This window comes from Rhea americana, unplaced genomic scaffold (assembly GCF_003343005.1).
Source record: "Rhea americana isolate MKP2758 unplaced genomic scaffold, rheAme1 scaffold_46, whole genome shotgun sequence".
Taxonomy (NCBI): Eukaryota; Metazoa; Chordata; class Aves; order Rheiformes; family Rheidae; genus Rhea; species Rhea americana.
In genome coordinates this window covers 2,473,878-2,530,692 of record NW_028186601.1, presented here as the reverse complement: position 1 = coordinate 2,530,692, position 56,815 = coordinate 2,473,878, and the positions used below count along the sequence as shown (strand labels likewise).

The 56,815-nt window shown below is 38.8% G+C and overlaps 2 protein-coding genes across 5 annotated transcripts; both read left to right on the top strand.

Annotated features, from left to right (window-relative positions):
- Positions 1–100: 100 nt before the first annotated feature.
- Positions 101–10,416, top strand: RNF138 (ring finger protein 138). Of its 3 annotated transcripts, none has more exons than XM_085316290.1 (7): positions 101–248; positions 1,260–1,425; positions 2,959–3,074; positions 4,574–4,639; positions 5,142–5,247; positions 6,061–6,168; positions 7,581–10,416. In XM_085316290.1, exons 1-7 carry the CDS (start codon positions 142–144, stop codon positions 7,647–7,649), a joined length of 738 nt encoding a protein of 245 aa, XP_085172416.1. In that variant the 5' UTR covers positions 101–141; the 3' UTR covers positions 7,650–10,416. The 3 variants fall into 3 exon arrangements, with proteins under 3 accessions (XP_085172416.1, XP_085172415.1, XP_085172417.1); XM_085316289.1 differs by having other exon boundaries at positions 4,571–4,639; XM_085316291.1 differs by lacking the exon at positions 6,061–6,168 and having other exon boundaries at positions 4,571–4,639.
- Positions 10,417–18,608: 8,192 nt separating this feature from the next.
- Positions 18,609–44,608, top strand: MEP1B (meprin A subunit beta). 2 transcript variants are annotated; one of them, XM_085316237.1, is made up of 15 exons: positions 18,609–18,671; positions 23,477–23,495; positions 23,670–23,720; positions 23,828–23,871; positions 24,920–24,992; positions 25,725–25,842; positions 29,924–30,102; positions 31,337–31,555; positions 34,741–34,893; positions 35,702–35,917; positions 38,010–38,477; positions 40,125–40,307; positions 40,828–41,122; positions 43,337–43,538; positions 44,564–44,608. In XM_085316237.1, the coding sequence occupies exons 1-15, from the start codon at positions 18,609–18,611 to the stop codon at positions 44,579–44,581; spliced, it is 2,301 nt and encodes a 766-aa protein (XP_085172363.1). In that variant the 3' UTR covers positions 44,582–44,608. The 2 variants fall into 2 exon arrangements, with proteins under 2 accessions (XP_085172363.1, XP_085172362.1); XM_085316236.1 differs by having other exon boundaries at positions 23,828–23,877.
- Positions 44,609–56,815: the final 12,207 nt, after the last annotated feature.

Below are 56,815 nucleotides of genomic sequence, written 5' to 3'. Positions count from 1 at the left end.
GCCCACCCGCCATCTTCTGCCCGCCGCCCGCGGCGCGGCCCCGCCGGCGCCAAGCGGCGACCGCCGGGGCGGGACTTCTTATTTATTTATTATTTTTTTTTCCTTGTCGCCGCACCCACAGAGAGGCCCGGACGTGTTGCCATGGCCGAGGAAGGCGGCGCGGTGTGTTTCAGCGAGGATGACTTTTACTGTCCCGTCTGCCAGGAGGTGTTCAAAACGCCCGTGAGGACGATGAACTGCCAGCATGTGTGGGTATCGCCGGCCGCCTGCGCCCTGGCAGCGCCGGCGGCGGTTCTGCGTGCGCCGCCCGCGGTCCGCCTGCCCCGCTGCCGAGCCTCGGCCTGGAGCGGCTGCCCCGGCGGAGGAGGCGCAGGATCGGCTGAGCTCCGGGCGGCTGCCCTGGGCAGACGCAGCTCTGCCACGGGCGCAGTTTAAAGCTTGCAACTGAAGTGTTACTTGAGGGTTTTCTTTTTCAATTACTATTTTTTTTTCCTTACCCGTTTATTTTGTAGTGAATGAGGACTAATCAGTTTAAAAAGCCAAATCTGCACATTTCTGGCAGTCCTGTAAACGATCACCAAGTTTTGCTGCAGTTGAGAACATCTTACAAATCTAACTGAGYTTGTGTTTTTAACTTTATAGTTCCCAGTTCGTTTTTGAAAAACTACCATAGTTTAGCTGCTCTCTCTTCCAGGTTTTATGCTCACGGTGGAAAATATTTTTTTTCCCCCTAGAGAAACATTTAAGTACAACCTAATAGATTGTATTTAAAAAAAAATCAAAACAACTTTGGCAGTTGATAAACACTGCTTCAAGGAAAAGAAAGTGATCTGTACACTGGTAAGGAGAAACACAAAAGCTTATGAATGGAAATCTTCAGGAACACTTAAATGAAGCTTTGTGTTTTTTTTTTTTTTTTTTTTATTCTGCTCAAGGACAATAAACAGGAGTTACTGATAAAATTTTTTGTGGTATATGCCAGCTGCACTGTTTAATGTCTCATTAATGATCAATGATCTCATTAATGATCTTATCAATAATCTGATTAATGGTCAATCTGGATTTATATTCAGCAGACTTTTATTCTGACCTGTGTGTGTATATATATATATATATATGTATATATATATATTTTATATATATATATATAAAAATACATATAATTTTTTCCTAATAATCATGCAGCTGTCTTTAAACACAAACTATCCAACTTTTTTTTCCTTTGCTAATCTGTATTTGTGGTAACTTTTTCAATTTAGGTTTTGCAGGAAGTGCTTCTTGACAGCTATCAGAGAAAGTGGAACACATTGTCCTCTCTGCCGGGGGAGTGTGACTAAAAAGGAAAGATCATATCCCAAAAGGGCTCTAGATGTTGAAAACAATATGAAGAAAGCTTCTGGGGGCTGTAGATGCTGTGAAAAGCAGGTAGAGTAAAACTTTATGAAGAGTTGGATAACTTTTTTTTTCTTTTTTTTTTAACTTTTGACCTAATTCTGCACACACTTACTGTGTGTCATTCATACCTTGTAGGTAAAAAGCTTATAGCAGATGGTAGAAATTAGCTTTGTATAGGTTGTGCATGTACTAGSCATGCAATGCCTGCTAGGTATGACTAACAAATATAAGCTAAAAGAGGACAGTGGATTGTCTATAACAGTGTTTTACATGGAGTGTCAAACTTTTTCTCTGAAATGATGAGAAAACTGAATATAGCTATAAAACTAGGAAAACAGAAATTGGATCACTGAAAACAAAATTTGGAGAATAGACGGAAAAAAATCTCAAACTTTCACTAGGGAAGTGAAAGTTCTTAGAACTACTGTAAAATGTCATTAACAAAACCCAGCAAATATGTATTGGTTACTCACAGTGTACATAGGATCATATGTAATTTCCAATATGTATTTTTTTTGCTTTGAAAAATATCAGTCTGCTTACTTGCAGCCTGCGAAGAAATCACTATTTTCAAAACATTGGGTGAAATCCTGACACACCTCCCCAGCTAAAATCAACAATAATCTCTCTTCTGACATAAATGGATCCAAGATTTCAGCCACAGTTCATGTTAGTTTCCTTTCACTTGGAATTTAGTTCTGTTGGCATGAATATTAGCCCTAGTGGAAAGCTGAGCTCCTTAGTTTGTTCCACCTGACTCAGGAGAACAAAAAAGCTGGGAGAAAGAAACAATAACAAGTTGGTAAACTGGAAGGAAGAACAAAACAGATCCCCAAAAGAACCTGAATATAGTTTAGGCACAGACATGCAAGATGGGGGGTCTTGTAGGGCTTCTAAACCCATAGGTTCTATCTGACAGTGCCATTGGACCTGAAATTCTGATTTAGGGCATGTCTAGCACAGCTGTGTTCTGACTGATGTGAGCAGCTCATTGTCTTATCTTGCACTTAATCTGGGTGGATGTTCTTGAAGTTGGTGTTTATTCACCTCTTTCTGCCCCCCCACCCCCCATGAAGTTAGATGTTCTCAGAATGCACCTAAAGCAAAAAGACTGGAGTCTGCACAAAACAACAGCAGATTAGAGAAGACTGAAGGAGCAGTGGTGCTTATCCCATCCTCCAAGCTCACTTCCCCACCCCCAATAGCTYATCAGTTACTCATCTTCTATGCAGGAGGTGTAGTTTCTGTGACTTTTCAGTCAAATTGAGTTTTTTATCTCAAGAGCAAAAACACTGAGTACTCTCAGTTGCCTGGCTGGCTGGTGTTTGAGGAATGGGATTATTCTTTGTTCTCATAGAGTGGTAGAGACTGCAGAAAAAAGTTGAAGATTCCTTGTTTGGAAAGGAAGTGCTCATCTTGAGAGKGAGATGTCAATTCTGATTTCTGCTGCATATGATGTCCAAACAATTTTTACATGCATTACTTTCTGTTGGCAGAGTTACTTTATCTTCCTGTCCTTGGATTATTTAGTATAAWTTCAGTAATTTGACATTTTATTTACAGGTTAGATTTTCATGGATGAGGCAGCACTATAAAACATGTAAGAAGTATCAAGATGAATATGGAGTTTCTTCTATTATACCAAACTTACAGATTTCCCAAGATTCAACTGGGAACAGGTAATCAGGGTGTTTTACGTATAACAACGTATCTTCTTTTTTATTTTTATTTATTTATTTATGTATTTATTTTTTACTAGAAGGAAAGCTTTATTTTCCAGGACACACTTTCTTTTTGTAATAATTATTGTCTATATTCTTATGCTTCAAAAAATGTCAGTTTTTCTAGATTTCTTTCTTCATTCAACATACAGAAAACTCTTCTAGATGATGGTTTGGAATGTCTTCTAGGAGGTCTTCTAAAGATTGCATAGTATTACCACCACCTTTCTTGCCTTCACGGCTTATGAACAGCTTGCTACGTAACAGATTTCATTGTATTTAGCCCCAGGGAAGTTCCCTTCACCTCCTATCCCATTCCCTCCCCTTTTCTAAATTTGTTTTAGCAGGTATCCTGTTGCAAAACGTTACTGTGTAAGCTTTTGATTTCAGGTGGAATTTACTTTGAACTGATCCTTCATAAAATGTGTAAGGAACTCATGTCTTATATACCATAAAATCAAATGTTGCTTACCCGCTTACTTTCAGACAATAAAGCTGAAGAATTTCATTCTTKATGCTTTCTGACTGATGTGTTTCTTGGTTTGCTTTTTGCGCGTTTTTATGAAAACCCCTTTTCTTCTTTTTACATATAAGTTTCATAGAGCTTTATAGCTTATTCTTTATTTATTATGTGTTGCTATCTATTTTTTTGTTTTCGACAAGCTGAATTTCTCTGTGTTTGGGTTTCAACCTAACACTGTGTTGAAAGTGGAAATTTAAGCTGTTATCAGAACTAGCTGCAGTGATGTTTACCTGAAGTGTCTGGATATTCTTATATAGCTACTAATTGAGTATGCCACAGTAGAATTCTTGTGCTTGTAACATTACAAAACTATATTAAAAAGAAAAAAAACTTACTGTGACCACATCTGTAACTGTAAATATTCATACTCTTAGGATTAGCAGCATACCTGAGCAGTTTCTGGCTTAACTGGAGGTTCATGTACAGTCARATTTACTTTCTGAAATGTTCCTGTTTGTCACTCTTACTTTAGGAACTAGTAAATTCTTGACACAATGTAAAAAAATGTATCTTACTGGAGTTAAAAGTTCTAAATGATTTGTATAAACACACGGCAGTCAAATGACTATTATGTTGTCCTAAATCAAAAAAAAACTTAAAGCTTTGAGTTATGTGCATTTTCTTTGAGCTATGTAGTCTCCCCTGTAATTCTTGTTGACTAAGTATCCATTATATTATGTACTACTTTCTATTAAATTACATACTATTTTACTAGGAGCTGCCATGGTAACTAAATGTTGAGAAATAACTTGATAGGAAAGAAAAGTTTGAACAGTAGTACAAGTTAAAATATGTACTATTATATATTTTGCCTTAAAATTCATGASACTCAATGGAGGATTTTTCTTGTTATCGGTAAACTCTTTGAAATCTTGATAGTGAAGGACARAAATATTCATTTTATTTCCTTCTTTTTTTCCTTTTTGTAAAGTAGCAGGAGTGATGCAATATCTGATAATGGAGAGAGGGCTAATAACCAGACGCTTCAAGGAGATACAAGGTAGGCTGCTTGCTTTTTCACAGTTACTACTTAAATAGACCCAGTAAATCATACTATAAACTTCTATTAACTAATAAAAAGTTACTACAAATAWTAATTAAAAATGTTACTCCTTCTATATTTGTATCTATTCATTAGAATTTGGTTCCTCGGCACCAAATTTGGTTCTTTGGTTCAGACTGAAGGGTTTGAACTAAAGGATGCTACCAGTAAATAAGAATGAAGTGAAGCTGTAATAAGAGGAAAAAGTCAAGTTTCAAAGCCAAAGCTTCAAAAGGATGCATTTTGATATGCAGATACTAAATTTTAAACTAAAATTCTGCTTCAGAAGTAGCAATGCAACTCTAGTAGTGCTGCTATGATATCAAAAGCGTTTTTTTTTTTTTTGTGGTGGGTTATTCTCAAAATAAGGGAAAATAAGACTAAATCATCTGTTACCTTGTCACTTCTCTAACACTTCTAAAACTCTTTGCTGTTTAATCCTGCATATTTCTGTTTACAGTGGACATCCAACCTTCAAATGCCCCCTGTGTCAGGAAGCCAATTTTACTAGACAGCGCTTGCTGGACCACTGTAATAATAGACACCTTTATCAGATAGTTCCTGTAGTAAGTACAGTTGCTTTCTAATGTATGATTCTTAAACTACTTTTGTTCTAATTATGTGGAATAGCAGGAGGATCTTAGACTATGCACAGTAGCTAGTCTATAACTATAAAGGTCCACTGTGCTCTGAGAAAGAAATTACTTAATTCAGTATGTTTAAATTGAGGAATGACTTTCATTTGAAAATCCTTGTCAGCCATAACTGTCAGTTGTAAGGCATTTCTGACATAGCTGCATCATTTATCTTGAAACAAAGTCAGTTTTTGAGCTTAACTTTTCCTTTCCTTTTCAGTTAGTAATTTAGATCTCTGATTCTAGATAATTCCATTTGTAGTCAAACTATTGTTTCACACAAAACCTATAGTTACTAAAAATCAAAAGATTGGAGGAGGAAAAAATCTGTTTGTTATTTTCGTTTTTGTTTTGTTTTCACTTGTATCTTGGGTATTAAATATGTTTTATCCACGATTGCAATGACCAATAAGTAGAGAGAAGGATCCTTGCAAACACTAACTAGGGTGCAAAATCATTCTCTTATAAATTTAGAACAACAGAAATCAGCAAGAAGAGTGCTAGGCAGGTGTGATAATCCACCACACCTAGCAGACAAACTAATGCGTTTGACACACTGAGATGTAATTTTCCTCAAGTGTGTGTAACATTCAAAAAAGAGCACTTCATGATTTTTAAGTAAACATTACTATATTTTGGTAGTGGATAAGTAATAGACTAGTTGAGCATGTCTTTAGTGTATTCTGTGTAACAATTAACCTTTTTTTTTATTATTTTCTCTTTCCCCTCACCTTCCAAATTTAGATCTGTCCTATTTGTGTATCTCTTCCTTGGGCAGATTCTAATCAGGTTACTAGAAATCTTGTTAGCCATCTAAATCTAAGGCACCAGTTTGACTATGGAGAATTTGTGGTAAGCCTTTTCTTCTTTGATGGGGGGAATAAGTAGTAACTTTCTTTCCATAAATAAAATGCCAAATAAATATTCAGGCCAAATTGGGTTTTGGTCTGGAAATGCTGATAACTGAGGAGTAGGCCTGGGCATTCTTAAACTTTTTCCATTATCAACATTAAATGTTACTGGCAGTAGGTGTTGTCGGCAGTTAAACCATGCTTTGAACCAATTAAGAACACTACTAAAAACTTCAGTCATCAATCTGAACTAGTTGTCCTTCTATAACAGTTTATTACTCCCACTCCAGAGGAAAGCGTAGTAGATTCTGATTTGCTTTATTGACATATTTTTTATCATTTTTTGACGGAAACAACCAAATCATAGTTCTCAGAACTCAAAGTGCCACTTGACTAGCTGCTGATGCTACTCGAGCCTCTGTYTCCATGTGGTAGGAGAGGGGCTGCAATGTGATATGGGGAGAGATGTGGCATTAAATCACTGTTTTGATTGCCTTCTTTCAGGCCCACTCAGAGTAAATTATCCTTGAGTAGATGCAAAACTACATAGGCAGATGTAGTCATTGGGTGGATTGTAAATCAAGCCAGCCAGCTAGTTTTGCATATTGCATCAGATAGCTGGAGAGTTTGTGCTGCACTTTAGAGTATTTGACAGGATTCAGGGTAAACTCTTTGAGCTTTATGGGGGCACATGGTATCTGAAGCATAGGCAGCCTTTCAGATTAAGGAAAGCACAGAGAATGTTTTTTTTTTTCCAAGTCCTGTGGCAAAGGAATGAAGAGCTCAGAGATCAGTACAGAGGGTTGGGCTCCTCAACAGGAGTGCATCTTGCATGTTTGAGGATGTAGAACTGGTGACTGGAATTCTGATTTGGGGAAGTTGCCAGAATAGCCCTAAATGGGTATATTGCTCTAGCATATGAACATTTTGGAATATAGCTCTTCAAAAGTAGCAAGGTTAACCTCCCACCTTTTGTGATACGTTTGCTTTTCATTTTAAGTACTATGTTCTCAACAATCTATGATTACTGTTGTCTGAGGATTGCATTTTTTTTTATTGATTTAAAAAAAAATGTTATGGCTATTTGGGAGCCCTGTTATAAGAACTGCAAGACATATTCTGTTCCCCTGAGCTGACTATTCTGTAACATAATTGAGCCAGGGAGATAAGCTGGACCCTTCTGCTTAATGAGCTGGGTCTCACTCATCTGATTCTTCTCCTGTTTCTTGTATCTCTTGGTACTTCGTTAAATAAAAAGTTTTATCAGACAATAGTCTAATACATGTATAAATGGAGAGTCTTCATCCAGGTAGCATTTCCYATGTAAAAATGTAGAAAGTATACAATTAAACTAAGGAATATGCTACATCTTCAGTATATTTCTGGTTTTGATGATGATTTTGTTTTGTTTAGAATCTTCAGCTCGATGAAGAAGCCCAGTACCAAAATGCAGTTCAAGAATCCTGTCATGTGAACTTTTAAAGTATAGATCCCCTTCAACTTACTGATTATCTGAGGGGGAAAAACTACATGAATTCTGTTGGTAATATGAAATGTATATTAATAAAAATGGAATTCAGTAAGTAGTTTTCAGATTTAATTTTTCCACACTAATAAGGAATTTTCATAAATAACATAACTGATGTTTTTACCAAGATCTTTCCCTGTGGAATTAGGGACCTTTTTGAAACTTCTCACTGTTGTCTTGATTGTCTTTAACTTTTACTACTCTGTTAATTATATAATTTCTTTTTATTAATGCCAGATGCTTTAATTCACAAATGACAACTTTGAAAATATCTTTAGAAGTCGATATGAAGATGCTCTGTTGCACTATGATTTTTTTTTTTAAAGTTCCATTTCCATCTGCTAGCATAGCTTTGAGATGGTGATCTTTTTTTCTCCTCCCAGCTGATGACAAAGATTTGTTTTGATATTGTGATTTGTTTTTTATTGTTACCATGCGAATGAAAATAAATGGGGCCAACCTATAAAGTCAAAATACTTGTTTTCTGTAGATCAGTTGTGCAGAGTAAGTTTCTTTCACATGTCTTTTAAGGAAGAATGATGCTATAGCTTAGGAATATTTTTTTTTTTTCCCTTTTTGGAGCATAACTGAAGTAGGACTTGCATGCTAAACTGGTGGGTGAGAAGTTTTCCCTACTAATAAAGAAGAGAATTGCCCTGACATACTTCTTTCTGAATAAGTGAAGAGGACATGCAAATATAGAAAGAATGTACTATTCTTTTTTGATACATGAATATGAACAGCTAGTTTTTCATTTTATTTGAACTTTTCTAAGAGGTCTTTATTATTGCATAAAGAATTCAAGTTTGGGTCTTTCAACATTCAAACTTGTTTGTTTTGGTAAAACTTTTTAAAACTTGGACATCTTCTACATCTAAAGGCCAGAAAAAACAGTTGAAGAAAAACTTGCCTTAAATTAGTTATGTGTGTATTTTGAGTACCTATTCTAGATTTCAATGTTCTCAGCAAGACCCTCAGTAAAATCAAAAAACATATCATTCCTGCAATTTTAAATTTAAATCCATTTTAAAAGAATCTTCAGGCCTTTTTCTAATACTAATGGAGGGAAGGAGAAAGAAAGCTGCAAAGATTACCTTTCATTGAGTCTGTGTGTGGGGGGGGAGTGTGCATGCGCACATGTGTCTTYTTAGATTGGCTTTCATGGGGCCATGAAATTTTTCACTCATGGTAAAAATAGATTGTTCTGAATGTATACTCTTGTTGATTTGACTCTTCGTCCTGTGTCGTCATTGCCCATTGTCAAGCTGTTGTTCTTAATGGGTATTGTGTACATGATGAAGAATATATCCAGTAATTTTCCTACTCTGGTGATACGTGTGTAGTAATATTACCCATGCAGCAGAAGTATAGTCTGCTTTTTTGCAGCCTGGCTCCTCTTTGCTCTCCAAACTTCTCTTTGGAGCTCATTAGTCTTTAAATATTAGAATAGTTCATATTCAGAAACCAGTGAGGTTGAAACACATCATCCTACAATATAATGGGTTTYGGATCTGAATTTTGATTATAATATGTTGTGAATGTTGGAACTAAAACACTACACACTAACATTAAATTTCTGCCCTCTATTTTTAAGAGTGGCTAAAAACAGAGAAAATCAGCTTTTCAGAGATGTCTGAAACTTGTATCCTTTTTTCTAACAACTTAACACGCTCACTATTTTGTTACTGACTTAAAATGGTGGCCTGTTGCTTATTTTCCCCCCTTTTTTTAAGCATTCCTTCCCTCCTGTATGCTGCCCATATTCTTGTCTTTGTCTTTTCATGTGTCTGTCAGTCTGTCAGCTGCAGTGCTTATGTGACCACATACTGATTTGGAGTGGTTCACTGGTTCCGCTGAAAAGGTTTTTTTGGAATCATTTTTCTCTTTTCCTCTATAAAGCCAACTATGAACTAATGCCCTTAGAAAGGAATTTCAAGGTAACCCAGTGGTCAAGTTTTACCTTTTTAAAATAAAAATATACCATGGTAATTTTAATACTGTATACATTTCCTAAGGAATTTAATAGTTACGTAAGTTTAGTTAACTTTTTTTTAGATTCAATAAAATATTTATATGATGTGGCAATAAATGCCTACAGCCAATACAGATTTAAAACACCTGATTGACACTGGAACTAGTTGTTTCTGTTACTTGAATATATCTTGAATTGCAGGTGAAATTGCATCTATTTTAAAACTCTGGGAAACAAATTTTTCTATAGCAATAATTAGTTGTCACAATGCATAGTTGCTGAATAGCATTTTAGTTATGTTTAGATGTTGAGAGACTTGAATGCACATTTAAAGCAACAAATGTGTATAAATGCAATATAAAATTCATATCTGGAAAATGTTTATCCTTTTTATTTACATATGTAATTTGTATCCAATCTGTATTGGCAGGCACTGCCTTACTTAATATTTTATTACTTCTAGTATGAAGCGATTGCATCCAGTACATTCACTAGGTAAGAGTTTTATGAAAATGAAACAATCTGATTAAATATGCTGCTGCTGTTCATGATCTGTCTCACTGAAGCTCAAATGTGCACAAAAAGCTGTGTATTTGTGATGGGTGATGCTTGTATTCAAAACATGCAACTTTTACTGGAAGTTTGCTGTTGAACAACGTTTTCATGTTGCATTGTGTATGGTTTCAATATGGTATATTATGTTTGAATTGTATCTTCTATTTTTTCTCCTATTAAAGTATTTTATTTTCTGTTTGTCTCTTTGTTGTATAATAAAGATGATCAGTCCCTCTGATGCTACTTTGTCCTTTCCAGATGCTTCCTAAACTTAAGTTCATGGTCAGCTTTATGCCTTCACAATTTAAATGATTAAAATGACATGTATGTTGCTGGAATTCATGAGGTACAGCATTAGCTTACAATCCACTTGTGAGCAGGCAGGTTATCTTGTATCTCAAGATTGTTTTGTATAAGCCTATTATCTTTTTGCTTCATGGCAACAATGTTGTTCATGCTTCCTCTTTCCCTCTCCCATTCCTTTACTGATGTCCCATATGATGTTAATGGAGAAATAACCTCATAAAGGGAGAGAGAARGAGGTAGGTAACACTTAGGGCCAACAGCAAATTTAATTACTTAACTTTTCTCAGTAAATCTACATTTAACCTCTTTATGAGGAAAGGTAGCAACAAAGATTGATAGGTTTGGGCTGTTTGCATTATTGGACCAGCACTCTAGCAGCTAGATGTTCTATTATTCTGCCCTGTACTTCTGAGCTGAAAAATCTGTTGGTTGCTTCTCTATGCTTGTACATAATACGTATGAGGACATACATACTGTGGTAGTTATGAAATTGAGTTAATGTTTTTGTATGGTTGATGTCTGTCTCTAAATGGTARAAAGAGAGCACACTTTTGTTACTGTATTGCTCTTTCCCCTTAGAGTGTAGTTTTTGAGTTCTAAAAAGACTGTTGTGTATCCTAGATCTGGTTATAAGCTTGTTGTTAGAGATGCTATTTTACTTTGTTTCACTGTAACAAAGCATATTTCACTAGAGTTAGAATGCACTCTATGTTTAATTCTCACTGGCAGTACATTAATTATGGGGAAAGTGCTCTGTGGAGCTTCTTTGTGCTAGTCCAACACCACCTAAGCTTGGACTTTCCTCACAAGGAGAGGGAGGGACTGTGCAGCCAGGACATCTTCTGACAGGTAGTCAGGGCTCCAAGGTGCTCTGCATTTGGAAAAAGTCTTGGATCCTGTTGTTTGTTAGTGGCTTTTGAGACTAATGAGACTTGAACATGTCAGTGTCTGTTAGAATTCTGCTATGAGTATTTCTAGGGTTTTTTGTTACATCTATGTTTTATGTTGAAACAGACACATTAATTCATGGACACTCTCACTTTGTTAATTCTTGTAAAARCTGCAATTTATGAGAAACCTGTAGCCTTTCCTATCTGCAGAAATAGAAGTTTGGTGCTACGTTCTGCAAGAACAGCTTACAGATGTCTTTATTATTTTTTTTTTAGGGTGTTGGAATTGTAGAATTTAGAATTTAGCAATGAAAGGACATGTACACTGTAGTCTTTCTTCCCTGTAGTATGCATTTAACCTTATTCTAGATATCTCATTTCTCTTGTCTTGTTGCCTCTGCATTTGAAAATACATAGAAAACAAAACTCAAGGCCTTCACTTTGGGAAGACTTTTGAAAAGTGTTTTAAAAGGCCACTTTACAAGAAGTCTGGTAATTCACTGGAAAGTTGGTGTGGATTTTTTTTTTTTCTCCTCCTCATGAATAAAGTAGATCTGCACTGTTTCTTACTCTGCTTAAACTTTAGGTGCACTTTGGGAAAGGTCAGCCTTCACCTTCTCATGTTTTTGAAATTAAAGCCCTAAACCAGCCTTATATGACTCTGGAGAAAATCATTACAGATAGAATATGTTTTTTAGGTTTTTTGTGTGTGTTTGGTTGGTTGGTTTTTTGRGGGGAGCATAATCAACAGTAAGATCTGGAAAAGTAAAGTAGATCTTACTTTTGTTTAACAACCTCCCACTCCCCATAAGCTGTTAGGAACATTAAAGGAGGAGGAGGAAAAAAAAAGAAAACAAACAAACAAACAAACAAAAAAAAACACTGCCAAATGCATTCTGTGGAAAGCATCTAATTCAAATTTAAATCTTAGCCTGAAGTCCTCTGTATACATTTAGGGTACATCCCTCAGTTTCATGATGCCACAGGTCACTTCCCATGGCATAGTGACAGAATACTGTTTTTATGARTTTGCTTATAAGGACACTTAGTCACCAAGAAAAGTGTTTCTGTTACTTTATTTAATAYTTTATTTCTGGATTTTGGTCTTTCTCTGTATATCTTTCCCTGCAGCAACTCTCATCAGTTTCCCCGTCTAATTTTCCCTCCCACTGTCCCTTCTGTCTTCTAAAGCAACCAGCTATTAAATAACTAATATTACTTGGTAACTAAGTATTGTCTCATATTCTTTATGGGTTCTTTTGGCTGTGCCCTCAGTATCTGGGGGCTGAGGGGGGCCTCTGGACTAAATTAGGAAATTTAGCATCACTAACTTTCAGAGTTATTGTGCTAAGTTTACTTCTATGGATGGAGGAGTTTATATTTCTGAGAAAACATGTTTGCAGTTTAAAAAATTGAAAGTCTTGTCAGTCTGGTCTTAGATTCAAAGTTTCTGAATGCTGGAATATTTCTCCTGCCAGCCTTGGGCTTTTGTTATTCTGGAGGAGGGGGATTTTAGAGACTGTAAAACAAAAGCACTTCATGCAGACCAGCTGTTCAAAGGTAATTGATATTTTTCAGAAAACCTTGCTTCAGATTTTGTTTTGGCAGGTGTGGATGAAAGACAGTTAGGTGGTGTGGGGTTTTTTAGTCTCTCAGTGATAGGTCTGGGCAGTAGTGTCTCAGAAGATCCAACTTGCATATTGCTTCAGCTGTGAGACTGTTTGAACTTTAATAGTTTTCTGTAACTTCTTATTTCATACTTTAAGCCACAAGAGGGCACTGAATATTTTTGAGTTGTCTCTAAATAAATGTAATAGTTAAAGATGTTTGTTCATTAAGTAGTTGTGCTCCTACACACTTCTAGATATGGGATATCTCTTCAAATATTTAATATAATGTTTTTTTTTATTTGGGGGTAAGAAAGTTACTGGAAACATTCAAATCTACTGCAAGAATATTTTGTTTTACTTTAAAACCTCGAACTTACAGATTTATTGGTGTGTTATATTATTTATGGGAAGTAAGTTGTATTCATCCAGGACTCTATCCTGAGTGCACTCAAGTTCATGAGTGAACGTGAAATGTAACATATACGTGCTAACTGAATGTGTACTTGCAACTCCCTTTGTTCCCCAAATGCATTCTTTAGAGATGAGCTTTAAAACTATGGTATTGTCATGCACGTAGGAATCACAAGGGGGCATCCGAAGACTACTACATCCTGTGAAGCTGAGCAGTGGGGCTGTTGCTATTCATTTTGACTTCTTTATGCAGCTGCACACATGTCAACGACCTAGCTAATTCTGTACAAGTTAAACCTTTCACAGCGGCTGGAGTGATGAGATTTGCCTGGTGTCAAATACAGGTATGCTTCAGTATCCCTTCTTAAGTCTTACAAATGCTCCTCTGCCTATGCATGCAATAGTCTGGGGCTGCTACAAGCCTCTGAAATAGAGATGGATTCTCTTGGCTGAGGCTTATTATGCTCCATCATCACAGAGAGCTAAGTATCCCTGGAGTATCCACATGTAGTGACATGATATGTAATGGTTAACCACAGCCACCAGCCACAGTGTTTTTCACACTGTAATCTGATTAATGTTTACCGTAAAATGTCCGTGTGTAAAAACATGTCAGGCATGGTTCAGATTCCAGTGGAAGATGGAGAGATGTARTCCTATTTCAGGTAGTTATTTATGAAAGAGTATCACACAGAGGAAAATGATAATATTTAAAGTACATGTCTGAAGTGACAGTAGGCATTAAGGGAAGAAATGTTATGCACCCAAGCTGGTTGCTTTTCAATTTTGCTTTTTTATTTAGTTAAGTAGTGGAAGGAAACTAAAGATTTTGGTGCATCTTGCTGAAAACCCTTAATGAAAGCATGTCAGGTTTGCTGCTGTGCAAGAAGATGGAACACTTTGATATCTGTTACAATTTTCACTTGTTTATATTGCAAATGATATTCCAGGTTTGAGTTTTCTTACTTAAAATATTTACATGTCCAACTTGAAACATTTGGGATTTGAGAAACTGAATCTTTCAGGTTTATCTGACAGTCCCTATCTAGACACCCTGTTGGCGCTGTTCTCTATTCAATTAAGGAGATACTACTGCAGTGTTATCACCCTTTGGGAGATGAATTGAAAAAGTGAAACTAATTTGAGCAAGATAACGGGAAGTTTGAGACAGTGCAAGGAACAAACTACAATCTGAAAATATACACAGACCATTTGAATATCCTCCGACTCTGACAGTTGGTCTGTTAGAGCACTGCTAAGTGGGGTACATAATGCTCTATAAACCAGCACTTTTCAAGGCTTTTAATTCCTATCACTTGAAATTCACATCAAAGCTCCTGATCAGCCAACCCCTCCTCCCCCCCCAAATGTCAATCATGAATCATATTAGTTCCCTGAGCAACATACTGGTCCCAAAATTATCAAAGCATCTGTGCTAAAATACAGAAGAGCAATAAAACTAATCAGACAAATAGAAGAATACAAATCAAAGATGCTAGAAAATCCCTATCAGTACAGAGCCACTGTTAATTGTTTTATGGGTTGAGTTTCGATTTCGCAATGAAGATTCCTCAGCTTTTAAAAACAGCATTTGCAAGCAAAGTAGGAGTTGTATTATCATTTCTTCCATTATTTCTTTATTATCCGCAGCCATGGCTTTACTAAGCAGATTAAAGCATGTGCAGCTTTCCACCTGCAGTGGGCAGTGCATGGTGTACATTTCTTCAGGATTCAGGATGAGACCTGCAGTATCATCGCTTGTTGGGCTGCAGTAGTGCTTGCAGGCACCAGCCTGCTGGGCCAGGTACTGTGCAGACCCAGAGACAACACCTGTGCAAGGGAACGTGCAGTCTGCTCCCTGGCGTTGCCCATCTGCCTACTGCTAGTGATGGGAGCTCAGCGGGAGATCAAAGCGGTCATTGCAGGTGATCTGCACCAACCTCCACATCAGTTTCTGACGCATTTCCTTTTTGTTGCTTGTACTAGCAGCAGGGGAAGCATATGAGTCTGTGGGCAAAGAAATCTAATTGACTGGCAGAAGMTAAGATTTTGCAGGTGTCTCTTGTAGTTACTCAGGGCTCATTAGATAGCTTAGCACCCATAGAAGTTGTGAAACATGTTCAAGGCAAAGAATTTTAAGAAGGAGGAAAACAATCAACCAGCTAAAGACCTGCTCTCTCTGCTTTGTGTTTAATGTTTTCAGTTTTTCTCAAACACGTAGCATGAGTCAGAACACTGGCAGACTCTATCTGCAGATCAAAGTAGTAATGAAATGAACACCCTTGATCCACAGGTCAGCATAAAGACCCTAATAACATGAAGAAAGGACCTGTGCTACTTTTGGCTGTTACGTGCCAGCTAACTGAGGAACAAAGGCATAATCTAAGACCATGTCATTCTCGCTGTACATCTGAAAATGCACATCATCTTATTCTAAGTTTCACTGTCCTTTCCTAGTGCATCTCCAGTAATACAGCTGGGCTCTTACATCACAAACCCTGCCACGGGCTTTGGTCCTAGAAGTTTGATTTGGCCCATAGTATTTTTCATCTTTAAAGTAAAATGTAAAGAGCAGTGTCCTTATGGAAAACAAGGGATAAGTATATTGCCTGAACATAGATAGTAAGTCAGTGACAGTGCAAGATGTACATTGTTTTAGAAAATGTGGTCAGAAAACTAGATAAACTCTGTAGAAAACTTATTCAATGATTAGACTGAAAAAAAAACATTAAGATTGCCTATCTACTTATTAACTTTTTCTTAACATGTATTAACAACCCATTTAGCTATTTCATGGAGGAACATAAGTGAAATTTATGTCAAGAACTTTTACCTTGGAAGTTCTGATACCTTGTTAGTCATAAATACTCTATTGTRAGTCTTGTTTTATTATAGCAGATAACATGTTAAGGTGCCAAAAGTCTGATTAGTTTAATTGATTGAAAAGCAGTATGAACTGGGGAAAAAATGTGTATATGGACTATATTTAACAATGCAGGGTTAGTGTATACATCCTTCCAGTGCCTTCACTGACTGGCATCACCATACACCAATCCCAACACTTTATAGTGTTTTCTTTAGATAACTCACTTTGCAGCCAGTCCTCAGAGCAACAGTAGTCATGGTACAGAGGTTGGTACAGCCTCTGTTTGTGACAGGAGAATCATCCTCGTATCTCGTGTTGCAGAGAGGTTTGGTGGGGGGTCTTGGTGCTCGTTGATGCATCTTGTAAGTGAGGATGTGGAAACCGAGAAGCAGGTAGTATTGACCAGTTGCATGTTAGAGGGCCAAAGTAGAAAAAACAGGCTTCTAGTGGTCAGATTAAAAGATGTACTAGTCCTTTTGAGTTTATTGTATTCCTCCATCTCAAGAAAATACCTGTAATGTATTATCATCAAGGAATAATGGGAGCAGCTACACTAGTCTATTAGTTTGGATCAGGAGTCTATTTTTCAGCAAGTATTATCATCGTCATCATCCCCATTTACTAGGCTTTAGTGCATGTCACAGAGCAATTTAAGAGCATATAAACTGAATTTATTTTGGATGAATCTAAACCAGAATACATACTTCAGATCCCTGCCTAATGCAGTGCAATTGTCACCGGAGACATTCAGTCCCCAGGATTGGATCAAAGCTGGTCTGAAGTAAAACCCTGTGAAATATGTGTAGGATAGATGCCAGGTCCCTAGTACCAGCTGTTTCAGTTTACAAATCTGTTCCAGTTGGGTTAGACTACTAGCACAGATGTAGTCAATCTAGAGGATTGTAGAGAGCCTCCAGAAGAAGAATTGTCATCGTGCAGCAGGTGAAGGTGACAGCATACAAAATTGAAGGATTGCTGAGCTTGCAGAAAAAGCCTTGACAGAAGAGCTTTTCAACCTTTCAGATGCCACTGATTTGACTACAGTTGACAAAATTATCATCAGCGAATAGAGGATTACAATATTTATTGGCACTTTTGTAGGTAATTAAAAAAGAAAAACTTTATAAGAAAAATAATATCCACAATTGCTGCTTTTCAGTGTGTCAACAATGAMGTAAGCATGGGTCTGAGCAGCTAGGATTGTTTTGGTGTATTCATTACTTAAGATCAACCAGTTCTTCATCTCTGATACTTTAAATACTATGAGAAACATTATTAACTGTAGTATTGTCATTTTGGAGTCTGTTYGCAAGGAAGTATCTGTTTACATTACAAAATCTAAATATCTTTATAGGTTTTATGAAATCCTAACCAGATAGTTGGTCAGGGAAAGGTAAAGCTTAGCCAAGTCTTATTGCCACAAGTACCTTCAATTTAAGCATAAAAAGAACCTATGGCAATTTCCGCACTCTCTGGCAGTAGCAAACAGAGGAGATGACTGAAGTTTGGAAGGAACTAAAAGTCCAAACGCAAATAGTACAATGATCTTGACATTTTTCAAATTAATCTGTACTGAATTTATAAATAATCTGGAAGAATACCATGGTCTCATCTACAGACCATGTGTCAAGTACAATATACTATCAACAAAAGAAATGGCATTGGCTTTTCTAGTACGAAGATCCTGAAATTTTGACAGATATTTTTATGTGGACATATTTACCACATTCACTTTCTGTGCAAAAATATGTAATTACTAATATTATAATTTCYTATAACCCAAGAGTCTTATTTGTTTTCCATCATTCAAAAGCTTTTAGTGCCAGCTTTATTCACAGGGTCACAGTATTGTTGAGGTTGGAAGGGACCTCTGGAAATCATCTGGTCCAACTCCCTGCTCTAAGCAGGTTGCTCGGGACCATATCCAGCCAGATTTTGAATATTTGCGAGGATGGAGGCTTCACAAACTCCCTGTCCAACCTGTTTCAATGTTTAATCACTGCTAGGGTAAAAAAGCAGTGAAAAAGAAAAGTTCTTTTTTTTTCCCCAATTTTGCTGTATTTCCATTTCCTTGTGTCCTCCTCTGTATCCATTTCTGTTCCTTTTTCCTCCCAGGAGTATTTATAAATAGTTAAAATATATGTTAGTTATCTTAATATAGTAATAGTGGACTTTACTTACTGGAATTTTTAAGACAACAAAAGGTAGGTAAGTTAATCGTTGATGGAAGGACAAAGGTTTTGATTTATGACATTTACTGCCTTAAATACCAAGCTGGTATGAAACACTGACTGGGTAACAACATGGGCTGTTTTCCTGTGCCTGCACTTCTAACTTGTCTTCTTCTCCAGGTGGTCTGGAGTCAGGTAAGAAAACAAAGAATGTATGTTCTTCCTATGTTGAAGTGCAATGTAGCTTAAAATGAATTTGAGAGAAAAGAATAAGTATGTAGCTATTGCAAAAAAAGAATTCTGTCTAATGGCCRTGTGGAAAACAAATGAAGAGAGATTTCTGTTTTCTTGGGGTCTTAGTGCTGCTATCTTTAATAGATTCAGCTGTACATCAGGAGGTCTCATCTAAGCAAAATTTCTGTTACCAAGATAGGAAATATATTTGATATTGAAATTAGCATCATTTTAGCCACTGGACATACTTTTTCGTGACTCTGTTCTCTGTTCCTCCAATCCAGCTGACCTATTTTTTGACAAAAAGTAACAGTGATCATTTTGAGAATTTGTATTTCCCATCTTTTGTGGAGAAATGTAGTATTTTGATGATGTGGTAATTCATTGTAGTTGCTAGGAATTTGGGTGATATTACACAATATATTAACTTGGAGAACAAACTCAGTAGATTGTTGAAAGTTCATTTTTGCTGTTCGTAGCTTCAGGATAATTTACAGAGTAAGATATTACTTATTGTGGTATTACTTTAAGTGGAATAGCCTTATCTATTTTAATTTATACAATTTAATAGTCTGACCCTATGAATCCAATTCCAATAACCTGATGTGGCAGTCGCATCCTCTTCCTCTCCACCAAAGGACACTCATCTGTCTCTGCAGTCAAGAGTTCAATCCTGTATCTCCTACTTTCCCATAGTTCTTCTCTATCCTCACCTCCCCAGCGTTTCCCTCCTGTACCTGCTGCCCATCACAACTCCCTGTTCCTGTCTTCCCAGCCTCTTGGAAACTCAGGTCTCAGCCTTGTTTAGATTCCTCTACAAGGCTTTTGTAAAGCATRTGATAGATTACACAGGTTGCTGCCAACATCTGCAAGCTATTGCACATCAGCTGACTCCTAAGAACCTGCCTGTGTGTGAGAAAGTGGCTTCTGATCACCAGGACCAACCATTTGATTTCCATAGCCCTTATTGCCGTTTCTTTTATGTTTCTGGATGTTAATACCAAAAGTTGTAGAGTCCAGAGAAAATACTGATGAGTTAGGGTATCTTATCCAAGCTGATTGACTGTACTTCATCTGAAGTCCCTAGTGAAAGAGGGAAATTTTGAGTGATTTATCGTATCCTCGAATAAATGCTAAGCCTAGGTGAGGTGGATCATCTTCTGGAGATACTAGCAATTGYGGATGTACCATATGTATTTTAGGGAAAAGATGAATTACTTGTATGCAGCTAGCTGCTTCTTTCYCCACTGGTTACTAACTGAGTCTAAATAACCAGCTGAAACTACAATACCTAATTTTTTGTATGACAAATGTAGTGAGATGTTTCTCACMCAGTTCAAGATGCCTGTGAACTGATAGCAAGTTAAATGTGTTCACAAGCCATGGTTTTACCAACTTTTAATGAAACTTAATTCATATTAATTATGTTGTTTCTCCACAGTTAGGGACCAACATCATAGATGTTCAGAAAAAATATTTTATGTAGATTTAGAAGTAGTATTGGATTAAATTAATTTAGATTCCCCTTGGTACACCTCAGTTAATATAACCTTCCTGTACATGTGACTGTGAACTGTGAATCTGTTATTTACAAAACTTTTAGAGACTGGAAAYGAATTACGCAGGTTTCAGTTGCCAGGCTGGTATTGAGACTACAGTTATTTTTAATCAGATCCAGGTGTTGCCACTCATGCAAGTAATATTTATACACACAGACATCCCTTCTGAAACTGAATATTTTACTGCTAAGATTCACATGACAAAAGATCTAGCCTTGTTCAGAAAAGACTAGAAAGGAAGGATCAGTTCTTCCAATATAAACATTCAGTGGCAGTTTCCAGATGCTGGAGATCAGCTTGGATTTCAGTTGRTCGCTGGAATTTGGTATTCTTTGGTATCGGACTTGCATTTTGTTTTATGCACCRTAAGTGCAGCTGGACTTGCATTGATTTCAGCTTCTGTTTTCTGAGCTTTTGCTACAGCTGGAGTAGCTTTTCCATGAGATAGCCTATTTTTACCTTTAGCATGGTTTTGTTTTCTGATTAGTAGATTTAGGAACATTSTAGTTGATAGTAATTATTGAAACTGCAAATACATTTTACTCTTCATTAATGGTTGTAAGTGCATTGAAATGGTTATTAATGGTTATAAGTGCATTTCAGGATATGATGCCTCTCCTCCATCAGTGAACTTTATCAAAGATGACAACAATATGTTTTTAGTTTTTGAAGATTGTRAGCTTTACCTGTGCTCTTGTTCTTCCGCATTAGTTAGAGCTGTGTGTGAGACTGTGAGTTTGAAGAATTCTTGTGTTTAAAAGCAAATTAAGTGTTCAAAATGTCTTATGCATTTTGCACATGTATTTTCAGCTTCTTTTACAAGCTGCACTTTGATTTCAAATCCTGAAAATACATGGATTAAATAAACGAAGTGTTAGGATGTAAGTACAATAAAACTTCAGAATGTATGAGAAGCCTTTTGACATTACAGATGTGTGSCTGATTTGTCTGGAAAAATATAGTTCTATTAAGCAGTACTCTTATACAATAAGTCTTTAATTTTAAAGTCCCCATTCTTATTTCTTAYGCACCAATGTAAACCTCGGTAACACCAGTTAACTCAGTGAAATGTGAGATCAAAATCAGTACTTTCGCATTTGTCATGTCCCATTTGCATACTTTTAGAAATATTTTTTCAATGGACTCAATGGTTTTTCTAAAATAACACTGGGTTTTTAAGAGTTGGGTATCTTGAAATCTATCAAAATCTGAAGCAACCCAGAACTATGAAGTACTGACTCTCTAATAACACGATTGTTTTAGGAGAGATTGGGTCAAGAGATRGATTCTACTCAATGCTCTTCTGTAACTGAAATTGAAAGGCCAAAATCCTTCCTATACGCTGGAACAGTAACTTCATGGTAGATTTCATTAAGAGAATTAAAAGGCCAAAGAAGAACGTGATTAAAAACTGTGTTTTTGTGTAGTATAAAGATATGAAGCATTTGATTATACCAACTCATACCAATCAGGCATTAACTATGTTAAAACTATAGATTATAGCCTCCACTTGGTTGGGCAAAGAGTATTTCCCCCTCTCTTAGGCAATTAGAACAAATGACCAAAATCTGAGGAAAAAATGTAATGCAACGATTTTAATTTTAGTTCAAGTGAATCAGAATGAATCTAAAGGTCAAATGAAATTTTGACCTTTAGAATTTGCAATATTTTTACTGTCTTTTGCTGACTTTTTTACAACACAGGCATGTCAGATTGAAAACACAATCTTTCATTAAAAAAGACAAAATAAGACATTCTGACAGTTTCAGACTTTTCTTTCTGAACCTATTCCAGATGAAGAAATTTAATTGAAAATTTTTTTATGCAAATGGATTGTTTTGATAAGAATCCATATTTTTAACAACAATAAAATTTCAGACAYATCTCATCACTTTTAGTCTCTTATGTTTCACCTCAAAATTACTTCCATAATTATGTGCCAAAATTCAAGTCTAGAAGAACATATGCATTTTAATCTTTATTGAAGTTTTTGGCCACACTGCTTTCTTATCCATTATACAGATTGTAGAATTGACCAAAATTAATATTGTTGTGGACTGCATGGACTCTATTTTTGAAGTTTTTGAATATGCTGATCTTCTAATGTTCATTGCTTCTAACGGCCATTGCATATGGTTCACATGGTTAAAAAAAAGGTCTCGGAAATATTGCATATAAAACTGCATGTAGGAGAAACAAGAAATTATTTATACAGAAAAAGAAAAAACAATCCAGGAGAGAAAAAACCCTATAGTAAAGATAAAATGAAAAGTTCCATCCTACTTTGCAGAATTGCTGCTATATCTTACTATTTGGTATATCTACACTCTGTATTGTTAGAGCTTAAAATTTGAGGACTTYTTCTTTTAAAATCTTCAGTTTGTAAGCTTCTTTTCAAATTCAGRAAAATAAGACTTCTGATGAGAAACAGGAAAAAAAAAGGTGGTTTACAATTTTACTCACTACATGAGATATAGTTGCTTAGTGTTATGTAAAGTATCCAGCCTAATAAAGAAATCAGATCATATTCTATGTGCACGTTAAGTCAAGGGAAACTGCTATGTGCATTTCATTAAGGTATTGCTCCAATCTAGACCTGGTTTTTGCACCTTGCAGAAGCAGTCTTTACGTCGGTGCCGTTCAGGTGGATGGAGCCCAGATAAAGCACCGACTAGGGTCCGAGGAGACCTGGGCTCTGCATCGCGTCCTTCCAAGCCTCCCTGCGCAGCGCTGCACTAGGCTCTCCGTCCTCAGGTTCAGCACAGAAATGCTTAACTTTCATAGAGTGCCCAGCAACCAGCAGGAGAAAAGTTCTGTATGGCAGCTGACTAGTAGCAATATTTGATTTCATGGAAATAGTAGGCTCTTTTTCCCCGTTAGTGAAAGAGTGCTCAGCAGTTTCTGAGACAGGAGAGAAAAACAACTGCAAAAGCTTTGCAGAAGCAGTAGCAGGTGATTTGCTTTTTAGCAGTGCATACCGAACCGAGGCAACCTGAAGCGGGAGGACACAAAATGGACATGTAAGCAAATAAAGATTTCCAGTGAATTGAGAAAGCAGCGGGCCCAGTCACTGCAGTACAACGCAGCGCACTAAACGCTGTTAGCTGAGCATAAAATGCATCTCTAGTACCATTAAGAGAGTCATGTTAGCCACATTTCATCATGTATATTCTAATAATATCTTTTTCTTTCTTCCCCCCGCGCCAGCCCGCTCCGGAGAMGACTGGTGAGTTCAGTTTGGAGTTTTATTTGCGCGCGCGGGAGGCAGGCAGCACGAACAGCTGCTCAGAAACGTCGGACAGACACAGATTTATAATTACTACTATTGTTATTGCATTAATTTTCACACTTCATAAAGATAACAGCAAGGCTCATGTCCTGCCTCACTTGTCTTTTTCAGAAATAGACTTGGATGGAGGAATTGATCAAGACATTTTTGACATCAATGAAGGTTCTCTTTTTTCTAAATTCAGTTTTTCTTTTAAGAGTTGCTTGATTTTCAGTACAGTAGCCACAGATCAATACAATAACTGAATGTTAATCTCCTCTTCCCTTTAGCTTTAGGACTGAACCTTTTTGAGGGAGATATCAAGCTTGATAGGGTGAGTGCGAATACGAAATATAAAACCAAAACTGTGTCAATGGCTTATGCAATATTAGGTCTTACTGGCACGAAAACGATTAATGCAGCCTGCTTRTATTAACAATAAATATGGTTTAGGTAACAATAAACTGAAAACGGCTGGGGATGGATTTCTACAAAATGCTGTAGACAATGAAGGAGTTGGGTACATTTGCAGAAACATTATCCAGAGTAAGATCAGCTCAGCCATTAGTTCATTATTATTAGCTTCTTGTTTCCTTTGCTGTGGCTTTTATGTTTGTACTTGCAAGAGGTTCAGCAACACTGATCACATCTAGACAGGTTTCTACAGAAGTTTCTTAATATATCTGAACAATATTTATTATCAGCCAATTAAATTTACAGAAGAGTGCTGCAAAAACTTCTTTGTTATGTAAGTACATTCATGAMAGCCAAAGGAAAATTAAATCTGTAAATTATGCCACATTTTAAAGCACCTGTCCAGTAACCCTATCCACTCAATAAAATAAAATAAAATATTTATATAACAAATGGTATCTCGACGATTTCTAGTGGCAATCCAAAAAAGTTTCATCTTGTTCCCCTGAAAGTCAATAGTGGTTCAGGCTCCCTTTTGGTGRACTGCTTCTGCTTGGACTTATCAATGGCAAGGAAAGCACTTGTTAAGGACACAGGAACAGACCTTTGCTTGTACAAAAAGTTGCAAAGTTATTCATGTCTGTGCGCTTCTTAACACTTTAGATTTTAATGCTTCCTGCAGAAACTGAAACTCTCCTCACCCACCCATCAAAATTTAGGTAATTTACATGGAGAAAGTGCAGCAGAAATCGGAAGCTCTGGTAGTAGGGAGCAAAGGCATTTGAAACCTTAGATCTCTGGGTGATCTGCTGGAGTTTTCACACTCTTTGGTTTGTTTTACGTGTTATATGGATTCGTAAGAGACACAAGGCATGCTTTGCAGGTTAGAGCTGATAAGATATTTTACTCCCTGATCCCAAATCACTTTCTACTAAGGCCTGCATACTTATTTTCTTTTTTGGATACAGGAACGAAACTCCATCATTGGCGACGAGTATCGGTGGCCCCACACTATTCCCTATGTCCTCGAAGACAGCCTGGGTATGGTATTTGCCCTTGACAACGCCTGTACGTCATTTTGATCGAAGTGTTAAACACAGATTTGGCCATCCTGTTTCAGGATTTTAATCCTTTCCTCTCCCCACTGCTATGCTCTACGTCTACAGCAGGGCGTTTTGCRCAGAGGATTAGCTCTGGGTATGCAAAAGCAGGGTGCATCATCTTGGCATCGGCGCTGACGTCTCGCCCTTCACAGATGCCTCTTACCCTGCTGTTACTGGATTCGGATGGGACTAAGAGCTAAACCTTTGCAGGGGTTGAAAATAAGCTAATATCTCAGAGGATGCAGCCAAAGAATTAGCAGTTCAAGGCTGGAAGAGTTCCCCTAAGAGATCTGTGACCTGCAAGTTGCACTAGGTGAAATCTGGTATCTTCATTCAGTGTTTATTTAGTGGTCGCTCAGACAAATCTCAATAAAGTAAATGAGAGCATTTGCAGAAGACAGACTCATGCACTACCCTGTATTATGTGCTCAGAAAAGTCATATTTTATACATAAGTACCAAAACATTGAAACAAAACAAGAGAATTATAGAATATCACAGCAGMCTGATTTATGATTTTTAGGTACCTATCCAAGTCTTAACCTAGCAAAAAACCTATTTATTTTAATTAAAGATTGCTGGGGCAAGACCTACCCTTAGGACTTGCTCCACAGTGGTAATAACACAAACTTATCGGCTCAGTATTGACATGAACACTGTTTGCTTTGCAGAAATGAATGCTAAGGGGCTCATCCTCAAGGCATTTGAGCAGTATCGACTGAAAACCTGTATTGACTTCAAACCTTGGGAAGGAGAAAAGAATTATATATCTGTGTTCAAAGGAAGTGGGTAAGAGGAGTAATGTAAAATAGTTCTATTCTTGTTTGGCTACAGGCTATTTTTATGGCTATTATTTGTTCTTAAACCCATGGGGTCTGGTTATAATTTTACATTTTGATGTGTCCATTTTTCCATTTCTTTTTTTAAACTGGGAATTGTAGTAGATTTCAAATCAGGTATTATCTTAGTAGTAATTAACTACTATTTGCTGATATTTGTTTTTGAATACAAGATGCAATAAAGTCCTTAAAGAGTTAATTTTCTCAGCATAGTAAAAATATCTGAAACCAATTACTTTTCTCCCTGACCTTTGGCTATATGGAATGTCACTTTCACGTGGTCATTCTAAATATACCTTTTTTTTTCGGAAAATAATTTCTGATAGCAAGAATGTGGTAGTTTTATCTGAGGACACTGAACTTGTTTAACTATAACAAATAGAATTGCATTTAAACAATGTCACATCAGCATTGAGATATAATAATATTTCTAAATGCTGCAAAGCACTGAGACATTTTACGGGGGTTCAGTTTGTTTACCTCTTTTGATGRCTTGTTATGTTATTGCACCTGAAGTTTTACAAAACAACATCTAAGTAATGAAGTCAAAATTGCACTAGCTGCTTCCCTCTCTAGGACATTTTCTGTCAAAACAGTGCATCAAGAACAAATATAATYTCCACTCTAAGCTGAACTATTTCTTTCATGTTAGAAAAGGAGATCGTGGAAATCTTGATGGCCTGGTAAGGACATTTACTTTCAGAAAATCATTTCCTCCTACAAGCAGGGCTGCTTCCATCTGTAAATGGAAGATGATCTTCAGATAATAGAAATGTTTCCCTTCCTCTTTAGCCTTGCCCTGAGGTATTTGTGGCAGATAATTGCTTCAGAACTTCTTCAGTCTCTAGCTCTTCGCGTGTTCTGCTCTTCGAGATGTGCGCGCGGCATTGCAGCGCAGCCCTGAAGCTGTGAATGTGGAGACTAACAGAGCACTGCGTCTCCTGGGCTAATGACTCCTCTGGCTCTCTGGGCTGAAGGGAAAGCGCGTCCGGGGCTAGCTTCTGGAGTCCATAGTCGCAGGGAAGTATCCACTGAATTTACTAGAAATGGTACCCGAGAAACAACCACAACCTGCAGCCTGCGCTAACTGAGAGGCCTCTGCACGATGTTTCGTTTTGTGCCTCTCTCGGAAGAGAGGGGTCACGGTGGTGGAGAGCGCAGGTCGCTCCAGCCGGGCAGCGCCTTGCCTTCACTGCCCAGCACGCTGCTTGCGCCGAGATGTTTCTATAGCCTAGCTGACAGATCAGTAGGACTGTTAATGGTCAGCGGCATTTTTTTAGAAGATGGGCTACTCTCCACAGTCTCCCCAAAGTGGCTGACTTTGGAGAGTGGGTTCTTTGGGGACTGGACGAAGGAATTGTCAGAGCTGACACCATGCTACTGGCCTTTCGCTCCCCTCCGTTCCTGCGTTCTGCTATAACGTGACAAAGTGAACTGAGGTAAACCAGCCAGGTTCCACTCTGACCTGCCCGTTTTTTTTTGTTGTTGTTGTTGTTGTTGTTGTTGTTGTTGTTGTTTCAACCGAGTCTCCCACAACAGCAGTCTAAAAAAATCCCAGTCCACACGGTACAGTGCATGCAAAAGCACAAAGTTCCTGGAGACACCAGCCAGATTCATAAAGTCTTATCACACCAACAAAAAGTCAATAAATCCTCTTTGTCAGCATCTATGAAACATACACTGGCAGGGGGGTAAACTCCATGTCAAAGACTTGCAGTTGGTCATAAAGTCCTTGTCCRGGTCTTTCTTTTGAATACATAAGAAGTCAGCCACAAAAGAAACCAGCTGCTGTTTTGTTGTGTTGACYGCCCAGTGCAAAAGTAGGGGTGCAGGCCCTGATACACATATACGGTGTCATCAGCTCTTTTCCTGTCCACATTGTTTATCTAACGTATGCCAAGCCTTGGCTATGGCCTGTATAGTGTTTACAGATATATGAGTGTCTGATGCCAGACAAGTAGAGGTTGTGTGAGGTTCTCTAGCACCGTACGGACTGTCAGTCTTCCGCGCTTGTTAGTGGTGAGAGAAYGGGTCTTTCCTCGATAACCCGAGGGTCAGAAATTCTGTTCACCCACCATTGCGCTCAGCCTTTCGCTTCAGCCTTCTCTTCAGCTCTGCGCGTTTGCAGCAGAGGTTAAACCGCAGATCTATTTAAAGACCTTTTCTGGACTCCAGCCTGTGGGCTAAGCAATATATATGAGGGATGATTCAGGTTACAGAAACGGCAAGATGTGGCGGGTGCCTGCAAAGCACGTGGACCTGTTTGGGAAATTGCAATGAGTGTGCCGTTTCTCCCTCCTCCTCGCGTGAAGAGCAGGAAAACTAGACCTCTGGCTAACCAGCTGCAAGCTAGCAGATCGAAATGTTTGTGCTCTGACACTGTGGGGAGTTATTTACTTGCRGGATATTAGCATAAGAAAAAGTACCTGAAATAACAGATGGCTCTGTATGTTAATATATGCTCACAGAGTGTCTTCCAAAAGGAAGGYTAGTGAGGTTTACCAGAGCAGGTACTATTCCCTGCTTCTGTAAGGTCTGATAGAGCAACTTCCAATGTGGAAAACATTGAATCTGAGGAGATACGGTCTTAACATGCTTGGAAAAACTGGAACCCTTTTCCTGTCTTTTGCTCCCTCCTAAAGACATTGCTAATGTGTAATTCCAGGTGTCCAGTGCTTTGCAGCGTCATCTTCTYCCTTACACAGTTTATTCTCAGTGCTGAGCCGCACAGAACATGCCTTTACTTCTTCTGCAGTTGAAGAAAGATGGTGTCGTAAGCATTTGGTAGATGGAGGGCAAGGGGAAGCTGCATCCCCTCACCATCTGGATGCTAATTTTGTCAAGTGGCCTGGATGTCCCTGTGGATGTCCTGTGCTCTACGTGACTATTGTGAAACCAGATGAAAGGACTTTGGTATGAAGTGGACCCAGAACTCTAACAGACTCTTTCCAYGGTTGCACAACCAGAAGGAGCTGAATAATTGATGCAAGTCCTTGCTCAAGAAAAGCAGTAAAATCATGGATGCCAAATGTGTTCCCTTTCAGACCACATGTTGTGATTTTAATGAGTAATCAATAGTTAAGGCCCATGCGGCTTTGTGGCAAGAGAAATACTGTTGCACTAATAAGTTACAGGGCTCTGAAGTGCCTGGTGTGCTATTTTTTAAACTTCTGGGGTGATCGGATTGGAAATCCTATGGGATATTTTGTGCCTGATTAATTTTATAGACTTCATTGGGTAGGTGTTGATTTATTTACTGCATAAAATATCAATTTAAATGTAACTCTCYGTGCCTGCTAGGTTGTGGATGTGGGGTGCCATTTTATTGGTTTGTGCAGATAGCTCACTGAATGTCATTACTCTTTAATAAAAACTTCCAGCATAGCTGTGGTTTTCCATTTCCTTACAAGTGAGTGGTCAACAAGTGCTCTAGCACAACTCATGAATATTTAGAAAGAAAATAACTTATGGAAAGCACCGTCAGATCTGCCAACCATCCACAAAGTAAATACAGGCACTCAAAAGAGTAATTTGTCTTTTTCAAACAGTCACTAAACAGAAGTCCAAAAAAATATAGAGAGGCACAATGTCAGAGATGCGAATTTACGCTAATGCTTTTTTTATCTTAGAGATAGATAGCATCAAAGTGGTCCACTGTGGCCCAGTCGAAGAGTAGGAATTAGTTAATTTACAGTCATTTGATTACCTTAATTCATGTGCCCATAGTCTTTGATGTTTAACAGGATATCAATGAAAATCCTCATCATTTTTTTCTGTCACAAATAGGTCAACATTTTTGTACTAAAGAAAACCCATTAAAAGCGAGAGCTGTGCAACTGCTTATTCATCAAAACAGCATTAAACACGAGAGGAAAAGATTCAGTAAGGAACAGATCAATGAAAAAGTGCCCTCTGTAGCAAAACATAACTTTAACACTCAGAAAYGTACCTCTAGAATACACTGGTTCTGGAGTCCACATGGAGGTGGTACGTGTTTCACAGATCTGCCTTTCATTATATTTCAATATTAGTTGCTGGTCCTCAGTAGGAAACCGCCAACAGGGGCTGCAGCAGCTTTCAATCGGAGCCAACTGTGACCGAATCGGGACGATTCAGCACGAGTTCCTGCAYGCTCTGGGATTCTGGCACGAGCAGTCACGGTCCGATCGGGACGACTATGTGTCGATAGCGTGGGACAGAATTCAGTCTGGTGAGTCCGGCTTTGCCTTCGTGCTCTTACACGTGGTGTAGCTACRCAGCCAGTTTCAGCCAAACTCCAACAGTTAGAATATTCTCTCACCTTGACTGATTTTTCACAACAAAGCGTATCAATAAATTAAATATCTAGAGATATCTATTTGGGACAGAAAGCCCTATGTTTTTGCGGCTATTGTTATTACTTGTATTATGGCCATTCCCAGAGGCCTACGTGGAGATCTGAGCCCCACTGTGCTAAATGTTGTACACTGAATGAAATGTTGTACAACAGAGGAGAATAATTTCATTTCTTTAAACGGATCCTCTAAAAGCAGTTTTACAGTGGGAGCTTTTTACAAAACAAAAGTAATAAACAAACAAAAATCCTACCCTGAAAAAGCCAGTGCACCCAAAACCTGTGGAAAATCTCCAAAGAAAGAGTTGATCTTTCTCTTTCTCCYATGCCTCCAAGCACAACGCAGAGAGGGGAGCTGCCCTACCACACAAGCAATTACTTGGGCAATGCAGCTTTTTAATTTAAATATTAGGTTATTTCTCACAAGTATCACAGTCTGCACAGAGTTTCTGAGTGTTTTTGCAAACTGTGATCCTCTGTGTCTGTCAGGCAGTGTGAAAACCAAGCTAGAGAGGCATTACTCACACAGAATCACAGACTCGGTAAGGTAGGAAGGCACCTCTGGAGATCAGCTACTCCAACCCCCCTGCTCAAGCAGAGTCACCTAGAGCACGTTAGACAGGATTGCATCCAGGTGGGTTTTGAATATCTCTGTGAAGGAGACTCYACAGCCTCTCTGGTTTGCAACTGCCGTTGCAAACTGCATTAACCAGAGTACCGAAACAGTAGGTCCACTCCTGAGTATCCATACCTATGTTAATAACATATGTTAGTAAGTTGAAAGCAGAGAAGAGTAACACAAATGATAAGAAGTCTAGGCAAGTTTCATCTATTTTGTTTGAAAAAGCTGATCAAAGCTTATGAGTAGCTTTGTGGGGGAAATATTTCRGATAGCAAAAAAGCTTTCTTTCATCCACTAGAAGTCATGTCAGGTTACAGTGACTGAAAGAAGAAGCTAAATAAATCTAAATTAAAAATAGAATAGTTTTTTGGAGTAATTACAAGCAAATATTTACAAAAATATGCTTAAGGGTCTGATGGATTCTCTGTTATTTAAACCCTGTATGTAAAGAAGTGGTCATCTTGGGCAATAAAGAATTCTCCTTTTTAGGCAAAGAACATAATTTCAATAAATATGATGATAAAACATCAGATTCCCTAAAYGTTCCCTACGACTATACTTCTGTGATGCACTACAGCAAAACTGCATTCATGAATGGGACTGAACCAACCATCGTGACGAACATACCAGACTTCATGGATGTAATTGGACAGCGAATGGATTTCAGTGATTATGATCTCCAAAAACTGAATCATCTGTACAACTGCTGTGAGTTTYTCCATTTCCTTTAAATTCTTTGCTTCTGATATTTGAAAGAAATGAGGGTGGTRCATACATCATGCCAGACTCGCCCAGGCACAAGTAAAAGAGATGTTAACATATTTGAAGAATGGAATTGCGTTAAAAACACCAGAAATAATGGTACAGCTAGAAATAACCTAGACCTCCTGCAGAAATGCTGCTGCACGGCAGAGTTTTCCATGCAATTTTATTTGACCTGCAGTTACAATCAGCAGCTGATTTTTGTTCATCCTTTGGGTGGCTGTTTAAAATGCATCCTTCTGCACAAGCTTCCTCTCCCCTCACCTATTATTCTCCACTGGTTGCTTCAGACACTGTACAGGAATTAATATTTTTGTGTGGCTGCTATATCTACTCAATTTTCGTGCAGTCTTTGAGACAGAGAGTGTGTTCATTCAAACAGATTATGGTCATTTCTCYGAAGAAAACATGAGCATTTTAAAATCTGGTTTTAGTTTCAAACACAGTTTCTTACAACAGTGGTCAAAAGAATTATTTTGCTCATGTGAGTTTTATTTTAGAAAATTGAATGAAAATAAGAGACCTAGAAATACAGACAATTCTGTTACCAAATGGTTTGTGGATGGATTGTACTTTGTAGTTGTCACTGTAACAAATGTGCTCTGGCAATCAGATGAAACTTTTATTTCATTACCTCAGCATACCAAGCAGCAAGTAATGTTTTACAATTATGTTTTAAACCTCATTCTACAGATATATTTATTAAAAATCCTACTGGTTATTAAAACAATGCATTTTTTTGTGTGTATGATTCTGACAAGAATATTTTTGTCATGYAAGTCTAAGCTGAAGACACATTTATATGCAGTCCTAGCTTGCAGCACTTGACATACTAAGTTAAGTTAGGCCTTATAAAACCATCTAACACTAAGGATGTCTGTAACAGTGTATGGGATCCTTCTTCCTCTCCATTATTCTTATATGCTTTTCATCATTCTCATGYATTCTATTAATACTTTATTACATTTTACCTTTATTCTTAAACCTTGGTCATATTCCTCCTGGTGTTAAAATTGGTCCCCTCCAAGCCATATTGAAATTAGTGACAAAACTCCCACCACCTTCAGTGTAATCTGGATTTCATCAGCTCCCCAGTGTGTTCCTTGGCTTAATATGATGTGTACAATATTCCCAGAGCCATAAATGATCTCCAGATCACCCACAATTTGCCCAAGTGCCAAGAAAGACTTCAAAGGTTTCACCCCTGACTCACCCAGTGGCTAAACTGACCCTTTCAGTTTAAAGGAAAGACTGAGAACACCAAACATGATTTGGATGGCAGATGTCCTCCCAAAGGAATGAAAATGTCTCCTGAAGATTACTTTTATTGCTGAACAAAATTTAAGGAAAAGGTTAAGCTGAATTCCTGCTAAAAACTTGTATGGTTAGGAATTGACATTAAACATTGGAAAGACGGTTTTTAAATTGAAAATAAAAACCCACAGCATATGAATTTCTAAGTAAAACTTCAGATCTGTACTGGTATCTTCTTCAGGATTGTCTTTCAGTCCTAGTGATAAAGGTAATTTCAGCATATTTTCCCCTTCTAACATATTGCTTAGCAGAACTGACTATGAAATACTCCTCAGCCGTTGGAAGTCAGGACACATTATTCACCCCCCATGTATTATCTTACAAAACAGTCACTTAAAAAAAAAAAAAAAAAAAGTCCAGCCTTTCACTAAATGTCTAGAAATTATCTGGCTTTTGGTGCAGATGGAGTTCAAAAATCCCTTCAGTGCTATCTTTTGCCATTTCATTAATTAAGCTAAGAAATACACTGTATATTATAGGACCTTGCTTTTCTCTTGCTTTTGTCATTCAGTTCATCATTTGACATTAGACATCATAGACACTTTTTAATTGAAGTAGAAATTAAAGTGTATTTTGATTTCAAAGAGTTCTGTCCTCTAGTAATCCTATTTTTACTTACCGTCTTGCTTGTGCAAGACTGACTGATGCTCTAGCTGTTCCCTCCCCCTCCATTATAACTGTGAAAGCCAAGCTGAGCACATACTTGGTTTTTGCAGAATGATAAATAGTATATCTTGAATGATATCAATTATACAACACTTATCACCTTACAACTTCTAAAGCGCTATTAGTTTTCTCTGAGGACAGTACAAAATACCTCAATAGTACAACTGACTTGGCAGCAGTTCATACTTAAGCACTTCCCCGTACAGTAGTGCAAGTGGTACGTGTGGCGTGCTATTGAGGTTGGTTTTTATGATGACAGTCAACGCCCTTTCTTACGGTGCAATGAAACCTTTAAACCTGCCACAATATTTTAGACATAGTTTGAAAAGCAATTGCATGAAGCATGTTAGTAATGTAGCTGTTTTCAAGTCATGTTTGGTGTCGCACAGAGCTCAAACATGGGAGACAAAACCTAGGAATAGAGAYAAACCTGGACTGTGGCTTCTCTTATTCATCTAGAGTCAGCTTTAGACAGAGAAAACATTTTAGACAGGCTTTCCCTTTTCAATATTCTTGCCATTCACTACTGAACTGTATGTTTCCTTCAATTAATTTCTTCTTGGTTATATTGAAGACAGATCATCAGAATTTGTATGAGCTGAGATGGCCACTGGTCTCAAATCTACTTTTGTCAAATGTTTTTTTTTTCTTTTCCAATAAACTTTTGAAAATCAAGGCTTGCATATTGCAGTGAAAACAGGCRCTGCTCTACTGTATTTCAAAACAAACACTGCAGCTGTGGAATGAGGGAGACTCAAAATCTGTGGCCAGGTGTGGACTAACTTGAAGAAAGCAGAGGAGCAAATGGGAAGTCTTCAGACCCTTTGGCTGTGTGATAGCTGGTGGATTGGGGCTGTCATTGGTGTTCCTTTTATAAATTAAAGATGTGATAATAATTAGCTAGCACCCTTCTGTACTTGCTAAGTGCCCCAGTGTGGCCCTGACAACATCCTATCAGCTTCAGAGTTAGGGGCCAAATGTGATGAATTCTTGGGCATTATACCTGCGTATATTGATGGTACTGGAAACCACTGATCATTTGGTATGTTTGTGTTTCTTAGTCTCTCTCTACTCTTGGCCCTGGATGTTTAAATTAAAAAGTATGTCATACAACAGGGAGTCATAACTTTTTTTTTCTTTYCATGTTATAGCCTCCTCCCTAAGCTTCATGGACACGTGCAGCTTTGAACTTGAGAATATATGTGGTATGATTCAAAGTTCAGATGATAACAGTGACTGGCAGCGCTTGTCTCAGGTTCCTGCTGGGCCAAATACTGATCATACCAATATGGGAGAATGTGAAGGTATGAGAAAAGACTGTTCTTATCTCTTTGGGAAGTGTTTTCTGCAAAGGTTTGTGAGTTGACTTTGATCTCGGCCTTGTTCTTAGTTTATTTGTTGACAAGTTAATTTGTCAACATTTGCAGTTGCAGTTAATTTTTTAACTAAGAAACATAAAACATACTTAAGGCTATCATGTGACATGTTCTATTTTCTGCTTATTTAAGAAGATTGAATGTTCTTATCTCTTTTGTTCTGTTTTCTGGACTTAGTGTAACACCATCACAAGAACATACAATGTTCTAACCTGTGGTATAGCTGCACCAGAAAGATTATTGCTATAATAAGACATTTATTTTTGAGTAATTGCTTAGTAAGTCTTTGGAAAGAATTGCAATTTAGGGTTTATGTATGTCATCAGGGCTCAGGTGAACAATTAATTGGGAATAAAGCCAATTATTTCCGAACTCATCAAAGAAAACTTCATGAATGCAAGAGCCTAAGACAATCCTCCAGAGAGATTGTTAACTATAGATTACTGATACTGGGTAAACAGTTAAACAGGGGAATCTATGTTTTTGAGTACAAATTGCTAGAGACAATAAAAGAGGAAAAAAAAATCCGAGGAGAAAAATTTGGCCTCTGAAGAATGCAAGTGGGTAACAGTCCTCAACCTGGAAGACTGGATTTGTACAAGTTCTAGCTTCCTGGGAGCCCAACCTGACTATGTCCTCTGGTGTCAATTCAATATAGCACTAAGTAATACAGGTGTGCAAGGAAAATTTTATTCTCTCTCTCCCCCATCACTTATTTCTCATTGACTTTTGACAGCTTCTGGCTACTTCATGCATTTCAATACCAGCACTGTAAGAGAGGGAAGCACAGCTGTCCTGGAGAGCCGAATTCTGTATCCCAAGAGAGGCTTCCAGTGCCTGCAGTTCTACCTCTACCACAGTGGGCATGAAAGCGACCAGCTCTACGTCTGGGTCCGGGAGTACACCTCGGCCCATCCCAATGGTACCCTGAGACTCATTGAAGAAATAAGAGGTATAGATTAAAATTGCATTCTGATTTAATCTGGACTCAACACCCTTTCCAAAATATTGGGGAAAAAATATTATAGCAAAGTGACTCATCTCCTGGTTTTATTCTTTGACTTATTCTCCAACTGCGCAATTGATTCTCCTCTGGTGAAATTGTGCTTGATGGATCCTCAGTCAGTGATTTTCCAATAATATAATCAATTGCCACAAATTACAAACTCTTCCATTATTGAGATAGTTCTTTTGCTAAAATATCTGGAGTTCCATGAGCAGTCGTTTTAACTGTTTGAGAATTGCTGGTATCAATAGCAACAGAAGTAGCTGGTCATTGAGTAAATTATAATGAATAAGGCACTAATAATRAAGAAATGAAAAGTGTAAGTGCCCTGGGATACCTAAGATACCAAATTGAAAAAGATAAATAAAACTTGGCTTACTTTTTTGGCAATATTTGAAATGACTTAACTGAAATACATGGCAACAGGTCAAGATTTCAGTTAGGTCCTGAGGAATATTATGTTCCCGTGTGATTTAGAAACCTATGCTTTACAGAATGAGTAGTGAAGGTYAGTCAGTAGAAAAGAGCTCTTTAAKCTAGAATTGCCCATAATGCCTTATCATTAAACTGCATTCTCAAATCCTTACCTATTACTTGGTCTTCATTACAGCTACAACTAAATCTGCTGGCTACATAAGGATCTGAGCAAGTTCTTTCACAAAATAGATATCAGGTCCTACCTCTGCCTCTCTTTGTCCCTTGAGACCCAGCTACTACTAATGCCTCCTTTCTTGTCCTTTCCTTTTCCTCTTTACTTTTTTTTTCCATTTTCCCCCTTTCCTCTTCTTTCTCCCTTTCCCCTTCTTTCCTCCATTCCCCTTCTTTTCCCTTCTTTTTCCTTTTTTTCCTTTTTTCTCTTTTTTCCCCTTTTCATTTCCTTTTCTTCACGTTGATGCTTTCTTTATCCTTGTGTGCCATTAGGAATCCTTAATATAAGTGTCAGGGCTCCTAAGGATGGAGCTACATTTCAGATTACTCTGAGCCCTCCAAATAGAAAATAGTGGCACACTTCAGTTCTTGGTTTTAAGTATATATTTTTTCTCCCTAATTACAACAACAATAATGAAGAAAAGGTAAGAAATTAAGACTCATATCTGGGATCCATCCTATGGTGTTTAGAATTGCTAGGAACATTAAGTATGAATTCTATATTTGGGTTCGGCATTGTTTATTCCAGAAATGTGTGGACTTGTATGGTCTTCCTGTATGGTCTTCCATGCAGGTGAACATAAACTAAACAGCAAAAGACATTGTTTTGCTGTACATGTTATTTAAGAAAGATGTCATACTTTAATTTATATTACAAGACCCTTGTCCAGAGGTTTTTGTTTTCGTACAACCTGCTTTTGGAGTCAAGTGGAATTTCTGACTGCAGGCACTTAGGGATACAGCATCAGATTTGCACTAAGGTTATRTTTTACAAAGTAGATTTTGTAAATGACTTGCTTCCATTGAACTTAGTACCATTAATCATTTGACATGTGAGTAGTGCTTCTGCAGAGGCAAACCTCCAGCAAGCCACTTAAATAGCTAAGAACAAAATGAGCAAATCTTGTATTTCTAGTCTCCCAGAAGCCTCTGTGGCTTTTCTTGTTGAGATTTTTTGTTATTCAGTTATTTGAATATATCTTGCTCTGAATTTTGTCTTTTTAATTATGCAGATGACAGCCATCTTTTCTTTGTGTGTTTAATTATCATAACATTAGGACTAATTTAATGCCATGTTCTTTAAAAAATATAAAATGCAAAACAGTCTTAAAAATCAGTAATACTATTTTTACTCAAATTAAAGAGCTAGTAGGCATAAGTACTAAACCTGCAGAAAAATAGAAGTGAAAAATACAATCATACATTGAAAAWTTTTCAAGAAACATCACTTCTTTTAAATGCCTCAAAGTAACATCTAAGAGGGAAATATTCCAGAACCTCAGTGCTAGTGGAACTGGGAAATTCTTTCACAGCATTGGAATAGGCTGTGGAGATCTGGACAGTATTTGACTGCACTGTTGACTTGGAAATCCCAACCCTTGTCTTTCAGGTTCACCTGCAGACTACTGGCAGCTCCATCATGTTTCTTTGAATGTCACCAGTAAATTCCGATTCTTGTTTCAAGGCGTGAGGGGAACTGGCTGGTCAAACGGAGGCCTCTCTATTGATGATATCAATTTGTCAGAGACGCAGTGTCCTCACCACGTCTGGCATATCAGGAATTTCACGCATCTCCTCGACACAAGTTCTGAAGGGACGGCAGGAAGAATATACAGTCCACCTTTTTACTCTAGCGAAGGATATGCTTTCCAGGTCGGTTTGTATGTAAATGGTACGGTTGATAGCCCATTTAATTTGGCARTCTACCTGCACTTGATTTCTGGAGCAAACGATGATCGGTTGCAATGGCCCTGCGCATGGCTGCAAGGTACCATGATTCTGCTGGACCAGCATCCTGATATTCGTCAACGGATGTCAAACCAAAGAAGTGTAACCACAGATCCACTAAAATTATTAGGTTAGTTAAAAACAAATGCCATATCTGCTACATATAAAACACAGCAAAAAGATAAGTAGTCAGATTTTCTGTTTGTGTAAATTAGTGCAGTTTTTTAAGCTTCCAGAGGGTTGCATTTGCTCACAGCAAAAATACAATTTTCCTGTGGACAAGAAAAAAAATGAACAAATAGGTAGGTTAAGCTGGGGTTTTAGAGGTGATCTRCATAGCAGATAGGTGGATCATCCACTCCTAAAACTTCTTTCATGTGCTCTATAAAGATGCATTTAAATGTGCTGTAACGAGAATGAAAGTTTTCCAGAAGGCTTGAAAAGAAAAATACTGAGTTAACAATATACACAGTTGATACCAGATAAAAGCATGCCATTAAACAAATTCCCTCCCTCCTGGTAAAGGGAACACTAGTGTCAATACTAATCAGATGGACAAAGTACTGATTCACATTACATAATCTGTACTTGTTCAAGGTGTGATAAGATAAGCAGCAATTGTCCACAATAACATGGAAAGGAGGCAGTTTAGGTAAAGCTGTAACTCTGAGAACAGGGTAGGAGTCTCTGTATTATTAAAATTAAACCCCATATTCAGCACTGGATAAAGACTGCATTTAGGCTGAAAACACTCGGTGCATTGATATGAGGGTTTTGCCAAAAGAAACAGACTCTACTACTGAATTAGTTTYCTGGGCTTTCAGACAGTAACATTAATAGAGGAAGGAAGGCATCAAAATTTTAAGTCAAAATATTATTAAAAAAAGCCCAGCAACAGCAATAAAATAAACCCTCTAAGATTTACATTCATTTTTCTCTGACACACAGTGTCTAAGTAAAAGCCAAGTGTGGGTTATCTAGCCTGAGTAAATGGCCTCCCTTGTGAGTGAGAGGTTACATCCCCGCAGAGGGCTGGCGTTTTCCCTGGGCTCTCTGCCGATGTGGCCGCAGCGCTCAGCCCTTTGCCTTCCTTCCCTCGTACCCTGGACTTTGTGTTGTGTTTGCTCTCTGCTCCTTCCCCCTTGTTTATTCAAACGCTGCTGGTAGCCCAACATTCCCAAGAGAAACCTTCTAACCGGGACAGACACGGGAGCAGACAGTCATGGACAACCAGGCTCAGCTTTGAGATTCAGTCCTGGGTTTGATGGAGGGGGCATCAGCAACCCATGATCTTTCAGGTTGTTCAAGCACCTCTGGTTTACATCCAAAGGATGCTCTTTTTTGATGCTTTTTTTTTCTGAAAAGTACTGAAATAATGCATTTTACAGATGATTCGTGTGCTACTCATCTTCTTGCCAACTACACTTCAAGGAAATAAAAATACAACAGTTTTTCAGCTAGCGCTCTGATAACCTTGTCTCCAGCAGACTCTTTTCTCAATACCTTAGATCAAATCCAGCCGTAGTAGTAGTTCATTGGCTTGTGCACCTCATCATCGTGGAATCCCAGATAAAAAATCTACAAATACTATAGGCAGGTTCAGCATTACTCCTAATTCCTGAATTTCACATAACTTATCTACTTTTCCATATTCATGATATCTGTGAGCAAATAAGTAGAGGCAGGCAAAGTTGGTTGTTGAAAGAAGTCTTAATTCTATTCTGTAGCAAAGATTATCTGAGTGCCCCTACACTCAAATGCAGTTCATTTTTTCCAGATTCTACATCAAATTATTTTTGGGATAGACCAGACAAAGTGGGATCAAAGGCTTATTTTCCCAATGGAACTGCATTCATGAGAGGTCCAGGAAGTGGAACAAGTGCGTTCTTAACTCATCAGAGACTTAGAAGCCGCAACTTTATTAAAGAAGATGGTGTTTATATTCTTTTAACAACGGAAGGTATGAAAACATTGATGGCAGCTGATGCTGTTTGTAACACAATAAATACACAATGTGACCTACTTSTAAGTCACTAGTGCTGTAGATATAAATACACATGATATATATATGAACAGTTTTGGGGAGTCAGTGGGACTACTCATGTTGCTAAAATCAAATCACATTTTCCTAAATTTATATGTTCCCTAAATATGTGTATATCTACTATGTAATCCATTAATCTCATGTGTAAGTTAAAATCTAATTGCATAATATAGTGCTACTCCTGTATGAAATATTTTTAATAGCGAATTCTAAATGAAATTGTATGTTTCTGAAAAAATGTAAAAGTCCACTTTAAATATACAGCATGCTCCTGAAACTTAAAAAGGCTAGTTATTTATTCATTATACCAGATCAAGACAATTTAGAATAACTTACAGGTTCTTTTTCTTTCTCTTTATTTTTAGAGCTTATATTAGGATAAGAGGAAAAATAGCACAGAGTGAAAATTTTGTCTCTTTTTGTTTTCCTCATGCAGATATATCACATCTACTGTCAGCTCAGCCAAGTGTTTCACCTACCTTTTTTACAAATACTTCCAATGTCAACACCATCAAACCTACCTCCACCACCACCACCAAGCCCACCACCACTGCCAAGCCCACCACCACCACCAAGCCCACCACTAGACCTACTACCACCACAAGAGCCACCACAACAACCTCTGTCATCCTAACTAAACCCCCAGAAATAGATATTGTGGATTCCTGTCCAGACAACCTTTGTGAAAATGATGGTATCTGCATTATTGTAGATAAAGCACCTGTGTGCAGGTAAYTGTCTTTATTCATTCTCAAATACAGTTTGATAATGAGTAATAAAAGCTTTTAGTAGAATAAATCTTTGTTCTTAATAAAAGGAAAGATAAACTGTAACTAACTAAGGCAAACATTTCCAACTGCTACTGCAAAAGACTAAGCTTACGACCMGCCTGGGCTCCACAGAAGTTCCTCCGCTCGACATTTGACTGTTTTGAAGTACTCTGCTTGACTTACCTATAAATTATATCTAAAACATTATTTTCAGTAATGTATTAGTCCMATATTATAAAATGGACTATACATCTTAGAAATCCCTACAGCCAAATTTAAAGRATGTGAGTTAAAACATAAATGTAGCTGAAAGAAATTGGCATTTATGTCACTGGAAAATACTTTTTAATATTTCTTAACCAGGAAGTCAACAGAGACATTAGTTCAAAACTTGATTCATAAATATCACGCAGTGCAAATCATGAGCATGAATTGCCAAAGTGCTGCAGCTTGCCTTTGAAACTAGTGATGAAGACTGAGAACTAAAAAAGATTGTTTGGTCTGCAAGAAAATGAATAACAGCTTTCATTTAATTCTCACTTATATAAGCCACCTGGTGATTAGTGTTATTCCAGCTCACAGGTGAAGCCCGAAGCCGAAGATGGTAGCACTGTCCAGTGAAGCTCTGCCGAGGCAGGTAGACTGCGGGAGTGCTGTGAGGCAAAAGTCTAAAGGCCGAGAACARCAAGAGTCCGTGTGACTCATTAAGTGTTATATCTCCCCATTTAGAAACCTTTAAAAACAATTCTGTAAGGAGGCTTGCGCASCACATCAGGAAAACAGTCGTAAAAATGTCAAGAAGCTGTTCCAAGAAGGAGAAAAAAGTATCATGCAGAACATTACGCTTGATTTCAGAGTTATGAAAATAAAATGTCATTTTCTAACTCCTCTGAACTATCTGAAGTTCTGTAGCGTATGTGACCTACTTTTCTTCATCAATTTCCACTCTGATTTCGTATTGGGAAAACTAAGGGAGATATGATACCTAACTCCAGCTTAAGCTTGATCACATGAAGTCCCCCAACGGCCAGTAACRTTGCAGTGCTCTGCAAATAGATTCATTTTCAGGGTGGAGAATTTAGTTTTGAATAAATGGTGTGGGTAGGAACTATAGAAAAACAATAACATAAGGCACAACCAGGGTAAAGAAAATAGAGACAGGTGAGAACTCAACTGCATTGCCCATATATTTTTTTTTCAGTTAGATCACTGGGACCATCACACRCTCACTGTATAATCCTTTTCAGGATTAAACAACCTAAAATCCTTGATTCCTCCACCTTAGCCAGCATCACTGTCAGCTCCAAAGCAGGTGCTGGTGYTGGAATTCCCCCACCTAAGTTTTGGTTCAGCTGCCACCTGGTCAGGGATGCTCTGAGAGTCTGGGCTGCAGTCTCCATCCCATTTACCTCACAAGGTTTAACTGCTGCATAAGAGGAGCTGAGAATTAAAGGAAAAGAAAAAGAGGAACTAGAAGCATGAAGTTTGCTAGAGAATGGTAAATGTGACTGGACTGGATAACAACAGCGGTGTAAAGCTTCTGGACCAGTTCCACCAGGATTTTATTCAACTCCTYGCTATAAAGGCTCTTTTAAATTGACTGAGTGAAGGAGATGATAGAAGGATACTGTATAAAAGCAGAGCGTGACAAAAGGCAGAATTGCACCAAGAGTGCAAATTCACCAAGAAGGTGAACTGGTGGTAGTACAAGCAAATACTGCAATGATAGGGGTCTTAGTGACAGTATCAGTTTCATGGAGTAAGAAAGGAGTTTTCTGTCAACGGAAGTGCTATAAACTTGGCGGAAAAGGAAGCATGTAAGGCTTCTCTACTGGTAGCTGAAGCTGACCGTTCTGTGGCAGTGGCTCTATAGACCAGCTGCAGCTAAGCCTTAAACAAGCAAAAGGATCAGGCTGACATCTGGGTTTTCCCGCAAAGGGTCCCTATGAAGAGACAACCTGTAGAGGAGGGGAAAGATGAAGGGAAAGTAGCAAATCCAGATGCTTCTCTGTAAGGAGAGGAAGCCACTTAAGACAACTTTAAAATAGAAGTCTCTTTTAAGATAGTTTCATGATGRCTTAGGATATGGAAATAGTTCACTGGGACTTTTTAAGTAGCCCTCTGCATTCCTTTAACCTTTAGTTGATACCRCATGTTTGTTCTTTTGTCTTGTAGATGTCCAGCAGGTGATGATTGGTGGTACATGGGAGAAAAGTGTGAAAGGAAAGGCTCAACTCAAGAAAATATTGTAATAGCTGTTTCTTCAACCATAACTGTATTTGTTGTTATGCTTATTGTCACTATCACAAGTATAGTGTGCCTTAAAAAGAAATACAGCCAAGGAAAGGAAAACAAGGAGAGCTTTACTCTAGAAGAAGTAAGTAATTTGCCTCTWTCATCAAAGATATAGAAATTTTCTAAAAAAGTCTTTTTGCAAAATAAAAGAAACAAACAACCTCCTCCCAAACAACATCACYGATTTCTTGCATTAGAAACAGTCAAATAGAGTAAAAAGTAAATTGGAGGAATTGGATATTTGTTTTTAAGTCTGAAGACTCTAACTTAGGAATTAAAAAAAAACTCTATTAAATACAAATAACAAAAAGTCAGTTCATTCCAATGTGCCACCATTACTCTAACTGCCCTGATGTCATCCCACATTAGGAGGGAGAGTGTGGGCATATGTGAAAACTTTCAGTTTTTAACTGAATCTATCTTTTGCTTAGAGGATTTACATTTCACCTATTACTGCATTTTGTACTGATGCTCACACCTTAAAACACCTGGGCCATAGTATAATGGTAAAAAAAACAACCAACCAAACAAAGCAAACCAAACCAAACCTTGAAACCCTAAACAAAAAGCCTACCTGAAAAACAGTTTCTCTGTTCAGTGGCCAYTCTTTTTGCAAGGAAGAAAGTAGCCGTAAAAGCCAAGGACCAGGGAGAGGTAAAAGAAGGCAACAGGCTAAAACTATTCTGATGTCTGGATCAGCAATTAGTGAGTGTAAGAGAGATTTTTGGCAGTTTTTGATAAGAAGTTTCATAAAGTCTCAGGCTCTTATTTTAAATCCTCTGATTTCCAAGTCATTCTTGCAAGAGCAAGAATGACATAACTTAGAGGGACTCACAAGGCACAAGAGAAATTTTGTAGGKGAATTGAAAAGAAATTGCCTTCCATTCCCCTCTCTCTGCCATTTATTTTGTCCCAATATTCTGTGCATGATGTTCTGTTGAGATGCAGTATGTCTGTGCATTGCCACACACCTAGCACTGTTATTTTATCTCTTTCCAATAAATTTTGTTGGTTTCTTTCCAAGYAATGCTCTCACATTATACACATCTTTCCCTTCCACAGAATTGTCTCTCAAGATGTGATTTCTTTTTTCCCTTCCCCATTTAGAGTAAAACATCCTTCTGAAAATACTGAAAGCAAGCACCAAAGACTCAAGATGGACATCACTGGAAAACCACAATCACATTGCTATTCTTCCTGTTATCATTATCTCAGCCATCACGCTAAAGGTTTGTAAAGTCTGGAAAATAAAGCACCATCTGGATAAAATACTGCGTTAAAGCCAGTGAAGTGTCTGACGCTGTTGCGCGTAGGCTTGCGATGGAGAAAGATGGAAATATGTTGTGCAATATGCCTRCTCTATGCTTTAAGTCTGCCTGAACATGAAGAAAACACATAAAACTACATCCTGGCTTCCAAAGAACACAGGGAAGCGTAGGCTTGCCATCTTATCATGATGTTTTGGCCTGTACTATCAGGGAACTGCAGTCTGTAGTCAAGGGGGATCTGCCAACCTCGAGTTCTGCAACAATTTTTGCAATCAGCAGGGTAACAGTATGTGGGATGGCATCAGGTTCATTAAGTTACTTAGTTAAGGACAATTTGATATAAAAGAAATAACAGGGAAAGTGATACATTAAATGCACAGACACACACACATTAATGACCAGRTGATAACAGAGACAATAACGAAGACCCGAGCTCTTTGGCCACTGACTGATCAGCCATTAAGGGAACTACTGAGGCATAGCCTTAAAGATAGTCAGCTATGTATTGTAGCYGGTAAGAAGGGGGAAATGGGATTATTGTGAGTATTATGAAATATTTGGGGCAGGACTGTGAATCTTGTTATGGATATCAGAAAGGACTTGTGGGTTTATGTAAAACTTACATTTTGGGAAAGGGCTAAAGGTTGGGAAATAAGAGGATCAGAGTGGAGAGGAACAAGCATGGCAAAATGGAGCCAGCAACTGCAGAGACCAGCATGCAAAAGAGATCTGATGGCCAGCAATTTGTATCTCCGTATGACACAGGCCTTAGGGCCTGTAGGTCTAAGTGCCAGCAATCAGAGGAACTGGCATGCAGGAGAGGTCTATGGGTCAATAACTGGAGGAACTGTGGGCCATGGGGCTTGTAGGTCTAAGTGCTAGTAACTGGAGGCACTGCAGTGTGTGTATATACGTGTGTTGGAAGGTCTAGGTGCCAGCAATTACAAAAGAGGGCATGGGTCACAGGGCTGCTACCTGTCAGCAACTGGAGAGATCGGGGTGTGTGTTTATGTGAGAGAGGTCTAAGTGCCAGCAGCTGGGAGACCTGGGTGTCACCTCACCTCAGTAATTTTTTGTCTATATATGCATAATTTGCTAGGAAACTTCAAACTAAGCTAGCCAGTGAGATGGAGGAGACTCGCATCTGGAAAGACTCAAGGTCAAAACCAATGGCTAGGTAAGGGCCCCAGGGTCTGGGCATGGCTGTTAGGTGGGTTGAGAGCCCATACTAACAGTCAAGGGATCTGTGATTGCAGAAGTGCTTCTGAAATGGATGTGTGAGTGTGTGCATCCTTCTCGTTAGCAAACACCAAGCTGTGCTAGCTGGTGAGTAGGAGGTGACCTGCACACCAGGTAAAGGGCTAAACATCTGGACTGAATGTTGGACTTAGAGGCTGTACTGATATACAAGGGGTCTGTGCACATGGGTGTGCTGGAGAATGCCAGTACTCTGTCTGTGGCAGTTTGTGTGACCAGCCACTTTAGCATCCTCTGTGTGTGTGTGTGTCTGCCTGTCTTGGACACACGCATGGAGAGRCATCCAGATCTCAGAGCACACATGGCTGGGCTCCAGGTTTGGGGGTCCACTGGATTCAGTGGCTCCTTTGACATCCATAACAAGTAGGGCTATGATTCAGTGGGTTGTTGGGAACAGAAGAGACATGGAATTAGAAGTGCAAGAGGTCCTCTGAGTCTGCAGAAGAAGTTGGCAGTCACCATAGGCACAGGTTATAGGCACATTTGCAGTGTTTTTGGTGGAGAGGGAAAGCTCCAAGAGATAGGAGTGCCAGCGCGGAAAATATCAGGTCATACGGTGGTTGGAAGACTGATATGTGAATATGTTCACATTTAAAGGTCAGCAGCTACTTTGATTCCCTAGAATGGATATTGGTGATCATAACATTTGTTATGTAATTTACCTTAACTCTGGGCAAAAGCAGTTCAAATATATGCAATTTGATGAGGGGACTAGGCTTCTTCTGAATGCTGCTGCACGGTTCAAAACAACAGATGTGTATGGTTCTGTGCTGACATGACATGTGTAGTCTTCCTCTGGTTTATAGTCTCTGAAATGTAGTTAATATATTTAAGGCATTCGTAGCTGATTTTATTAGCTTTTGTTGGAACCCAAAGATTTGTGATAATAGTCAGACTAAATTACCAAAGCTTTTTCAAAGCTAACAAATATCCAGGATTGAAAGATACTCTACTATAGCTGTCTTAAAATAACTTCCCTATTTTAACATGTCTTCATCAGCAGTTTTCATGCAAATAATCCTCCAAATACTCAAGATATGCACATAGATTTACATGGAGTTAAGAAGAGACAAATAAGACTGTTCATAAATTCAACTGCGGCTAAAACATTTAAGAATTATAAACAGTGAGTATTTCGTAATTTCCAATGTTAACTATTTGTGGCTGCAGAGACTTTTATATATTTTGAAATCTAGATTGCATGAAATAGTGTAAATACTACCTGAATCCTAAACTCGCTTGTGCTTTCATTAGAAGAAAGCTTAATATACGGAGCAATATATTACAATATATTATCCAAGATGCAAAGTCCGTAGGATAGCTCATGGAATGGTAAACTTCTATRGAAAGACGTAAGCCAATGCTTAGTCATCTCCATCAGGAATCAGTGAAGAGCTCATCAAAATGAGCCTCACGGWCCTAATCAGAATAATTCACTTTTCAGGGAAGTGCAGATTCCACAGAGACAGAAGGTTTTATTAACGTCAGTGATGGACCTAACGGTTTAATCAGACTCCTATTTATTTCCTTTGTTAAAAACATCTAAAAATATTCAAGAGGAAAATATGCTTGTTTCAATTTTAAATACATAAAAATCACTCAAGAAGTGCTATGTCAGATTCTATAGTGYATATTATGGTATATCACAAATGCAGCACTATTAGCTCAAATTCCTGAATAAACAAGTTTGTCTCAAAATGCYAGTGCACAACTGGCTTACAGCGATGGTATTTTTCTGTTAAGAAACAAAGTGAGAGATTAAAAATGCGTATGTGGTTTGAGAAGTGAAGCTTTACATTTCTGGAGTTTTCTTCTTCATGAGTATACGCTTTCCTTGGATATCTAATTTAGTTTGTTGAAGCTGCAATACCTCAGCAGATTTATTCACAGAAAGCTTTTCTAAAAGCCTATAATGTACAAAATCGCTGAGATTTCATATATACTAAACCCCACCAGCGTTAAACCTGCAGCAACCGCCTCTCCTTTTCCTGCCCCCGTTCAAGCCGCGGTGACTCGGGGCAGAGGCCGTAACACGGATTTGCTCTGCCGGTGCCTCGGAGGCGACGCCGGCCAGGCGTGGAGCCAGCAGAGCACGGGCACGTTGCCTTCAGGCCTGTTTCTGTGACTCACCCCCCGGGGCTGACTCTGTCAGGAGTCACAGCACGGGGCTAAACCCCCTACCACCAAAAAAAAAAAAAAACAAACCCACCCTTCAAGCCAGTCGCTCAGGCTTGAAAGCCAAAAGAGTAGGCTGTTGGTCTATCTCCCTCTCTCTCTGATTTCAGGACCCCAGTGTTGTAGGAAATCTAGGCACGACATCTGATGTCGCTGCTCAGCAGCGCGCGCAGCTTCGTCTTCCTGAGGATGCGTGCCGGCACGCTGGACCAATTTCGTTGCTGTTTGCAGCACACAGATCAGCGTCCCAGTCTATCATCTAATGCACTAGTAGCAAATAACTGAATCGTAACATCTAATACGATGGCTGGCGCTGCGTGGTCCAAATGCAGAAAAGAGACCGACCGATCCCGGCTGCCAACCGTTTTGTTCCAGCTGAACGTTTCAGTTCGCACCAGCCAGGTAATAGGGCTCCAGGGTGCAATGCAGGAGCCGTGRATTGTCATGTTTTAGGTGCAAATAATCTGTGAGACCAGAACAGAGAAGCCCTACCTCTCTATTTTGCTGTCTTCCATTTTCCACTATTAGAGCACAGGCATTTTTTCTAAGACATAGATGCCACATGTCTGATGGCAACACTTCGTTTAAAGTACATTTGATTTTTCATATACACGGTCTTACTTCTCCTGTCCACTTGGACTGCATTGTCAGGCTAATTTTAGTGCCAGTAGTACAGACAGTCCAAAGGAGAAGATCACCACCAAATAAATARAATGTGATTTCTGAGGAGTTGTGCGGTCAATTGTTGTTTCTCGAATCTAAAGTTGTTGTTTAGAGACTTTCACAGTTTTTGATACAGTAATGGCAAAATATCTGTATTTTACCCTGATTGCATTATGAAATTATGAAGAGATTAAATACATGGTGCTGATTTTCCCACTTCTGTCAMCTATATATCATGTATCTTATTATAAAAAGTGTATCTCAAGTCAAGTTTTAACAGTTCATTTTGTGCAAGATTACAAAGTCTTTGCAGCAGATGATAGATCATCTGCTGTCCTTGTCTGCTCCCCTTTCTAATCATCCACAGAATGAACGGGTTAAAAATAAAAATTACCACAGCAGTTCAGCCTGAACACTCCTCCCACACCGCAGAAAAATAATGTGCTGGATTGCAAAGTCACTGGGTCACCCCTGGATCAGTCTCCTGTGTGTTAAACATCTTCAAAACCATCATCTTTTTTAGTTGATTGGTTGTTTTTTTCCTTATTTCTTTCACAAAATGCCTGAAAACTTTTGCCCGTTTAATTTGTTCTCAAGTCAAATTTCACTCCYTATAACATGTACGCTAGCGCAGGTATCATAAACACTGCAAACAYGTTTCCATTCTGGTTTTCGTTTGCTCATAAATTCTTAAACTGCTTCTAGTTGAGACGAAACAGCCCATGCTTGATCTCGGCTTTTGACTTTACCTATTGTGAAAACACAACAGTGTCAAAGAAGTTTAACCTGAATATCTGGACCTTAAAAGAACAAAATCAAACCTTGCTGTTTCCCAAGTGTGCAGTGCTGACTCTTACAATACTTACATATTACTGTTCTTCCAGTGCTGTATTCATGAGGGGCAAAAAAAAAAGATTACATACAATGTATCATACTTAGATCTTATCACTTTAAAAAATGATGGAACATTTTTATTAACATTTTAATGATAGCTGTTTTGTTTAAAGGTCACTAATATGTAACTAGAAGCAACCATCTTGTTCTGCCAGAGCTCTGTGCGTATGCATTTGCCTGCGATTTTTTTAGCACCATCTGGATCCATGTAGCCTATGCTACAAAAAACAGATCAAATCTTGTCAGCAGCGTGTCTTGCTCTTCCTCCGTGATTGATTTTTTTCCTACTTATCGTCATGTTGTGCGCACCCAGGTTTTGGAGGCAGACTTCACGCACATGCATACCGCTTACTCATTCAGAACAGAGCTTTACAAGTTACATAAAATAACCCTGGGACTTCAGAAGTTTTTTAGTTATTAATTTTAACAAACTTTAGCTTATTAACTGTAGCAGGAGTCCCTGCTGCCTCTKTTAGAAGAGTCAGGTTTCATTCTGGTTGCTACTTTCTTGTCTTCTTTACCAGGGCAAGTTGGAAGTAAGAGGAGGAATTGAAAACAAATGAGTCTCAGCTGGTTAAGGCACCGTCTCTGCAGGCAGCTAGGACAAACATGGGTTTGCCTTGGTCAAAAGGAGAGTGGCCGTGCTTAAGCTTTAAAGTGTGGGGGAGATGAAGTGGAAAAAATAAATCTTTGGGGTAAACAAATATGATTTTCTTTAAAAGAAAAAAGCCTTAAGAAAATTAAAATGGAGATAGATAGCAAATACCCACCAAAGCTCACCACGCAGTAGGCTAGAGGCCACTTCTCCCAAGCAGCAGCTCCTTTGCAAACATGAACCAAGAGCAGTTCCTGCTGCCCAGGAGCCACCTGTTCGCTCTGCTGCTCACAAGCTCCAGTCTCRCAGCGTGACTCATCCCCTCTACTCTCCTCCGTTTCAAACCCACTGCAAACGCACCATAGCGCACATTGCTAATGCACTGGGAGCGTCGTCTTGCACCAGCCGTGAGCAACGCCTGCTCCCTCCAACCACAGGGCCTCTTCTGGCCGCTCTCCCTTGGGAAGCCGGCAGCCAGGATGACGACGGCTGCACTGGCACGAGCACCATGCGAAGCATAACGTGGCATTGCACGCTCAAAGACTGAATGAAGCAAAACCTGGAACCATAACCCCCTCCCAGGCCCCAGCAGTGACCAGCTCCCACCACAATGCTGGCTCTACCAAAATCCTTAAGAAATCCCATTTCTGCATTGGCTGCAGCCAAGGGTGATGAGTAAGAGTCTCGCTTACCTTGGCAGATTTGCTGTAGGAGCTAGTGGAGCCCACCAAGCCATTGTAGTCCAGACATGAGCATTTGTCCTCCCTTGTAGGCTACAGGAGACAAGGCGGTTACAGTGGCTACTTTCTCGTGGGCTCCAGGGACCAAGCTGGCAGGTACCTGCACCCGTCGCAGGCAGGAGCCAGCGGTGGCACGTCACCTACTCCAGGAGCACCTGCACAGCTCTTCAGCTGGCAGCAGGGTTGGCACGTGGGCTGCACCGCTGGCTGCAAGAGCCAGACAGAGCTCTGGGGTTGCAGCCTGCCCCCAAAAATGAATAGTGAGCCCTGGAAGAAATCTGAGTTTCTGAGAAGCATAGCCACAGGCACGTGCATTTTGAATSTAGTCCTAGCGACCTCAAGAAGTACAGTTGAACTGAGATATGGGGAAGGGAAGGACAGAGATTTATGTGTGTTTTCCCCCCAAGATCCAGGAGTGATGGGGAAGAGCACAAAAATGATGTTGACTAGGTGAGTAAGCTGRGATCCAAATGAATAAGCTACTCGTGCCTTCGCACCGGGGGGGGGGGGTCATATACGTGCTTTCATCTTAGTCTTAAGCATGTCTCAATGCTTGGATTAGGAGGAGCCACTTGGTTTCCTATGAGCAAGCTGTCTCCGCTTCTGTGTGCCTTGGTTTACATTTGTGTTGCACAAATCCTGTCACAGAACATGCCCAGACTGTCTGTGGCTGGATCCGTATATTTGCTTTCTGTCCTGTTTCCCACATCATCTCAGTGACCTGGTGGAACAGGACTGAGCTAAAAAATGTTTTTTCCCTCCCCCCATTCCACAAATATTATTGAGGTTTAAAATACTTTCTTATTCTTTATTAGAGTAACACCAAGACCATTTCAAGCCTGGCTGACAAAAAAACCAGAGACCCATTGCCACAGAGCAGCCGACCCCGGTGTGGTCAGCACTGGGCTCATGAGCTCAGAGGCTGAAGTTGCCGGAGGAGCCTGTCCCAGGTGCATCAGTGAATCACAGGCCGTTTAGGAGACACTGGATTTGCATTAAAGCCTATATTAACAGCCCAGGCCAAACGGGAGAGGCATCGTTTGCAGCACAGCGGTAYGTGGGGGGTTTGGATGCGCGGGAGCTTCCCGCACCCACGCAGGCGGCGGGGCCGAGCCGAGCGCGGCTGCAGCGCTACGCCGCGACGCGGGCGCTGATGTGCAGCGTGCGGGCGGCGCAGCGAAGCCCCTCGCGCGGCAGGAGGGTTTTGGAGCTCCAGAGACGCCAAGTTTGCTCTCTTTGGAAATGCAAGGCTGAGCACTAGCTTCTTAATCAGCAGTTACAGCTGCTGTCAAACGTGTTGCAGGCTATCCCCTACCGATAGCAGAAGCGGTTTAGGGACTATTTTGCAATATAACAATCACTTCTTAAAGGGAAGAGCAGAGTACTTTGCCATGTTTCAGCTGCAGGGTCAAAACCTTTTCCAGACATCATTAGCAGGGAAAAAATATATCCAAATAAACAGTATAAAAATCCRGTCTGTATTTTTACTATTATGGTATTGAGCACATGACAGTAGAAAGAAGGCCTGGGTTGCTGAGCTGGAACCTAGGAATAGTCATTCAACATTTGCTGATGATACCAGGGGCTAATTGCTCCCCAAACCTCAAATCTAGGTGCCTTCAAGCTCTAAAAGGAATGAATTTGAATCAGCTAAATATTCTCACATTTACAAAGCATTTTTATGATTAATCACCCAGATGCTCATGGGAAATCAGTTCTTCAATTTATTGGAAAGACAGTAAAATCAGAGCTATTAGGAGGCCGAAATAAGAGCACAGAATGGATCGCTGTTAAGTCAGACCGAGAAGAGACAATTCTCTGGTGCTCTTCAGTAGTCTGTCTTTCTTCAGCCCCGGTGGTGCCCCTTCTTCCAGCAGCCACTGTCGGGAGCAAACGCAGTGCCTCCRCCAGCAGCCCCGAGGTGCTCCTCCACTCTGACCCCCCAAAAACTGGGGCCGGCAGGTTCAGCGCTGCTGGCAGAGAGACTGATTTCACTGCAGTTTCCACAGAGAGATCAAAGGACGCTTCCAGCATAAGCAATTTGCATTTTCCCATTGGTCACCAGGAGAACTAAGAATTTTAAAATCCTTTGGCTTTGCCCTTGTTTTGGTAAGTGCAGAAGTATCTGGGGCTATGGCCTTAAAAGATGCAGTTTGCCAAGCAGCTGAAGGGCAACTGCAGCCAGTGTTATAAGCTGGCTGTGTTATGATGAGCTGTAACTTTCATATAAATATCAAGAGGTGTCATTTTCAAATGCAGTTTAACTCTGGAGCAGGAGAAAAAAGTGAACAAATTAAAACAACACTTTTCATTATTCCAGGTATAGGTGTCTTCCATGCTTGATCAGTTATTCAAAAGCACAAATTAAGGCCATTGAAAAGAGACAAAGTARTACAGAGACACACACGTGTTTGAGCCTTCCAGTTCCCGAAGTTCAAGGGCTCCAGTAAGAAACCCTTTGCATTTTAGAATTTTAAATTCTTATTCCAGCATTTTCTTCCCAGGATGCTCCTGATTCTTAGCAAATTTAAAAATCTTGCACCAGTGATTAGCTATTAACTTGCCTACATGATAGGGTTACACCAACAGTTTGGGTGTATAAACAGTATTGCAATTGCTCATTTCAGGCTCAAACTAAAAACAAGAAACAGAGAAGCTGGTGTTTCTGAAGTAAGAAGTGTTAAAAAATATATATGTGTGTATGTATATATGTGAATATATGTACACACATATATATGTATGTATGCATGTATGTACGTATAAAAGAACTATAAATTTTTTTTAAGAAAAAGCTGTATTACTACAGTATTTTATATACCTAACAACAGCCCCAGGTCTTACTGCAAGACAGGTACATTCTAAAGATATCCTCAGAAATCCTCCTGTTTCAATAAACCAAATAGAAATTGTCAAACTATACTTTCCTGATTAGAGTTCTTGCTTCTGAATCCAGAATAATTGTTTTTTTTTCCTCTTTTTCTTTGAACTCTTTTTCCAAATTTCAGAGAAGTATGTCTATACCCAACCTAGCTTTCTGTTTTATTAAGGGACCAGCTTTTAATTTTATTGAAGGACCAACTTAATAGATAGCCCTTTGGTCCAAAGCCCAGCAGATCCCTCAGGAAGTCATTCAAGTGCCATTATACAACTGCTTTGAATTTTCATAGCTCCACACACACTATATTTTGATATTCAGCAAGGTGTTTGCAGCTGCTGTAAAGGCTCTTTTAACATGAAGTCCCTGGGTAACAAATCAATCATGACAACTCCCATCTGTAATGACTTGGTTATAACGCGAATAGTGTAGTATAGATGAAGCATTGCTTCCATACTGCCAAAAAGTAAGTTTGTAAGCTGTCCACTTCAAGAGAAAAAGGACATATTAAAACAAAAAGACTTGAAAAGTCTTGGGCTGAAAAGAGATGGCTTTCAAGTTAACTCATTTTTAAAACCAGTTACCAAATAAGTGATTAGATCTCTATAGCGTAGACCTGAAATGAAGTGTAGAAATGAAGATCTTGATTTATGCGAGGAAGCTGATACCTCTGSCAAGAGCTTTTGTGTCTCAGGTTATCATTATTAGGTTAATGTAACTTAATTATGAGCACTGAAAGCAAAGCATTTAGAAATGAAGTCACAACTGAGCAGCCACTGTGCCTAGAAGTGACAGAAGTGGAATAGTTCCATCAACCCGAGCGATATGCTAAAGCCCATTCGTGAAATCGGTGGATGTTTCGCCTGAATAAGCAGTGCAGGATTAGACTCTATTGCACATCATGACTGCACTAGCTAGAAACGTAGAACAGATGTCAAGTAAATAGGGAAGTGTGGGACAAARCAGAAGTAATTGTAAAAATGTGCCCAAGGATAAAATAAATTGATCCTAAGACACTAACAAACATTCTTGTATAAGACAAAATGAGTCTTTGTACTGGTTTGGCTTTTATTTTCTTGCTAATATTGCATAACAAAATTACACTGGCATGATGAGGAGGGGGGATAATAAAATAACTTATCAATGCACTATTAACTCTACATGCTCTTACCTAATAATAAGATATTGATGTCTCCTTTAATGCGTGTCCCATTGTTGAGAACTTTCTCATTACCTCGAAGAAGCATACACAAAATGGCTTTTTTAATATACTCATGGCCATGAACACTTGGTGCTAAAGACTCGCTTAAATGGTCAAAGATATCCTATTTAAGAAACAGGAAACACTTACATTGCACATTACCAACATTAGAACGGAATCTCATTATCCATTAGCCAGTATTAGCGCAATTTATAACTTACTTTAGTTTGAGCTTTGCAGAATTTCTTGATCTTTGCCACRTCGTCAGCTGAGAATGTGGGTGCTATTTCTTTGCTCATCAGTTTGATATTATTAGTCAACATCATTGTCCTAAGTATTTTCCTCCAGATGCAGAGAAATGTCATGAGATTAAGTATTAAATAGATTAACTATTATACACTGGACTATTGTCTTCATAACACAAAAAGCTGCTTAGGAAAGAGAAAGTACAAATAGAATCAAATTCAAATAAATTATTAATTTGTCTATTTTATTATGGCTTAGTGAGTGAAATCTGCACTGCAAGAGGATTTAATGAAGTTTTAACATCAGAATCCGGAAGAACTAGAAATACATACTACAGCTTTGGGATTTCATCTCTTCTCTACCTCTCTATACAGTAGTGGAATTGATACTTGTGTTCTGTGAAGTGAGAGAGATGCATTTTGGAGTTGGGGCATTTCTAACTTTGAAGGCGAGATAGACAGAAGAACTAATTTTTTCTTTGTCTTCAAAAGGCTCATCAGACACTTGGGCTTTGTCAGACGCTCTTCTAAACACTCATCAGCTAACGTTTCTAAAACCACACACAGTCCGAAGGAGTAATCATGTTAGAACCCAAAGTTTTGAAACAGAAAGCAGGGAAACACCACTGCGGCTTCTGGTTTCTAAAACTATTGACCATTTGATACCTTACAGGGCCTGGAATTTCAAAAGAAAGTGCTTGTAAGAAAGATGACTACCCAGAAGTGCCATAAAAAATGCTTTGGGGAAGGAASAGTACAATCAATATAAATTATCTAGAGAAAAATACGAATACAATCACAATCTCCATGTGAGCAATACCCTATGGCATGGTCCTGTCTCCCAGGTAAGAGAACTTAAAAGAAAATAAATCAGTGCTTCACCTGGTGCTTCACACTATGCTAAAAGGAAAAACATGGGAGTCGAGCTTGGAAGGAGCTAGATCTCCGAGACCGGGCTGAGCTCTCACAGGCAGACCAAGCACATCTTCCACTTCATAAATTAATCAAATTCCAGCTTAAATTGGCTCAGTTTTGCCTCAAATACTCCTAACAGACTTTCACATTTTGATGACGTCTGCTTCAGATATAATAACTTCTACACGAAAGGCAAAGCTCTGCTTCGGGAAGCTCTCCCTGATGCTAAATTTTGCCATACCAGCGTCAGCAGTAAGCAATGATCTGCACCGATCGTGCACGAAGAGCCTTTCAGTATGGGCTGGTCTCATGGGAGAGCAGCAAGACTATTCAGTGAAAGTTCGGCTTTCAGGAGGGTCCAGAGCCAAASAGGAAGAGAAAACATGGCAAAAGGACATGGAAATGTTGGGATATTAGGGTGGAAACGGTCAGTCTCAGCTCCACAAACAGCCCAGCAGAGACCTCCCTCTGGTCACCAAGAGTGGCAGACATCAGCAACCACAGGTGAGCGCTGTTTCCGGCTTCAAAAAA

What these genes read in the sequence shown, in the direction of transcription:
- RNF138 (XM_085316289.1), top strand. Translation starts at nt 142, where the DNA reads ATGGCCGAGGAAGGCGGCGCGGTGTGTTTCAGCGAGGATGACTTTTAC. An exon ending in CAAGATTCAACTGGGAACAG is followed by an intron (nt 3,075 to 4,570) that starts GTAATCAGGGTG and finishes CTTTTTGTAAAG; the next exon opens with TAGCAGGAGTGATGCAATAT. An exon ending in TTTATCAGATAGTTCCTGTA is followed by an intron (nt 5,248 to 6,060) that starts GTAAGTACAGTT and finishes TTCCAAATTTAG; the next exon opens with ATCTGTCCTATTTGTGTATC.